General features: G+C 47.2%; 2 protein-coding genes, 2 long non-coding RNA genes and 1 pseudogene across 5 annotated transcripts; 3 read left to right on the plus strand and 2 right to left on the minus strand.

The window, feature by feature from the left end:
• The first annotated feature begins 234 nt into the window (after positions 1-234).
• LOC140420197 (uncharacterized) lies at positions 235-3,422 on the plus strand. The gene is made up of 2 exons (XR_011946225.1): positions 235-318; positions 1,572-3,422. It is a non-coding gene; the product is annotated as an uncharacterized lncRNA (long non-coding RNA).
• A 1,031-nt stretch (positions 3,423-4,453) lies between these two features.
• On the plus strand, positions 4,454-4,899 carry LOC140420190 (large ribosomal subunit protein P1 pseudogene; annotated as a pseudogene).
• Positions 4,900-8,831: 3,932 nt separating this feature from the next.
• On the minus strand, positions 8,832-16,729 carry LOC140420184 (uncharacterized). The gene is made up of 2 exons (XM_072504212.1): positions 15,722-16,729; positions 8,832-14,873 (listed from the first exon to the last, which is right to left on the minus strand). Exon 2 carries the CDS (start codon positions 14,504-14,506, stop codon positions 13,583-13,585), a length of 924 nt encoding a protein of 307 aa, XP_072360313.1. The 5' UTR covers positions 14,507-14,873; positions 15,722-16,729; the 3' UTR covers positions 8,832-13,582.
• Positions 16,730-27,668: 10,939 nt separating this feature from the next.
• On the minus strand, positions 27,669-37,340 carry LOC140420186 (uncharacterized). 2 transcript variants are annotated; one of them, XM_072504214.1, is made up of 2 exons: positions 37,153-37,340; positions 27,669-29,213 (listed from the first exon to the last, which is right to left on the minus strand). In XM_072504214.1, the coding sequence occupies exon 2, from the start codon at positions 28,624-28,626 to the stop codon at positions 27,907-27,909; it is 720 nt and encodes a 239-aa protein (XP_072360315.1). In that variant the 5' UTR covers positions 28,627-29,213; positions 37,153-37,340; the 3' UTR covers positions 27,669-27,906. The 2 variants fall into 2 exon arrangements, with proteins under 2 accessions (XP_072360315.1, XP_072360317.1); XM_072504216.1 differs by lacking the exon at positions 37,153-37,340 and adding an exon at positions 34,514-34,532.
• An 18-nt stretch (positions 37,341-37,358) lies between these two features.
• LOC140420192 (uncharacterized) lies at positions 37,359-54,378 on the plus strand. Its single transcript, XR_011946221.1, has 2 exons — positions 37,359-37,877; positions 45,733-54,378. It is a non-coding gene; the product is annotated as an uncharacterized lncRNA (long non-coding RNA).
• The last annotated feature ends 17,133 nt before the right edge of the window (positions 54,379-71,511 follow it).

Below are 71,511 nucleotides of genomic sequence, written 5' to 3' on the forward strand. Positions count from 1 at the left end.
TGGGGTTACCCCATCTCTGGATCTGTAAAGATTTAATCACCTGCTAATGCTCGCATTCCTAGCATTGTTTGGCATCTTTGAATTTGTCTATATATGTGTTTCTGGATCAGACCTCTTCATTCACCTGAGGAAGGAGCAGCGCTCCGAAAGCTAGTGACATCGAAACAAACCTGTTGGACTTTAACCTGGTGTTGTAAGACTTCGTACTGTGCTCACCCCAGTCCAATGCCGGCATCTCCACATCATCACTTAACCGAGATGGCGGCCATTAACCTGGACCAAGTTCCGGGAGGGAGAAATTCCGAAGGAGCGAACCAGGTGAGCTGACAATTTTTAACAGGGCTTAGCCGACCACAAAGTGTTTCCAAACCTTCCCACCATCTCCTTAGTTTTCCTCGTCTTCTACAGGATGAACAGGGCCAACGCGCATCCTCCAAACAGTTCAACAGCTGCACTTGCTCGTCTCCCAGCCCAAAAGCCTTGATGCGCATATTCAAGGGACAGGGGAAACTGCGCATGTGCAGTGTCCCCCTCCCGCGCTTCATGCTGAGGGCTTGACCAATGGGAAAACTTGAGGGACCGGAAGGACTCGACCTTCAGGCAATCAGAGCCCGGGCTTGTGTGAATAAGGATTGAGCTTAACGCAGACTGAAACTTCCTCCTGTCTCCAACATCTGAGAGTAAAACATTTTATTTTCTCCCCCTTTCCATTTCTTTCTCATTCTGACCTACAATTGGTCACTTGCAGCAACTGAAGGGAAAGGAAGTGAATCCAGGGAGGGTGCAGACTCTGGAAAGCTTGGTCCAGGTCTCTCTCTCTCTTAAAGACATTGACATATTTTGCTCCCTCAGCTCGACACATTTATTTGTTTGGCTAAAAGGATGGCCTTTTTCCTAATGTTCACAATTAAAGGGCTGGTTTGAGATGGCTGACATTTAAGGGGACATTAAATTAATATTGAATGGAGAAATGTCTACTGTTATATGGTACAGATTAGATCTATAATTTATGGTTATGTAAAGTACATTTATTATTATTTCTAGTTGTATATTGTACGCAACTATGTTATATAGTTCCAGTCATAGAGTCATGATGGCACAGAAGCCGTCCATTTGACAACTCAAATCCATGCCGACTCTCAAGCAATTCTGTAATTCTCAACGAGCCTTCCTGTAACACTGCAGTACCCATCCAATTTCCTTCACAAATTATTGATCATCTGTACTCGACTAACCTCATAGGCAACAAGTTCAATATTCTGATCGATCTACCCTGTCCACGTTTTAGTCCAGTAATACAGACATTCATCTGTGTGGCAGCCTGCATGCGTGTCCAGGACAGGAAGCAGTGAGCATGGATCTGTCAATCCGCCTGAATCAGCACCTTCAGGAGAATTGGGAGGGTGAATATTAGATACAGCAGAGTGAGAATGGAGGGAGAGTGTGTGGGACGGAGATTTACAGATTTTGGGGAATAAGAGAGGAAAGAATGTTCCAGAGAAACTAGAATTGTCTGTTCTGAATTTCTATCCTGTACTGACAGTGATGTCTTTTGTAAATTCCTTTTCCAGGATATTCGAAGAGGCGGAATTATAGACGGAAATCTCAAACCAAACATGATATCAAAATCTGATAGTCACTCGATTCCACGGGTCTGGAATATTACCTGTCTTTGAAACTAGAAGGAGAAATGTTTCTCTATTCTGTCTGTTTCAAAAGATTTTTATCATCAGTGTGACTGGAAAAGCACCGAGACACACACACACCCAAGTGAGAGTGTTCCAAAGCACTGACTGTGGAAAGAGTTTTAACCAGTTACAGCCTGAAAAAACATCACACCATTCACAGCGGGAGGAGGCTGTACACATGTTCTGTGTGAGAGTTCAACTGATTGTCTAACCTGGAGAGACACCAGAACATCCAGCACCTTAGAGAAACGGTGGAAATGTGGAGACTGTGGGAAGGGATTCAGGTACCCATCTCATCTGGAAATTCGACACATTCACACTCGGAGTGAGACCTTTCACCTGCTCTGTTGTGGGAAGGGCTTCAGTGGTTCACCCACCTGCAGAAACACCAGAGAGTCCACATCAGGGAGAGACCATTCACCTGCTCTGACTGTGGAATGGATTTAGTACTTCATTCCAAATGATGAAACACCAACAAGTTCACACCGTGGAGACACCGCTGAACTGCTTTGTCGGTGGTGGTATTGAAAATATGGAAAGATGTGTCATTTGAAACATGGAAGTCTGGCAATATCTGGTCTGAGACAAACATGAGAGGATACAGGGAAAGATCCCACGAAGGGTTAACAGCAGCTGCAAAGAGCAGGATTATAAAATGCAGATTCCTTCTCCCAAACAGGCTTAGCAAACAAACAGGATTTTTGTATGAAGCTAAAAGCAATGGCTCACACCTTCATTGAAATTAATCATCTTAGTAAGCATCTGGAAAAGCATGGATGAGGGTTTCAGTTGAGTTAGGTGATAAATGTAAACCTTTCAAGTTATAACCAAGTGGATTTTTAGCATTACGCTAAAAGCAATGATTCACACCTTCATTGAAGTAAAATCAACAGATAGAAAATAATGACTAGGGGGTCAAATATATAGGTGTGAAGCTCTGCTGCAATCAGGTAAATTAAAGAAAACTGGAGACAACATGTCTACGAGAACACAAATTAGACCCAAATCAAAGTCAAAATTATGAGCTGGGGCCACAATTCAATAATAAAACTATAGCAATGACAGGAACCAAAATTCACACTCCTATTGAAATCAAAGCATTTTTGAATATCACAAAGGAACGTTGAACATCACAAAGGAAACAATATAATCAGGGATCTGTAGGCTGAGGCCATGCCCAAAATTAATACTTCGTCGTGTTAGAAAAATTCAGATTAAAGGTACCTTTTCCAATCCAAGAGAAATAAAAGTTACTTTACAATAAAGTCATAACTTAATAACTGTCAGAAAAATGTATAACCCTGAGAGAGAGGCAGAGAGGGGCAGAGAAGGAACGAGAGAAACAGAGAAGGAACAAGAGAAGCAAGCAGAGTCAGCTTACAGTCAGCTCGGTCATGGAAAAGGGACAAAGCAAAGTAGCCCAGCTAAAATAGCTAATACATCTAAGGAAGACCAGAATTTAAAGAGGAGGCAGAGTCAGCTCAGAGACAGCCAGCAGAGCCAGCTCTCATAGCTCAGTACATGGGAATGATAGGACATAGCAACCGAGCAGAACAGTGAATACATCTAAAGAAGACCAGACTTTTAAAAAAGATCGATTGTCAAGTTGGGCCTGAAGGTCCCTTCAACCAACCAGAAGGATCCAGAAGCAAGATCTTTTTACCCTTCTGTAAAGACAGTGATTGCAGCTTTTAAAAGAAAAAATATAATAATAAAATAACTTAAAAGTTTTAACCTGAAACAGTGGTTATTCCTAAGTTTACTTTACTTACTTAGCAATGCGGGACCCAGGATCGATGCTACTAAGTGATAAGTAGATGAAATCTTCTGTGAAGGGATGGGTTATACCGGGGGATAACTTGAAAACATAGTTTCACCTGAATAGCACCCACCGAAGCCTGCATAGGAGTCAGGGAGTGAGAATCTCTGTTCACCATTTAGAATGTTGGCCCTTTTTGGTATAGAAGGACTTCTAAGAATAGTGGTGAGTTTTCAACAACAGTGGGAAGGGATTTACTGAGTTACCCAACCTGCTGAGCCACGTCACAAACACTTAGGAGAGACCCTATAAATGCTCTGACTGTGGGAGTGGCTTCAAATGGTTTTAGGTACTGATGGCCCACCAGCGCATTCACACTGGGGAGAGACTGTTCAGCTGCTCTCACTGCACAAAGAAGTTTAGAACGTCATTCGCCCTGCAGAAACACCAGCGAGTTCACACTGGGGAGAGCCGCTCTCCTGCACTGTGTTGGGAAGGGATTCAGTCAGTCAGGCCACCTGGGGAGACACCAGCGAGTTCACACCGGGGAGAGGCCATTTACCTGCTCTGACTGTGGGAAGCGATTCAGTGATCCATCCCAAATGATGAAACACCAACGGGTTCACACCGAGGAGAGACCATTAAACTGCTCGCACTGCAAAAAGAGGTTTAGAACAGTGATCTTCAAAGTCGGGGGTGCGACTCGCTAGGGGGTCGTGGGTGTGTGTTGGGAAGGTCGCGGAGCCGTCCGTCACGGCACTCCCGATTGCGCAAATTTGCGCGCAACAGCCGCATCAGCCAGCTTTTAACTATGCCAGCTGCGAGCGGCCTTTTTACCATATAAAAAAGTGCGCCGCACTGTGCGATGATCAGGCACGCATGCGCAGTGCAGCAGCATTTCTTTTATATGGTAAAAGGGCCGCTCACAGCTGTCATAGTTAAAAGCCGGCTGCTGCTCGCTCTGTCTGGTTCGGAAGTGCTTGGTTCTTCTGAATGAAGCTAAGGCCGAGTTTCCCCCCCGGCGACTAGCACCATCGGACCCACCAGCAGAGATCCAGCGCCATGGCCTCCACCTCGGAACTCGCCTGGATCTACAGCACCCTCATCCTGCACAACGACGAGGTCACCGTCACCGAAGACAAACTCAATGTCCTGATTAAAACAGCTGGTGTGACCATTGAGCCTTTCTGGCCTAGTCTGTTTGCCAAGGCATTGGCTAATATTGACGTCAATAGTTTGATCTGCAACGTTGGTGCTGGTAGCCGTGCCCCAGCTGCTGCAGCAGTTGTTTCCACCGCTGCCCATGTTGCTGCTGAAGAGGAAAAGGACGAGAAGAAACAGGAAGAATCTGAAGAGTCTGACGATGACATGGGCTTTGGTCTCTTTGATTAAACGTGCCGTGCAACAACATTGTTACAATTTACAAAAAATAAATAAAAATTGAATATAAAAGCCAGCTGCTGCGGCTGAGGATCGAAAATTTACACAATCGGAGACGCAGAAGATTTTTTAAAAAATTCTATATAATCTTCCTGCCTGAGGGAGGCAGAGAGCAGGTCACAGCCCCCGAACGTCGCCGTCATGTGCTTTGGGCGAGATTGTGATTCCTCCATTTTGTCAGCAGCAAACAATGTAAGAGAAAATGGTGGGTCGCGAAGGTCGGCTGACGTGGGTCGCGAAGGTCGGCCGGCGTGGGTCCCGAAGGTTGGCCAGTTAGTAAAAATGGGTCCCCGGAAAAAAAGTTTGAAAAACACTGGGCGGAAATCTCCGGAAACGGCGCGATGTCCGCCGACTGGCGCCCAAAACGGCGCAAATCAGACGGGCATCGCGCCGCCGCAAAGGTGCGGAATGCTCCGCATCTTTGGGGGCCGAGCCCCAACATTGAGGGGCTAGGCCGGCGCCGGAGGAATTTCCGCCCCGCCAGCTGGCGGAAAAGGCCTTTGGTGCCCCACCAGCTGGCGCGGAAATGACATCTCCGGGCGGCGCATGCGCGGGAGCGTTAGCGGCCGCTGACAGCATTCCCGCGCATGCGCAGTGGAGGGAGTCTCTTCCGCCTCCGCCATGGTGGAGACCGTGGAGGAGGCGGAAGGGAAAGAGTGCCCCCATGGCACAGGCCCGCCCGCGGATCGGTGGGCCCCGATCGCGGGCCAGGCCACCGTGGGGGCAACCCTCGGTGCCAGATCGCCCCGCGCCCCCCCAGGACCCCGGAGCCCACCCGCGCCGCCTTGTCCCGCCGGTAAGGTAGGTGATTTAATTTACGCCGGCGGGACAGGCATTTTAGCGGCGGGACTTTGGCCCATCCGGGCCGGAGAATCGAGCGGGGGGGGGCCTGCCAACCGGCGCGGCGCGATTCCCGCCCCCGCCGAATCTCCGCTGCCTAAAATGGATTAAAAAATCCATTTTACATTTTGCAGCTCACCCAAAGATGGAAATTTCTTTCTTTTTAAAAAAAAAAATGTTTTATTCTCCTTTTTCACGTTTTCTCCCACATTTACACCCATCAACAATAAACAATAATCAACAAGATATGTCAATCCCCATAATAACAACGATCCCATCCGCCCACCAACCCCCAAACCTCAACCCACATGTTTACATAAACAAATGACAAAAAGGAATCAGGGATTACCCGTAGTCACCCTTAATCTACACGGCTCTCCACCCCCCGCCGCCCCCCCCACCCAACGCCATCCAGCCTCTAAGAGAGTACCGTGCATGATACCCCACAGTTGTACCCCGCCCCCCCCAACGTCTCCAGCTCTTCCCATCCACTGGCTCTTGTAAAACTCCTCCTCCCAACCTCGGTTCCCTCCCCCAACCTCGGATCCCTACCCCCAACTCTCCACCGCGGCGAGACCACTCGGACCCTGTTCTGTCAGGCTCCGATGGCCGCAGCCCCTCCCCCCACCTCACTCCCGTTCACTGGCCGGCTTAAACCGGCCAGCGTGGAGGCCCCCACCCGGGTCCCTTTCCCCCTTGCCCGGCCCTAGGAAAGCCCAAAGATCCCCTTTTAGCACACAAACCCCGCATATCCACCTACACCCCAAAGAGCCCTCCTTTCGAATGAAAGTCCCGTCCCTTCCCTTGTCCAAATCTATGCAACATTGGCTCCTTTAGCCTCTACCCCCGCGCGCAGTGATACAAAAAAACAAAAAAAAAGAAAATACAGTCCTGAGGTTACATCGGCACATGACCATTCCTCAATTTGTCAGTTCTGCCACAGTCCTTCTGCCCTCGCAAACTCCTCCGCTGCTTCCACCGTTCCAAAATAAAAGTCCCTGAGCTTGTAAGTCACCCTCAGCTTCGCTGGATATACAATGCCACACTGCACCTTGCCAATGTACAGTGCCGTCTTCACCCGGTTGAAGGCAGCCCACCTCCTCGGCAGCTCCACCGTAAAGTCCTGGTATACACGTATACCAGCTCCAGCCCGCTGCACCACCCGCTTCTGCTTGGCCCAGCTCAGGACCTTCTCCTTCACACTGTACCTACGGAAGCACAGAGTCACTGCCCTTGGCGGCTCACTCGCCTTTGGTACAGGCCTCCACGACTGATGAGCCCGATCCAGTTCATATTGGGAGGGGTCCTCCCCCTCCCCCAGTAGTTTTGCCAGCATCGCGGCAAAATACTCAGTCGGCTTCGGTCCTTCAACTCCTTCGGGCAGCCCCACGACCCTCAAATTCTGTCGCCTGGATCTGTTTTCCAGATCTTCCATTTTTCCTCGCAGATTCTTGTTCGTGTCCATCACCTTCCGCATCTCCTTCCCCATCGACGCAAGTTGATCACTGTGCTGCAATACCGTCTCCTCCACTTCCTTCAGCGCCTCCCCTTGCTCTCGCACCTCCGCCACTGCGCTCGCCACCGCCGTCTTCACCGGGGAAACCGCCTCCTCCACCAGCACACTCAAAACCTCCTGCATCTCCTTCCTCACCATCTCCATACATTTCTCAATCTGCGCCGCTTTTGGAATTCCGCAGCCATCACCTTAGTTAGTTCTTCAGCCGTAAGCACTGCGGCCTCCCCTGGTGCTCCAGCCTCCATCTTCTTTGTTGACCCCGCGGTGACCTTTCCCCTCTCAAAGATGGAAATTTCAGCACACATTTCTCCATCTTGTATTTTTTAATTTTTGTTTGCACTTTAAATATCCTTGACCTCTGGATGTTTCATTACAGAACTCAGCTCAAAGACATCAAAACTTGTATCCGGCCTTGCCTGTGTGCCCCATTCGTCAATTCAACTTTGCAGCAGCTCAGTCCCAGCTTTGGAAACACCTTCCTCTTTCTGTGTGAGGCCCCGGCCCCATTGACTGTGACAGGGTTCATACTGTCTCCCTGAGATTGTTGATGTAAAGTTACGTCAGACCCACACTGCCCGATTTCCAATCTAATTTATTTAAAGGTCCCAGAAGCCCGACTCCAAACCTTAAATGTTGTTCTGATCCTGTCAGTAACATTATTTTGGAACTCACTAGTATCACCACATAGGCAGTCATCAACATGCATCTTAAAGATGCCCGAGAGTTTCCTGCCTTCGTACCAATAAAGCACGGCAGCTTCTGCCTTCAGGTAGGGACAACCCGACTTGCACAAAACTGATCGAACTGAGAAGTGCCATACACCCTGAAACATCGTTCAAAACATGGACAAACTTATTGAACTTCCAAAGTCTTCCATCTACATCTGGCACCTTAGGAGGTTGTAGAAACACCGCCCTCTGGAGGTGATCCCCCAGCGCAAATGCAGCTTTTATGTTTCTTGACTGAACGTTCCGAGAAAATGTCACGAAAAGGACCAAAGAAATTTCAAAATTACCTTTCCTGCTGTGGGTGAGTCCACTCTGACCTCTTTATCTCCCAAAGCTTCTTCAAATCCCCGCGCCACTAACCTCACCTTGGGCCTTATAAGTTCCATCTGGTTGGACCTTTTCTGTGCAGATCCATCGATGTGATGATGCTGGCTGACCCCTATCTGGGACCTCTGAACACACGCCAAACTCTGTCCAACTGCCTAACTCTTTCTGTTTCACCTCCCGTACGGCTTTATCCCCTCATTTGTCAGCAGCTACAAAACCCTCTCGGTCACGGGGACTTCAGCATCGCCCCCAAACATATCCTTGGTGTAAAACCGATAATTCCCTGCCTGAAATGTTCCAGTTATTGAAATTACATTGAATGGATGTCAAAGAAACAGACCAGAAACAGATCCCTGAGGTTCTGAGGAGTCCCCAGTGGTCAGTCAGACTGAACTAAACACGGGTGGTATAAAACAAACAATACTCACCCCGGTATCTGCTGTCCACGGGGACTTTCCTTTCATCAGAGCCGTCAGTGGATCCTGTTCCTGACACCAGACTGTTGTGGGACAAATGTCACTCGGAGTCTAGAGTTGGTTAAAGTTTAGGAATCTTTATTACAAACATGCAGGGAATGCTTCAGCGAATCGAATCATCTCAAGGAGTAGTTACAATAACACACGTTTATACACAGTACAGTTGCAGCTGTTTTGTCTGCAGGTTAGTGGGAAAGTACAGGACGTAAAAGAAACAACTCGAAAACGGCTACAGTGACTTCACCTCTCACAAAACACATCTTGGAAAACAATAGCCAGACGAGTAATCCAGAGACCCAGGGTAATGTAATAGGGATCCAGGTTCGGCAGATGGTGAAATTTAAATTAATACAAAATCTGGAATTAAAAGTCATCGATGACCATGAAAGCATTGTCGATAGTTGTAAAAACCCATCTGGTTTATTTTAGATCCACCTGTGGTGGGGGAATGACAGTATTTACTATCCAGGATAAAATAAATGTACTTCAGCCTTTGTGGATCATTCCAGTGGAAATGTGTTCTCCCCCAGGCTCAAAGATCATAATCCACTGGAAGCAAAGCCATTAGACCGGCCAATCTAGCAGAAAGAAACCCTCCGACCCTCCCACTTCACCAAGTGTCAGAATGAACAAAGTTTGATTTGATTAAATTTATTCACGTGCACCGAGGTAAAGTGAAACGTATTGTTCTGTGTACAATACAGGCAGATCATTTTATACATGAAAAAACATAGGCCATATGATAAATACATAATATAAATACGTAGACATCGGGTGAAGCATACGGAGTGTCGTGCTACTCAGTAGAGAAGGTGTGTGGAGAGATCAGTTCAGTCCATAAGAGGGTCATTCCAGAATCTGGTAACAGCGGGGAAGAAGCTGTTTTGAATCTGTTATTGCAAGTTCTCAGACTTTTGTATCTCCTGCCCAATGGAAGAGATTGGAAAAGAGAATAACCTCGGTGGGAGGGTCTTTGATTTTGCTGCCCGCTTTCCCAAAGCAGCGGGAGGGGTAGACAGAGTCAATGAACGGGAGGCGGGTTCATGTGAGGGACTGGACTGTGTTCACAACTCTCTGTAGTTTCTTACAGTCTTGGGCTGGGCAGTTGCCATATCAAGTGTCATGGGAGTGTCCCTTTAAGAAATGTTTTTGTCTTATCACATGGCTTCTGTGATGTCATTGTGTGGGTGGAGCTGGGCTGTGGCTCTGGGAGTTGGTTTTACTTTCGCTTTGGTTTAGGGCTGTTTTGTGTCTCTGAGCTTTCTGCTTTCGTTCTCACATTTTTGGCTGCTGTACTCAGAAAGAGGAGTATTTTGGCCTCTCTCTCTATCTTTATTTTAAAAGCTGTTTCCAGGCGGCTTGATAACTTGAAAAGAAATAATTGCTTTCTGGAAGGAATTCAAACCTGCTGTTTTGGAAAGGAAACAAGAGCATCCATACCAGGTCTTGAGTGCTGTGTGCTGGGCCACACCTTTGAAAAGGAGGTACTGGTTTATGGATCTTGTTATTAAATTGGAACAGTTAAAGGGGGGAATTTATTAAGGGTTATACATAGATTACTGTAGCTGTGTGGGGTATTTATGTTTGTAATTGAGAAAAATGCTTACTGTGTGTGTTTATAAAAATATTAACTAAATTCGGAGAATAAATCTTGTTTTGATTAAAAGTGGTTAAGGCCTCTGTTGAATAACACCCGAAAGGCAGCCCTTGTACTCATCGGAACCAAAATCAATAAACAATTGTAGGTCAGGTGAACTCCATGATATACTTTGGAGTTTTCTGAACACTGGCCCATAACACCTTGGGTGGGGTGCTCTTTCCAAGAGCCGGTGCAGACTCGATGGGCCAAATGGCCTCCTTCTGCACTGTAAATTCTATGAAACTATGAAACACAAGCTATGATGCAGCCAGATAAGATGTTTTTTATGGTGCTCCTGTAAAAGTTGGTGCACCTGTAATAATTGGTAAAAGTCAATGATAATCTTCATAATTGTCACAAGTAGGCTTACGTTAACGCTGCAATGAAGTTACTGTGAAAATCTCTTAGTCGTCACACTCTGGCGCCTGTTCGGGTTCACTGAGGGAGAATTCAGAATGTCCAATTCACCTGACAAGCATGTTTTTCGGGACTTGTGGGAGGAAACCGGAGCACCCGGAGGAAACCCACGCAGACACGGGGAGAACATGCATACTCTGCACAGACAATGACCCAAGCGGGAATCAAACCTGGGACGCTGGCGCTGTGAAGCAACAATGCTAACCATGTGTTGCCGTGCCGCCCATGTGGCAATCGGTGTGGACATGCTGAATTTCCTTAGTTTCCTAAGTATATGTTTCTTGGTCGTAGCGTCGATGTGGGTGGACCAGGACAGAATGCTGGTGATGTGCACACCTCAGAATTTGAAGCTGCTAACCATCTCCACCTCAGCCCCATTAATGCAGACAGGGGTGTGTACGATACTTTGCTTCCTGAAGTCAATGACCAGCTCCTTAGTTTTGCTGACATTGAGGGAGAGATTGTTATTACACCATGCCACTAGGTTCTCTATCTCTCTCCTGGACTCTGACTTATCGTTGTTTGATATCCGACCCATTACGTCGTGTCATCAGCAAACTTGTAGATGGAGCGGGAACAGATTTTGCCACACAGTCGTGTGTATAACGAGCGTAGTAGGGGGCTAAGTACGCAGCCTTGTGGGCCCCGGTATTGAGGACTATCATGGACATGTTCGTGATCCGAACCACTAGTCGTGTCATCAGCAAACATGTGGATGGATTTGGAGCTAAATTTTGCCATGCAGTCGTATTTGTGTATAGGCAGTGCAGCCTTGCGGGGCTCCTGAATTGAGAACTATCATGGAGGAGGTGTTGTTGTTTATCTTTACTGATTGTGGTCTGTGGGTCAGAAAGTCGAGGATCCAGTGCAGAGGGAGGAGCCTAGTCCGAAGTTTTGGAGTTTTGATATGAGCTTGGCTGGGATTATGGCGTTGAAGGCGGAGCTGTAGTCAATGAGTAGGAGTCTGACGTAGGAGTCCTTGTTGTCGAGATGCTTCGGGGGCGAGTATAGGGCCAGGGAGATGGCATCTGCCGGTTGTGGCGGTATGCGAATTGCAGTGGATCAAGGAATGCTGCGAGTATGGAGTTGATGTGTCCAACATCTCGAAGCAATTCATAATGATTGATGTCAAGGCCACCTGATGGTAGCCATTAAGGCACGTTGCCTGGTTCTTCTTTGGCACCGGTATGATGGTGGTCTTCTTGAAGCCGATGGGAACCTTGGAACGGAGGAGGGAGAGATTGAGGATGTTCGCAAACACACCTGCCAGTGGGTCAGTGCAGGATCTGGGTGCATGACCTGGCACAACCAATGAGAGTCCCTGTCGTTAGTCTGCGACTCAAGATTAGTTTGGTATTGTCACTTGGGAGTCCCTGTTGGCTTTGCGGAGGTCATATATAGATTTCTTGTATAGGTCAGGGTTGCCTGCCTTGAACACCTTCAGTCGGGAGTGAACCTCCCAATGAAACCATGGATTCTGGTTGGGTAACGTACAGACTACCTTCTTTTGCACGCAATCTTCTACACATTTACTGATGAAGTCTGTGACGGTGCTGGCATACTCGTCTAGGTTGGCTGCTGAGTTAACATAGAACATACAGTGCAGAAGGAGGCCATTCGACCCATCGGGTCTACACCAACCCACTTAAGCCCTCACTTCCACCCTATCCCTGTAACCCAATAACCCCTCCTAACCTTTTTTGGTCACCTAGGGCAATTTACCATGGCCAATCCACCTAACCTGCAAGTCTTTGGGAGGAAACCGGAGCACCCGGAGGAAACCCACGCAGAAACAGGGAGAACGTGCAGACTCCGCACAGACAGTGACCCAGCAAGGAATCGAACCTGGGACCCTGGTGCTGTGAAGCCACAGTGCTATCCACTTGTGCTACCATGCTGCCCTTGTTCTTGAATATGGACCAGTCCACTGACACTAAGCAGTCGCGTAGGAGCTCTTCCGTTGCATCAACCTTCTTAAACGGATTCTCCTGCTTAAGTTTCTGCTTGTATGCTGGGAGAAGGAGCACCATATCGTGGTCCGATTTTACGAAATGCGGTCAGGGGATGGATCATCAGGCGCCCTTGATGTTTGTGTGGCAGTGATCAAGGATGTTGGGGCCCCTGTCGGGACAGGAGATGTGTTGGTGGAATTTTGGCAGTACACTTGAGGTTGGCCTGGTTAAAGTCCCCGGCCACGATGAACAAGGCCGCCAGGTATTCTGCTTCATTGTTATTTATAGCGGTTACAATTCATCAAGGGCCTTCTTCACTTCCGCCTGGGGTGGGATGTAGACCGCCGTGATGATGGCAGAAGTGAACTCCGTGGAAGGCAGTATGGACTGTACTTCACAGTCGGGTATTCCAGGTCCGGGGAGCAGTAGTTCACCAGGGTCGCCACATCCGAGCATCAGGAGGAGTTGACGAGGAGGCAAACACCTTCACCCACTCCAGGTTCAGTCCTGGATGTGATTAACAGCAGGAATAATAGCAGAATCTAACCCGTCATCACTTGTGAATCCTTTGGTGTCTCCGCATGTTGGACGACTGACTGAATCCCTCCCCACAGTGAGAGGTGAATGGCTTCTTTCCAGTGTGAACTTGCTGGTGTCTCCGCAATGTGGATGATGTTTGAAATCTCTTTGTGCAGTGAGAGCAGCTGAGCGGTCTCTCCTCAGTGTGAATGCGCTGGTGTTCCCTCAGTACCCGAGAGCTTTTAAATCCACTCCCACAGTCGGAGCATTTAAAGGGTCTCTCATTGCTGTGAGTGACATTGTGGTTCAGCAAGTGATGACCGAGTGAAGCTTTTTCCAGTCGGAGAAGTGAACGGTCTCTCCTCAGAGTGAACGCGCTGGTGGGACATCAGTAGCTGTGAGCTTTTGAAACCCCTCCTGCATTCAGAGCATTTAAAGGGCCTGCTCTTGGTGTGAGTGACATTGTGTTTCAGCAGGCTGGATAATTGAGTGAATCCCATATCACACACATTGCAGATGAACGGCTTCTCCCCGGTGTGAACTCGCTGGTGGTTCTGCAGGTGGGGTAAGCGAGTGAATCCCTTATCACACACAGTGCAGGTGAATGGCCTCTCCCCAGTGTGAGCGCTCTGGTGTCTCTGCAGGTGGGATAACCGAGTGAATCCCTTATCACACACAGTGCAGATGAACGGCCTCTCCCCGGTGTGAACTCTCTGGTGTCTCTGCAGGTTGGGTAACTGAGTGAATTCCTTCCCACACACAGTGCAGGTGAACGGACTCTCCCCAGTGTGAACTCGATGGTGTCTCTGCAGGTGGAATAACCGAGTGAATTCCTTCCCACAGTCAGAGCAGGTGAAAGGCCTCTCTCCAGTGTGATCTCGTTCGTGTCTCCGCAGGCTACCAATGTCAGTGAATCCCTTTTCACACTGAGAGCAGGTGAAAGGCCTCTCTCCAGTGTGAACTCTTTCGTGTCTCCGCAGGTTGCCAATGTCAGTGAATCCCTTTTCACACTGAGAGCAGGTGAAAGGCCTTTCTCCAGTGTGACTGCGTTGATGCCTTTCCAGCTGGCACGGGGCTGTGAATCCCGTCTCACACACAGAGCAGGTGAACGGCCTCGCTCCAGTGTGACTGCGTTGATGCCTTTCCAGTCCATACGGACCTTTGAACCCCTTTCCACAATCCTCACATTTCCATGGTTTCTCCATGGTCCGGATGATCTTGCGTCTCACCACGTTGGACGATCAGTTGAAGCCTGGTCCACACACAGAACACCTATATAGTCTCTCCCTGCTGTGAATGGCGTAGTATTTTTTCAGGCTGTGTCAGTGGTTAAAGCTCTTTCCACAGTCAGTGCTCTGTAACAGTCTCACACGGGTGTGTGTGTCTGTCTCAGTGCTTTTCCAGACGCACTGATGTTTAAAATCTCTTGAAGCAGACAGAATAGACAAACATTTCTCCTTCTAGACTCAAAGGCCGATGATCTTCAGTTCCCAAGAATTGAGTGACTCAGTCAGTTCTTGACGTGATATTTAGTTTGAGGTATCGGCCTCAAACTCCTCTCGTTCGAACTTCCTGCAAACAGATTTTACAATGGTAATCATTGTCAGTACAGGATAGAAACTTAGAACAGACAATTCTAGTTTATATCAAACATTCTTTCCTCTCTCTTTCGCTGAAATGCTCTAAATCTCAATCCCACACACTCTCCCTCCATTCTCACTCTGCTGTATCTGATATTCACCCTCCCAATTCTCCTGAAGGTGCTGATTCAGGCTGATTGACAGATCCAAGCTCTCTGCTTCCTGTCCTGGACACAGAGACCTGAAAATCTTCATGCAGGCTGCCAGACAGATATATATCTATATCACTGGATGAAAAATGTGTGTAATATACAGACTGTATTCACTTACTTTCCCTCCCAATTTTCCTGAAGGTGCTGATCAACAAATCTAAACTCACTAAAACCTGTACAAGAGTAGAGAATCTCCATATAAGTACATTTACTGATTAGAGATAGGGAAATTCTGAGGAAGAATTTTATTTAGTCATGGAGTGGTCATGACAGGGAACTCACTGCCCACAAGGGTTGTGGAAGTCCAGATGATCAATAATTTAAAATAAAATAGGATAGTCACTTGAAGAAAATAAACTTGCAGGGGAACAGGGATGTCGATTGGGAATGGGACTAACTGGATTGCTGTACAGAGAGTCAGCATTGACTCGAGTTCATAAATGGATTCCGTCAGTGCTGCAATGATTGTATGACTGGAAATATGTAACGTAGGTACAGTACTATATTACAAAACTAGAAATAATAATACATGTATTTTGTTACAGAACCATCAATAATATATCTAATACATTCCATGTAACACTAGATATATCTCTGTCCGATATTTAAAAAATTCAAATTCATTTACGGGATGTGAGAGTCGCTGGTTCAGCCAGCATTTATTGCCCATCCATTCAGAAGGTGGTGATGAGTTGCCTTCTTGAATCGTTGCAGTCCTTGAGTTGTAGGTACATCCCCTGTGCTGACAGGGAAGGAGTTCCAGGATGTTGCCCCAGCAACAATGAAGGAAGGGTGATATATTTCCAAGTCCATCTGGTGAGTGAACCTCCAGGTAGTGGGGTTCCCAGGTATCTGCTGCTCTTGTCCTTCTAGATAGTAGTAGTCGTGGGTTTGGAAGGTGCTGACGGAGGAACCTTGGTGAGTTACTGCAGTGCACATTGTAGATGGTATACACGGCTGCTACTGGTTATCGGTGGTGGAGTGTTTGAATATTCATGAAATGGGGAGCAGTCAAGCAGGCTGTTTTGTTCTGGATGGTGTAGAGCAGCATCTTGAGTGTTGTTGGAGCTGCACTCAACCAGGCAAGTAGCGATCATTCTATTATATGCCTGACTTGTGCCTTGTGGACAGGCTTTGGGGGTCAGGAGGTGCGTTACTCGCTGTAGTCTTTGGCCTGCCCTGGTGGCCACCATATTAATATGGCTAGTCCAGTTCAGTTTCTGATCAATGATAACCCTCAGGATGTTGGTTGTGGAGGATTCAGCAATGCTAATGCCACTGAATGTCAAGGGGCGGTGGTTAGATACTCCTTTGTCGGAGATGGTCATTGCCTGGCACTTGTAGCACAAATGTAACTTGCCACTTATCAGTCAACATCTGGATGCTGTGCAGGGCATGCTGCACTTGGACATGGACTGCTTCATTATCTGAGGAGTCACGAATGGTGCTGAACATTGTGCAGTCATCCACAAACATCCCCACTTCTCACCTTATGATGAAAGGGAGGTCATTGATGAGGTAGCTAAAGATGGTTGGGCCTAGGAGTGTGCCCTGAGGAACTCCTGGAGCTGAGATGATTGACCTCCAACCACCACAACCATCTTCCTTTGTGCCAGGTATGACTCCAACCAGCGGAGAGTTTTCCCCGATTCCCATTGACTCCAGTTTAGCTGGGGCTCCTTGATGCCATAGTCGGTCAAATGCTGCCTTGATACCAAGGGCAGTCACTCTCACCTCACCTCTGGCATTCAGCTCTTTTGTTCATGTTTGAACCAAGGCTGTAATGAGGTCAGGAGCTGAGTGACCCTGGTTGGACCCAAACTGAGCGTCTGTGAGCAGGTTTTGCTGAGTAAGTACCACTTGATAGTGCTATTAATAACTCCTTCCATCACTTTGCTGATGGTGGAGAGTATTCCGACAGGGAAGTAATTGGTTGGGTTTGATTTGTCCTGTTTACTGTTCCCTTTATTGTCAGCCATCTTCTGGGGAAACCAGCCCTTTAATTGTGAACATTAGGAAAGAGACCATCATTTTAGCCAGACAAATAAATGTGTCAAGCTGAGGGAGCAAAGGATGTCAATGTCTTTCAGAGAGAGAGACCTGGGCCAAGCTCTCCAGAGTCTGCACCGTCCCTGGATTCACTTCCTTTCCCTTCAGTTGCTGCAAGTGACCAATTGAAGGTCAGAATGAGACAATAAATGGAATGAGGGAGAAAAGAAAGTGTTTTACTCAGATGTTGAAGACAGGAGGAAGGTTCAGTCTGTCTGAAGCTCAAGCTCATTCAGGGTTGGAGGAACTTGCTCGGGAGAAACCTCCATGTCCAGCTTCCGCATTGAGACAATGGGGGAGCTCTGATTGGTAGAGGAGCAGAATCTTTCCGGCCCTCCAATCTTCCTACTGGGCAACACGTTCGCAGTCAGGTCAGCGGAAGTGAGCGCCGCCTTCCCTCAGTCATGCGCAGTCCTGGGTCAGGGGAGGGGTAGAGAACCGACGGCCGGAACTGTAAGCCGGTTGCCTGGAAACCTTGTCTCGAGGATATGTGGGGGAGGGGAACAATGGGTAGGGGCGAGACTCCCGCGTCTGCGCGCTGGGCAGTGACGTCACCGCGGAGCGGATTTATTCCTATTGGCTGATTTAGAGGACGAGTTTCTTTGTGATGTCACAATGTGGAGGTTGTACAATAAGTTTCAGACTAAAACTTCCTCCTCTGGGCAACATCTGGGAGCAAATCAATGTCTCCCCCTTTCATAAGGTCATAAAATATAGGAGCAGAATGAGGCCATTTGGCCCATCGAGTATAATCCTTCAACCATGAAAAATCTGTCTAACTCCTCCCTAAATTTACTCACTGTCCCAGCTCCACCGCACTCTGGAGTAGTGAATTCCACAGATTCACAGCGCTTTGGGAGAAGGAGCTTCTCCTCAACTCTTTAGAATTTGTTACCTCTTTTTTAAAATAATCTTTATTGTCACAAGTAGGCTTACATTAACACTGCAAAGAAGTTACTCTGAAAAGCCCAACTCTCCACATTTTGGCTCCTGTTCGGGCACACAGAGGGAGAATTCAGACGTTCAAATTATTGAACAACACGTCTTTCGGGGCTTGTGGGAGGAAACCGAAGCACCCGGTGGAATCATAGAATTTACAGTGCAGAAGGAGGGCATTCAGCCCATCGAATCGGCACCAGCCCTGTAAAGAGCACCCCATCCCCGTAACTCAGTAAACCCACCTAATCTTTTTGGACACAAAGAACATAGAACATTACAGCACAGTACAGGCCCTTCGGCCCTCGATGTTGCGCCTACCTGTGAAACCACTCTAAAGCCCATCTACACTATTCCCTTATCGTCCATATATCTATCCAATGACCATTTGAATGCCCTTAGTGTTGGCGAGTCCACTACTGTTGCAGGCAGGGCATTCCACGCCCTTACTACTCTGAGTAAAGAACCTACCTCTGACATCTGTCTTATGTCTTTCTCCCCTCAATTTAAAGCTACGTCCCCTTGTGCTAGACATCACCATCCGAGGACAAAGGCTCTCACTGTCCACCCTATCCAATCCTCTGATCATCTTGTATGCCTCAATTAAGTCACCTCTCAACCTTCTTCTCTCTAACGAAAACAGCCACAAGTCCCTCAGCCTTTCCTCATACGGGCTTCCCTCCATACCAGGCAACATTCTGGTGAATCTCCTCTGCACCCTTTCCAATGCTTCCACATCCTTCCTATAATGCGGCGACCAGAATTGCACGCAATACTCCAAATGCGGCTGCACCAGAGTTTTGTACAGCTGCAACATGACCTCATGGCTCCGAAACTCAATCCCTCTATCAATAAAAGCTAACACACCGTACGCCTTCTTAACAACCCTCTCAACCTGGGTGGCAACTTTCAGGGATCTATGTACATGGACACCGAGATCTCTCTGCTCATCCACACTGCCCAGAATCTTACCATTAGCCCAGTGCTCTGTCTCCGTTATTCCTTCAAAAATGAATCACCTCACACTTTTCTGCATTAAACTCCATTTGTCACTTCTCAGCCCAGCGCGGCAGCTTATCTATGTCCCTCTGTAACTTGTAACATCCTTCCGCACTGTCCGCAACTCACCGACTTTAGTGTCATCTGCAAATTTACTCACCATCCTTCTACGCTCTCCTCCAGGTCATTTATAAAAATAACAAACAGCCGTGGCCCTAAAACAGATCCTTGGTGTACACCACTAGTAACTGGACTCCAGTCTGAACATTTCCCATCAACCACCACCCTTTGTCTTCTTCCAGCTAGCCAATTTCTGATCCAAATTGCTAAATCACCCCGAATCCCATGCCTCCGTATTTTCTGCAGTAGCCTACCGTGGGGAACCTTATCAAACACTTTACTGAAATCCATATACACCACTGCGTTACCCTCATCCACCTGTTTGGTCACCTTCTCAAAGAACTCAATAAGGTTTGTGAGGCACAACCTACCCTTCACAAAACCGTGTTGACTATGTCTAATCAAATTATTCCTTTCCAGATGATTTTACATCCTATCTCTTATAAACCTTTCCAAGATTTTGCCCACAACAGAAGTAAGGCTCACTGGTCTAATAGTTACCGGGGTTGTCTCTACTCCCCTTTTTGAACACGGGGACAACATTTGCTATCCTCCAGTCTTCTGGCACTATTCCTGTAGACAAAGATGACTTAAAGATCAAAGCCAAAGGCTCAGCAATCACCTCCCTAGCTTCCCAGAGAATCCTAGGATAAATCCCATCCGGCCCAGGGGACTTATCTATTTTCACACTTTCCAGAATTGCTAACACCTCCTCCTTATGAACCTCAAGCCCTACTAGTCTAGTAGCCTGAATCTTAGTATTCTCCTCGACAACGTTGTCTTTTTTTTGTGTGAATACTGATGAAAAATATTCATTTAGCGCCTCTCCTATCTCATCGGACTCCACGCACAACTTCCCACTACTGTCCTTGACTGGCCCTACTCTTACCCTAGTCATTCTTTTATTCCTGACATATCTATAGAAAGCCTGAGGGTTATCCTTGATCCTACCTGCCAAAGACTTTTCATGTCCCCTCCTGTCTCTTCTTAGCTCTCTCTTTAGGTCCTTCCTTGCTAACTTGTAACTCTCGAGCGCCCTAACTGAACCTTCATGTCTCATCTTTACATAAGCCTCTTTCTTCCTCTTGACAAGTGTTTCGACTGCTTTAGTAAACCACGGTTCCCTTGCTCGACCACCTCCTCCCTGCCTGACAGGTACATACTTATCAAGGACACGCAGTAGCTGTTCCTTGAACAAGCTCCATATTTCCATTGTGCCCATCCCCTGCAGTTTTCCTCTCCATCTGATGCATCCTAAGTCTTGCCTCATCGCATCATAATTGCCTTTCCCCCAGATATAACTCATGCCCTGCGGTATATACTTATCCCTTTCCATCACTAAAGTAAACGTAATCAAATTGTGGTCACTATCACCAAAGTGCTCACCGACTTCCAAATCTAACACCTGTCCTGGTTCATTACCCAGTAGCAAATCCAATATGGCCTCACCTCTCGTTGGCCTATCTACACACTGTGTCAGGAAACCCTCCTGCACACATTGGACAAAAACGGACCCATCTAAAGTACTCAAACTATACCGTTTCCAGTCAATATTTGGAAAGTTAAAGTCCCCCATAACAACTACCCTGTTGCTTTCGCCCCTACCCAGAATCATCTTTGCAAACCTTTCCTCTACATCTCTGGAACTTTTCGGATGCCTATAGAAAACCCCTAACAGGGTGACCTCTCCTTTCCTGTTTCTAACCTCAGCCCATACTACCTCAGTAGACGAGTCCTCATCAAACGTCCTTTCTGCCACCGTAATACTGTCCTTGACTAACAATGCCACCCTGCACCCTCTTTTACCACCTTCCCTGAGCTTACTCAAATATCTCTTGATCTTTACAGCGGCTGGTTTTTTTTTGGTTAGAGGAGGAGGTAGGGAGGGAAACACTGAAGAACTGCTTCGGGTTTAAGTGTCACTTGACAACAGCTCCTCCACAAACCACCTTCAAGTTAGGGTGATCACACGGACATATGCAAATTTCCACAGCAACAGCCAATCAGCAGCTCCGCTCTACTGCCCTCTGCTGGATGCTTGTCTTCACTTGAACAGCTAGGGTCTCTTGCACATGTACACCTTCAAGTTAGGGTGACCACACGGACGTATGCAAATTTCCCCAGCAACAGCCAATCAGCAGCTCCACTCTACTGCCCTCTGCTGGAGGCAATTGCTAAAGGCAATTTATCATGGTCAATCCACCTAACCTGCACATCTTTGGACTGTGGGAGGAAACCGGAGCACCCGTACAAAACCTACGAAGACCCTGGAGATGTGAAGCAACGTGCTAACCACTGTACTACCATGCTGGCCATCTTATCTCTCGTTCTAGAATGCCTGAAAGACGTGCTGTTCGGTGAATTGAACATTCTGAATTCTCCTTCTGTGTACCCTAACAGGCGCCAGAATGTGGCAACTTGGGGAGTTTCACAGTAACTTCATTGCCGTGTTTTGAAAAAAAGTTTAAAGTACCCAATTCATTTTTTCCAATTAAGGGGCAATTTAGCGTGGCCAATCCACCTACCCTGCACATCTTTGGGTTGTGGGGGTGAAACCCATGTAAACACGGGGAGAATGTGCAAACTCCGCATGGACAGTGACCTAGATCCGGGATCGAACCTGGTACCTCGGTGCCATGAGGCGGCAGTGCTAACCACTGCACCACCATGCTGCCCCATTGCGGTGTTAATGTAAGCCTTGTGACAAAAATAAAGATTATTATTCTTATTATTAAGTGGGAGTAGCCTCTCCAAGGCAGCCTTCAGGATGCACGACAATGCAGAATCGCCGAGCACAAACTTGTAGCCAAGTTCCGCACACAAGTACAGCCTTGACCGGGACCTTGGATTCATGACACATTACATTCACCCCGCCCCCCCCCCCCCAACCATCTGGCCTGGGCTTGCAAAATTCTACCAACTGTCCTGGCTTGAGACAATTCATACCTCTGTAACCTGGGATTATCCCTCTCTCCAGTCACTCCGTCTGGACCTGTAAAGACTTAATTACCTGCAAAGATTCGCATTCAAAAGTATCATCTTGCATCATAGACTTTGTCTATGTATGTTTCTGGAACCCATCTCTTCATTCACCGGAGGAAGGAGCTGTGCTCCGAAAGCTAGTGATTCGAAACAAACCTGTTGAACTTTAACCTGGTGTTGTAAGACTTCTTACTGTGCTCACCCCAGTCCAACGCCAGTATTACCATATTAAAGTAAAGGGGCAAAGTGGCACCATGGTGGCACAGTGGTTAGTGCTGCTGCCTCACGGCGTTGAGGTCCCAGGTTCGATCCTGGCTCTGGGTCACTGTCCGTATGGAGTTTGCACATTCTCCCCGTGTTTGCGTGGGTTTCACCCCCACAACCCAAAGATGTGCAGGGTAGGTGAACTGGTAATGCTAAATTGCCCCTTAATTGGAAAAAATAAATTGGGTACTCTAAAAAAAATTTAAAAGTAAAAGGGCAAAGTCTATTTATAGTTTAAGAGATACATTCCTAATAAAAATAGTGTTTAGGCATTGTTGCTTCTAGTTTTTTGCAGTAAAAGTTATAAAACCTGAAGTCTTTGCCTTATGACTCTTTAATTTGTTCACTGGGTTTAGAATTTATCATTTAAAGTTACTGATCTGTTCAGAAATCTTACACAGTTGATTTAGAGCTACAAGTTTCAACTTCCCATTAAGCCTCAGGCAACTTCTGTCTCTCTATTGCTCATGTCAATGACAGCCCAGCAACAGAGCTGAGTGCTGGAGATGCCGTCACTCCTTGTAGGAGCTGGAATCAGTAGAAAGAAGAACCATAGTTTCTGGTTGAGCTTTGTGTGAGCTGTCTGACCATGGTGACCATATATAAATAGCTAACCAGGTAATATGTTGTGATGAGGGTTTAGAAACAGACCCTGGGTAGACGAGTTCACTGAAGCTGTGGGCTTGTCAGCTGTACAATGAAACCAGGCATCCAACAGCCACAGAGACTTCTAATATTGGACACTGGGTTTAACCCTGTTCTGTATTAAACAGACCTATCTGATACTGGGGGTGATAATCTGACCCTTAATTCATTCAATTCCAAAAGTGAATAACATTGTTTCAAGTACAGTGATTACTCTGTTAATCTGTGAATAAAGTGGTGTCAGTTCATGCAGATCTCTGTCTGAACTCAATTTCATTACTTATTTTTGTTACTGACTAGGGTCTCTCTCTCTCTCTCTCTTCTCTCCTGTCTCTCTCCTGCCTCTCTCAGTATCTGGTGCGCCTTTCTCCCTCTGCTGCCTCTGTCACTCTCAGCTGCCTCTCACTCTCTGTTATCAGTGCTTAGGAAGGCTGGTGGGATAGTTTCCTTTGGTAGCCGAGGGCCAAGAATATAAGAACAGGGAGATTATGCTGGAACTGGATCAAACACCAGTTAGACAACAGCCGGAGCACTGTGGACAGTTCTGGTCACCACATTACAGGAAGGATGTGATCACACGAGAGAGGCTGCAGAGGGGATTTATGATGATGTTACCCAGGATGGAGAATTTTAACGCTGAGGAAAGATTGGAGAGGCTGGGGTTGTTCTCATTGGAACAGAGGAGGCTGAGGGGAGATTGAATTGAGTTGTGTGTCATTCTGAGGGGCTCAGACAGAGTGAATATTTCCCTCAGCAGAGTCCAAGCCCTGCAGTCAAACATGAAGTCACTGGTGTGTCAGGAAGTGGGATGAGTGAGTGACTCTCTATCCGCACAGAGAACATGGAAACAGCAGCTCCCCAGTTTGAACTCGCTGGTGTGTCAACAGGCTGGAGGATTGGCTGAATTCCATCCCACTCCTGGAACATTTTCCAATGTCCTCTCCCCAGTGCCAGCAGGCTGCCTGACTGAGAGAAGCTCTGTCCACAGACAGAGCAGATGAATGGCCTGTCGTTAATATGTTGATGCTGGTGTCATATTGATATTGTTCATTCTGGGGACTTCCGGTGACAACATGTCGGTGGATGTCGCACGTTAGGTGGCTCCTGCGAGAATCTCGGATTTTGGGACGTTTATCCCCAGTTTCGGGGTAGTTTTTAAATGAATTGTGGTGGGACGTCATAAGGAGGCTGACAAAGTCCCAGAGGAAAGGTGCTGGAAAGAAGGGGGCGAGCGAAGGGCCGCCAGCGAGTGCTGCTGTGAGTCCTGCAGGAAGGAAGATGGCGGGGACTGGGTCGTCGGGTGGGGCCGCTCCCCTCACCGGGGAAACTCTGACCGAGGTGATGTCAGAGCTTCAGACATAAGTAGATATTACCCCTTTGTACTGAATTGGCCACATTCCTCTCAGAGGCCTGTTCTATTCTCTGAGCCTCACCCATTTGTCCCGGTTGATCCTCGGTCGTCGCTGAAACGGAATCTTCGAGGCTTGGTTCTTATTCTCCTTCTGACCCGTGTCCCAGACAGGCCAAATTTACTCTACTTCAAACTGTCGAATGACATCTTTCTTCTAACCACAGATCCATTCTTCAGACATTGTGGTTCAAGGTGTCAACTCAGATTCTGCTCAGCATTTCATCGGTGGTTTGGGAGGCTCTGAAAGCGGTCATGGGGGGGTGGGGGTATCCTGTTTAAGGCCAAGGTCGTTAGGAAGATTGTGATCCAGGCGAGCGGGCAGGAGAGGAGACTGGGGGAACTGCCGTTTAAAATGGTGGGAGTTTCTGTTACTTGGGAATTCAGGTGGCACGGGGATGGGAGCAGTGACATCAATTAAATTTGACCCCGTTAGTCGAACAAAGAAAGAGGACGTTCGGAGGTGGGACAGGCTCCCGTTGTCACTGGCGGGGAGGGTACAGACCGTAAAAATGACGGTCCTCCCGAGATTTCTGTTTGTTTTCCAGTGTCTCCCTATTTTTATACCAAAGGCCTTTTTTAAGCGGGTGAACAGGGTGATTTCTGGTTGTGTGTGGGCGGGTAAAACCCCGCAAGTAAAGAAGGTGCTGTTAGAGCGGAGCCGGGCGGGGGCGGGGGTGGGGGTGCTGCCAAACCTTTGTAACTACTACTGGGCGGCAAATATAGCCATGATCAGGAGGTGGGTCGCGGGTGAAGGGTCAGTGTGGGAGCGGGTAGAGGCGGAATCATGTAAGGGCACAAGTTTGGGGCATTGGTAACGGCTCCTCTGCCGTTCTCCCCAGCCCCGTACTTCACAAACCCAGTGGCAGTGGCGGCTCTGAGAGTTTGGGGGCAGTGGCGGAAGCATACGGGAGTGGGGGGAGCATCGGTGTGGGCTCCAATTTGTGGCAACCATTGGTTTGTCCCGGGGATGCTGGATGGAGGGTTTCGGAGGTGGCAGAGAGCAGGGATTGAGAGGCTAGGGGATCTATTTATTGAAGGAAGCTTTCCATGTTTAGAGGATTTGGAGGAGTTTGAATTGCCGGGAGGGAATGGGTTTTGATATCTGCAGATGAGGGATTTTGCGCGAAGGCAGGTTTCGACCTTTCCGCTTCTACCGCCACAGGGGATACAGGACAAGGTGGTTTCTGGAACGGGGGTGGGGGAGGGGGAGGTTTCAGAAATTTACAGAGAACGTATGGAGTGGGGGAAACCCAGTTAGGTGAGCTAAAGCATAAATGGGAAGATGAGTTGGGAGGGGAGGTAGAGGCGGGTCTGTGGGAGGATGCTCTGAACAGAGTCAACACGTCCTCATCATGTGCCAGGCTCAGCCTGACACAATTCAAGGTGGTTCATCGGACACACATGACGGTGTCCCGGATGAGCAAATTTTTTGGGATAGAGGACAGGTGTGTGAAGTGCGCGGGAGGGCCCGCATACCATGTCCACATGCTTTGGGCATGCCCGAAGCTTAGGGGACACTGGCAGGGATTTGCGGATGTCATGTCCATTATGCTAAAAACAAGGGTGGCGCCAAGTCCAGAGGTGGCGATTTTTGGAGTTTCGGAAGATCCGGGAGTTCAGGGGGCGAGAGAGGCTGACGTCTTGGCCTTTGTCTCCTTGATAGCCCGGAGACGGATATTGTTATCATGGAGGGACTCAAAGCCCCCGAAATCAGGTTTGGGTTCGCGACATGGCCGGGTTTCTTAGACTTGAGAAAATTAAGTTCACCCTGAGAGGATCAACGTTAGGGTTCGTTCGGAGGTGGCAGCCGTTTATCGATTCCTTCAGAGAAAACTAAACTGTCAGCAGAGGCAATAAAGTGTGTGTGTGTGTGGAGGGGGGGGGGGCGGAGTTCGGCTATGTTGTGTCTAGAGTAGGCGGGAGCAGTGGGAGATGGAGGGATGTTTACGCACTGAACTATGTTTACATTTGTATCGCTTATTGTTATAAAAGCATAAATGCCTCAATAAAATGTTTTTAAAAACGTTGCCCCTCGCACCTTAAACCTATGTCACGTGGTAATTGACTTTTCCAACCTGGGAAAAGCTTCTGACTATCCACTCTGTCCATGCCACTCATAATTTTGTAAACTTTTATCAGGTCGTCCCTCAACCTCCGTCGCTCGAGTTTCGAATCCGAATTTATCCAACCTCTCCTGACAGCTAATGCCCTCCAGGCCAGGCAACATCCTGGTAAACCTCCTCTGTACTCTCTCCAAAGCCTCCATATCCTTTTGGTAATATGGTGACCAGAATTGTAGGCAATATTCCACGTGTAGCCTAACTAAGGTTCTGTACAGCTGCAGCATGACTTGTCAATTTTTATACTCAATGCCCCGACCAATGAAGACAAGCATAGAATCATAGAATTTACAGTGCAGAAGGAGGCCATTTGGCCCATCGATTCTACACCGGCTCTTGGAAAGAGCACCCTACTTAAGGTGACACCTCCACCCTATCCCCATAACCCAGTAACCCCACCCAACACGAAGTGCAATTTTGGTCACTAAGGGCAATTTAGCATGGCCAATCCACCGAACCTGCACATGTTTGGACTGCGGGAGGAAACCGGGGCACTCGGGGGAAACCCACGCACACACGGGGAGAATGTGCAGATTCCGCACAGACAGTGACCCACGCTGGGAATCGAACCTGGGACCCTGGAGCTGTGAAACAATTGTGCTAACCACTATGCTACCGTGCTGAACAAGCAGGCCGTATGCCTTCTTGGCTAACTTATCCACTTGCGTTGCCACTTTCCGTGGTACGTTTATTGTAATTTCCCAATCAACCAGACAACTTGCCCCTCATACCATGACAGTTTCCTTCTGCGGGAAACACCCAGATAAATTAGGCAAAAGAACCCTGTAACCACCATAGCCCATCTTCATGGCAACATGGCTGCTTTGGGAACTAAATATCTTCCAACATGCACACGTTTTCATTCTGTGCTCCTCGTCAAACTTGGAACCAGGTAATCGCAACTAGCCTCAAAAATGGTCAGCCCACCGGAGGCAGAGGTGTTAGACCGGCCAGTCCAGCAGAAAGAAACCCTCCAATCATCACCATTCACCAGATGTCAGAATGAACAAAATGCAGTCCTGGATGTCAGTGAGAGCAGAAACAATAACAACGGAGCCAACATCTGTAATTTATTGTGAACTTGTTGGGAGTCACAACAGATGCGATGAATCACAAAACCCCTCCCCACATTGAGGGCAGATGAATGGTCTCCCCCCCAGAATTAACTCGCTAGTGTCTCCGGATCATTGAATGTTTCCCCTGCTAAGAGCAGGTGAATGGCCTCTTCCAGGTGTGAACTTGCTACTGTTCCTGCAGGGTGTATGGATATCTGAATCTCTTCTCTCACTAAGAGCAGGTTAACGCCTTCTCCCCTGTGTGAACCCGCTGGTGTCTCTGCAGGTGGGATAACTGAGTGAATCCCTTCTCACACTGAGAGCAGGTGAACGGCTTCTCCCCAGTGTGAACTCGCTGATGCGTCTGCAGGTTGGATAGCTGAGCGAATCTCTTCTCACACTGAGAGCAGGTGAACGGCCTCTCCCCAGTGTGAACTCGCTGATGTATCTGCAGGTTGGATAACCGAGCGAATCCCTTCTCACACTGAAAGCAGGTGAACGTCCTCTCCCCAGTGTGAACTCGCTGGTGTTTCTGCAGGTCGGATGATTGAGTGAATCTCTTCTCACACTGAGAGCAGGTGAACGGCCTCTCCTCAGTGTGAACTCCCTGATGTATCCGCAGGCTGTCTAACCGAGTGAATCCCTTCCCACACTGAGAGCAGATGAATGGCCTCTCCCCAGTGTGAACTCGCTGGTGAGACAGCAGACTCGAGGAAGTAGTGAATCCCTTCTCGCACTGAGAGCAGGTGAACGGCCTCTCTCCACTGTGAACTCGCTGGTGTTTCAGCAGGCTCGATGAAGCAGTGAATCCCTTCTCACACTGAGAGCAGGTGAACGGCCTCTCCCCAGTGTGAACTCGCTGATGTATCCGCAGGTTGTCTAACCGAGTGAATCCCTTCCCACATGGAGAGCAGATGATTGGCCTCTCCCCAGTGTGAACTCGCTGATGCATCTGCAGGTTGCCTAACCGAGTGAATCCCTTCCCACACTGAGAACAGGTGAACGGCCTCTCCCCAGTGTGAACTCGCTGGTGTGTCCGCAGGGCGGATAACTGAATGAATCCCTTCCCACAAACAGAGCAGATGAACAGCCTCTCCCCAGTGTGACTGCGCCGATGAGTTTCCAGTAGAGATGGAGCCCTGAATCTCTTCCCACAGTCCCCGCATTTCCACCGTTTCTCCAGGGTGCGTGTTTCCTCGTGTCTCTCCAGGTTTGTCGATCAGTTGAAACCTCGTCCACACACACAACACGTGTACGGTCTCTCCCCACTGTGAATGGTATGATGTTTTTTCAGGCTGTGTTACTGGTTAAAGCTCTTTCCGCAGTCAGTGCTCTGGAACACTCTCACTCGGGTGTGTGTGTCTCGGTGCTTTTCCAGTCACACTGATGTTTAAAATCTTTTGAAGCCGACAGAAAAGACAAACATTTCTCCTTCTAGATTCAATGTCCGGTGATTTTCAGTTCCAAGGAATTGAGAGACTGTCAGATCGAGAGGTTACGGTTGAGATTTCTGTCTGTAATTCCTCCTCTTCTAATATCCTGTAAAAACAATTTACAAAAGACATCATTGTCAGCACTGGATAGAAATTCAGAACAGACAATTCTAGTTCCTGGAGAACATTCTTTCCTCTCTCATTCCCCAAAGCTGTAAATCTCCATCCCACACACTCTCACTGCATTCTCACTCTGCTGTATCTAATATTCACCCTCCCAATTCTCCTGAAGGTGCTGATTCAGGCTGATTGACAGATCCATGCTCACTGCTTCCTGTCCTGGACACAGAGATCATAACAAATACGAGCTGCAGTTGGCCATTCGGCCCATCGAGCCTGCTCGTCTATTCTGTGGGATCATTGGCCGATCTATGTCAGCGACATTCTCCGTATTATTGACCAGAGGCTGAGTGAGCTGACTCAATATCTGTGAGCTCATGAAGCCGAGCTGTAAAACACCATGAAGAGGCTCAATGATCCGGAAGAGAGAATCCTGAATGTTGAGCAAGATGCCTCCTCGGTAGAATTTAATCCTTGGAAAACCGGCTGAGTGGTGTGGTGGACTCCTGGAGAACTTGGAGAACCGAGGGTCAGAGAAAGAACTGCCAGAAGATGTGGAGAGTCAGGTTCCCGTTAGGTTCTTCGAGGACTGGCTGCCACGTTTTCTCAAGCTGGATGTGAAGCCTCGGTGTTTCCAATTAGAATGGGCATCGGATCCTGTCTTTGAGGCTGAGGGACAGTTTTCATCCCAGGCCTGTGGTCATTCACTTCCACAACTTGAAAGATCAGCAGACGGTCCTGGAGACGGGCAAGGTGAGGTGGGACCTGGCTCCCACCTCACCTTACAGTGAATTATGTCACTTTATCCTGTGACCCTGAAAATTGTATCCGACAACTCCGTCAAGTCTTTCAATAATCAGACTACTGCCTTGGTCTTCGGTAAATCCTTGAAGAGCTAGGATTGGAGCGATGATTTGCTGCTCAGACTAACTTAGGCTCTAATCCGGACTCTTTCCCTATCATGGTGTTGTTGTCTGAAATTGTTATCTTTTATCCTGTTGAAGGGAGTTGTTATTCTGTGAGCGCCAATTGAATGTCTTCTTCTCGAGTGTTCCAGGGACTCGGATTATCTTATCTTAGTTACGGTAGATGTGCCGTGTGCTTATTATCCATCATCTTTCTTCTATTATCCGAGCGTTAATCATGGCAGAACCGAGTGGTGCCATTGCCAAAAGGGTGGTTCCACTGTGCTAAAGTGGATTGGTCACACTAAATTGCCCCTTAGTGTCCAAGACGTGTAGGTTAGGTGGATTGACCATGATCAATGCACCGGGTTACGAGGATAGAATGGGGAGTGGGCTTCAGTGAAGTGTTCTTTCTGAGGCTCACTGCAGACTTGAGGGGTGAATTGCCTTCTGCACTGTAGGAGTTCTATGTCATCTATGTTGTGTTATTCATTTTAATTTGTATATGCTGTTAGTCTGTTTGTAATATTTTACAAACTGAATTGTTCTCTGTTTTTATATAATCTTACCCTCTTTCCCCACTCACTATTTTAACCTGTTAACTGGTTATTCAATTGATCTGGCATTTCATTTTGAGGCTCTGGTCCCTCAAATATCCTGTTCCAAATTAATTCTGCAATGTGTTTTCCAAAGCTGGCACCGAGCGGGAATTAAAAGGATGGGGGATTTATTAATCGATGTGACTTTTGCCAGTCTGAGGGCACTGGAGGAGAAATTTGGGTCACCTCCGGGAAAATCCTTTCGGTATATGCAGGTTCGGGCGTTCGTGAGAAAGCAGGTAGGGGAATTCCCGCTGCTGCCTGCCCGAAGGATACAGGACAGGGTGGTTTCGGGCGTGTGGGTCGGGGAGGGTAAGATATCGGAGATATACCAGGAGCTGCAGGAGGCGGAGGCAGCCTCGGTGGAGGAGCTGAAGGGCAAGTGGGAGGAGGAGCTGGATGAGGGCCTGTGGGCTGATGCCCTGGGCAGGGTCAATTCCTCCTCATGTTGCGCCAGGCTCAGCCTGATCCAGTTTAAAGTGATGCACAGGGCACATATGACAGGGGGCGAGGATGTGTAAGTTTTTTTGGGGTAGAGGACAGGTGTGTGACGTGTTTGGGGAGCCCAGCAAACCATGCCCATATGTTTTGAACATGCCCAGCGCTTACGGAATTTTGGAAGGGCTTCGCAAAGGCTATGTCCAAGGTCTTGGATACTCGGGTAAAACCGAGCTAGAAGATAGCGATATTTGGGGTATCGGACGATCCAGGAGTGCAGGAGTCGAAAGAGGCCGGAGTTCTGGCCTTTGCCTCCTTGGTAGCCTGGAGAAGGCTCTTGTTAATTTGGAGGGACGCGAAGCCCCCAAGCGTAGAGGCTTGGGTCAATGACATGGCGGTGTTTCTTAGGTTGGAGAAGATAAAGTTTGCCTTGCAAGGGTCCTTGCAGCGGTTCTCCGGGCGGTCGCAACCGTTCCTTGACTTTCTCGCGGAACGTTAGGTGGAAGTCAGCAGCAGCTGCAACCCAGGGGGAGGGTGGGGGGAGGGGGGGAGGAGGAGGGAGGGGGGGGACGGGACAGGCTGACTTATTTTGCTTTTTGTAAGGGGCGCATGCCCCATTTTGCTTTGAGATGTGTGTTAAATTGTTAATCGTTTAGAGGGTTAAGTTGTTTTGTTTCGTTGGCATATTGCCCTGTTTTCATTGTATTATTTTCCTTTTTGGAGTGTTTTGTAAAAATTATTGAAAAACCTGGAATGAAAACATTTTTAAATTAAAAAAATAAAATTCTGCAGTGTGTTGCTTGTATTTATGTTGGCAATATCTCTTGTTCTGCTCTGTGCCCATTTCCCACCATTTTTACTGTTACTCTGTTGCACTCATTGTTTAAAGAATGATTTGCAAAAATAACTTATTACAAATCTGTCCACCTCATCCATGAATATATTCAATGACCCCCACACCCCACTGGTCCCTGTGGAAGAGAAATCTAGAGACTAATAACCCTCTGAGGGAAGAGATGACTGGAAATATATAACGTAGCCACAGTACAATATTACAAGACTAGAAATAATAATAAATGTACTTTATTACAGAACCATCAATAATATATCTAATCGGTACCATATAACAACACAAAACATGTCTGTCTGATATTAATTTACTGTCCCCTTAAATATCAGCCATTGCCTGGAGAAACCAGCCCTTTAATTGTGAACATTAGGAAAGAGACCATCCTTTTAGGCAGACAACTAAATGTGTCAAGCTGAGGGAGCAAAGGATGTCAATGTTTTTACGAGAGAGAGAGACCTGGGCCAAGCTTTGCAGAGTCTGCACCCTCCCTGGATTCACTTCCTTTCCCTTCAGAATGAGAAAAAAATGTAAAGGGGGAGAAAAGAAAGTGTTTTACTCACAAATGTGGGAGACAGGAGGACGTTTCAGTCTGTGTGAAGCCCAATCTCCTTTCACATAAAGCCCGCGCTGATTGGAGGACCAGCGTCCTTCCGGTCCTAACTCTTTCCATTAGCCAACACCTCACAGGAAGGTCAGGGGCTGGGCTTGCCTCCACACATGCGCAGCTTCCCCTCACCCTTGGACATGCACAGTACCTGATCACCCGCCCGTGCGGCGGATAGAGCGGGTTCCCCAGCGTGGGGGATTGTGGGAGCTACGGCCGACACTGTCCAAACTCCTGGGGTGAAAAGTGGAGGAGGCTTGGGCGGTTGTGTGCGAGCTTGGTGTCCGCCCCCGGGCCGATTCGAAAGGCAGGCCGCCTCTGGGAGCTTCCTGGATGGGGTGAAACAGCAACTCGGCGCCCATTGCTCCTGGTCCCCGAGGGAAGGGGAGACCGGTTTCGGAGTACTGCGACCAGTTGTGTTTCAAGTCAGCGGTTAAGCTGCGGAGACGCTGCTTCGGACTGCGAGGTTTGCTGTCGGCGGTTTTGAGTTCGCCCAATGGAGGACGAAGGAATGGAGGAAGGATGGCAGCTGGAGAGGCTGCTGGAAGCGGCGGGTCGGAACCGGGAGTGGATACCCGATGGGCGGCCCACGGCCTGCAGCCCGGGGTGGGTTGCTGCCGTTCCTGGGGTCTCCGGGGGTTCGGCCCCCCTGGACGCCCTGTGGGCGGTTGGGACTGACTCTGGGACATTCTTCCCCATTGTCGACTGTTGCCAACATTGGAGCGACTCTGGCCGCTGCCATTGGAGGACTTTGAGGACATGTTGTTCCTTGTGAAATTTCGGCTGGAGCGCCGGGGTCATGATGTGGAACGTGCAAAATTAATGGACTCTTTTTTTATGGACTTTTCTATGAGTACTAAGGGATTTTGTTTTCATGTTTTCTTTGCTTTCGTTTTCTTTAGCAGCCATGACATTCAACTCATTTTGGGTTTCCCTGAAATGGTAATTAGTAATTGTGGTGGAACGCTAGTTGGTGTGAAACTGCTCTCCCTCCGAATGGTCCCGTGCCTTTGGGCGGGGTCCAGGAGGGGGGAACCCTCTCTCCTCCGCCACGCCCGGGTCTGGCTCTCCGGTGGTCTGTGCTCTTAGCGAGGAGGGGCCTTTCCCCCAGGGTGTCGGCTGTAGGACGGGGTGAACGGGGGTGGGTGAGTGGGGATTAGTGTTTGGTGATTGATTCTATCCTGTTACATCTTTTCTGGGGTGAATTGAGGCCTGGTGCCTGGTGATTGGGTTTGATATGACACTGTTAAAATGTATCGAGGCCCTGTGGGTCATATTTGTTTCCGAAGCGGCCGTATTGTATCGGGGCCTTGTGCCTCGCGACTGCTTGTCTTATGTGTTTAGAGGTCGTCACCTTGTAATGTACTTGTGTTTTGTGGATTTTATTTTTGGTTTTTTATTTCATCTCTTTTGGAGTGGTCGTATGGTTCCGAGGCCTTGTGCCTCGCGACTGCTTGTTTTATGTGTTTAGAGGCCGTTACCTCGAAATGTACTCGTGTCTTGTGGTTTTTTTTGTTCCTTTTTTCTTTGGAATGGTCGTTGGGTTTCGAGGCCTTGTGCCTCACGACTGTTCGTGTTATGTGACTGTCTGATTGTTACTTGAACTATGCGTAGGGCCTGTGCCTTGTGGCTGGTTGTGATAAGTGACTGGTTAATTGGTATCTGGAAACGTATTTCGGCCCTGTGCCTTGCAGCTGTTTGTGTTGAATGACTGTTACAACGTTATTGTGAAATGTAATTGGGCCTTGTGCCTTGCAGCTGTTTTGTGTTAAGTGACTGTTTATCGTCAATTTGAAGTGTGTTTAATCGTCAATTTGAAGTGTAATGAGGCCTGGAGCCTTGTAAATTGGTTTCTGTAATAATTGTAACGACAATAAAAGAGTTACTCACAGATGTGGGAGACAGGAGGACGTTTCAGTCTGTGTGAAGCCCAATCTCCTTTCACACAAAGCCCGCGCTGATTGGAGGACCAGCGTCTTTCCGGTCCTAACTCTATCCATTAGCCAACACCTCACAGGAAGGGCAGGGGCTGGGCTTTCCTCCACACATGCGCAGCTTCCCCTCACCCTTGGACATGCGCAGTACCTGATCACCCGCCCGTGCGGCGGATAGAGCGGGTTCCCCAGCGCGGGGGATTGTGGGAGCTACGGCCGACACTGTCCAAACTCCTGGGGTGAAAAGTGGAGGAGGCTTGGGCGGTTGTGTGCGAGCTTGGTGTCCGCCCCCGGGCCGATTCACAAGGCAGGCCGCTTCTGGGAGCTTCCTGGATGGGGTGGAACGGCAACTCGGCGCCCATCGCTCCTGGTCCCTGAGAGAAGAGGAGAGGACCTGTTTCGGAATACCGCGACCAGTTGAGTTTCAGGTCAGCGGTCGAGCTGCGGAGATGCTGCTTTGGACTGCGAGGTTTGCTGTTGGCGGTTGTGAGTTCACCCACTGGAGGACGAAGGAATGGAGGAAGGATGGCAGCTGGATAGGCTGCTGGAAGCAGCGGGACGGAACCGGGGTGTCGATTGTCCGATGGGCGGGCCTGCAGCCCGGGGTGGGTTGCTGCCATTCCTGGGGTCTCCGGGGCCTCGCCCCCCCTGGACGCCCTGTGGGCGGATGGGACTGACTCCGGGACTTTCTTCCCCATTTTCGACTGTTGCCAACATTGGAGCGACTCAGGCCGCTGCCACTGGAGGACTTTGAGGACATGTTGTCTCGTGAAATTTCGGCAAGAGCGCTGGTACCACTTGCAAAATTAATAGACTTTTTCTATAGACTTTTCTATGTATGCTGGGGGATTTGTTTTCTTGTTTTCTTTGCCTTGTTGTATTTAGTAGCCTATTACATTTAACTCGTTTTGTTTTTTTCCGAAATGGTATCCTAGTATTAATAGTGGAACGCTGGTCAGTGTGGAGCTGCTCTCCCTCCGAATGGTCCCGTGCTTTTGGGCGGGGTCCAGGAGGGGGGAACCCTCTCTCCTCCGCCGCGCTCAGGTCTGGCGCCCCGGGGGTCTGTGCTCTCAGCCATGGGGGGGCCTTTCCCCTGGGGTGTCGGCTGTAGGGCGGGGTGAACGGGGGTGGGTGAGCAGGGATTAGTGTTCGGTGATGGATTGGATCTTGATAAAAATTTTCTGGGGTAAATTGAGGCTTGGTGACTGGTGATTGGGTTATTGATATGAAATTGTTAAAATGTGAAACTGCTCTCCCTCCGAATGGTCCCGTGCCCTCGGGCAGGGTCCAGTAGGGGGGAACCCTCTCTCCTCCGCCGCGCTCAGGTCTGGCGCCCCGGGGGTCTGTGCTTTTCAGCCAGGCCTTTCCTCCGTGGTGTCGGCTGCAGGACTGGGTGAACGGGGGCGGGTGAGCAGGGATTAGTGTTCGATGATGGATTGGATCTTGATAAATCTTTTCTGGGGTGAATTGAGGCCTGGTGATTGGGTTATTGATATGAAATTGTTAAAATGTGAAACTGCTCTCCCTCCGAATGGTCCCAAGCCCTTGGGCGGGGTCCAGAAGGGGGGAACCCTCTCTCCTCCGCCGCGCCCGGGCCTGGCTCACCGGTGGTCTGTGCTCTTACAAGGAGGGGGCCTTTCCTCCGTGGTGTCGGCTGCAGGGCGGGGTGAACGGGGGCGGGTGAGCAGGGATTAATGTTCGATGACGGATTTTATCCTGGTAAATTTTTTCTGGGGTGAATTAAGGCCTGGTCCCCGGTGACTGGGTTTTTGATATGATAACTGTTGAGATAAATTGAGGCCCTGAGGTTCATATTTGTACTGGAGTGGCCGTATTGTATCGGGGCCTTGTGCCTCGCGACTGCTTGTCTCATGTGTGTAGAGTCGTTACTTCGAAACCTGTCTGTGTTGTGTGTTGTACTTTTGGGTTTCGTTTTTTTCTTTTTCTTTATTTCTTTTGGAGTGGTCGTATGGTTTCGGGGCCTTGCGCCTCGCGACTGCTTGTGTATGTGTTTAGAGGTGGTTGCCTCGATGTGGTTGTGTCTTGTGTTTTTATTTCCTTATGCTTTTGGAACAGTCGTTTGGTTAGCCTTGTGCCTTACGACTGTTCGAGTTACGAATCTGTGTGATTGTTATCTGAACTATACGTGGGGCCTGTGCCTTGCGGCTGGTTGTGATAAATAACTGGCTGATTGGTATTCGGGAACGTATCTCGACCCTGCGCTTTGCAGCTGTTTGTGTTCAATGACTGTTGCAACGTTATCGTAAAATGTAATTGGGCCTTGCGCCTCGCAGCTGTTTTATGCTCAATGATCGTTTAATCGTTAATGTGAAGTGTAACTAGGCGTTGTAGCTGTTTCGTGTTCAGTGACTGGTTAACCGTTAATGTGAAGTGTAATCGGGCCTTGTGCCTTGTAGCTGTTTCGTGTTCGGTGACTGTTGATTCGTTTAATGTGAAGTGTAATCGGGCCTTGTGCCTTGTAGCTGTTTCGTGTTCGGTGACTGTTGATTCGTTTAATGTGAAGTGTAATCGGGCCTTGTGCCCTGTAAATGAGTCTATGTTGAAAATTGTGACGACAATAAAAGAGATACTCACAGATGTTGGAGACAGGAGACGTTTTCAGTCTGTGTGAGGCCCCAGTTTTGCTCTGTGTCCAGCTTCCGCATTCAGACAATGGCGGAGCTGATTGGATGGGGAAGAGAGTCCTTCCGGTTCACCAACTCTTCCCATTGGTCAACAACTTTCTGACGCACGCAGAGAAATCCGCGGTGACGTCTCAGGGTCCAGTGCGCAGGTCCGGCAGTCACAGCAGCTCCGACCCACTCATTGTTCCCCCTCCTCGAGACAAGGTTTCCAGGCAACCGGCTGACAGCTCCGGCCAGAGCGAGCAGCCTCTCGGTGATTTTTTTCTCCCCCGGCCCTGGACTGCGCATGTCCAAGAGAGGCGAGGGAAAGGCCACCCCCTGACCTTCCTGCTGAGGCGTTGACCAATGCGAAGAGTTAGGACCGGAAGGACTCTCCTCCTCCAGCCAATCAGCGCGAGCTTTGTGTGTGAATGGAGATTGAACATCACACTGTCTGATACCTCCTCCTGTCTCTAACATTTGTGAGCAAAACACTTTCTTTTCTCATTCTGGCCTTCAGTTGGTCCCTTGCTGCAACTGAACGGAAAGGAAGTGAATCCAGGGAGGGTGCAGACTCTGCAAAGCTTGGCCCAGGTCTCTCTCTCTTTCTCTTAAAGACAGTGATGTGGAGATGCCGGCGTTGGTCTGCGGTGAGCACAGTACGAAGTCTTACAACACCAGGTTAAAGTCCAACAGGTTTGTTTCGATGTCACTAGCTTTCGGAGCGCTGCTCCTTTCTCAGGTGAATGAAGAGGTAGGTTCCAGAAACATATATAGACACAGTCAAAGATGCAAGACAATGCTTTGAATGCGGGCATTTGCAGGTAATTAAGTCTACAGATCCAGAGAGGGGTAATCCCAGGTTAAAGAGATATGAATTATCTCAGGCCAGGACAGTTGGTAGGATTTCGCAAACCCTGGCCAGATGGTGGGGGTGGGTGGGGGTCAATGTACTGCGACATGAATCCAAGGTCCCGGTTGAGGCCATACTCATATGTGCGGAACTTGGCAATAAGTTTCTGTTCGGCGATTCTGCATCGTCGCGCATCCTGAAGGCCACCTTGGAAAACGCTTACCCGGAGATCAGAGGCTGAATGCCCTTGACTGCTGAAGTGTTCCTCGACTGGAAGGGAACATTCCTGCCTGGTGATTGTTGCGCGATGTCGCTTCATCCATTGTCGCAGGGTCTGCTTGGTCTTGCCAATGTACCATGCTTCGGGACATCCTTTCCTGCAGCGTATGAGGTGGATAACATTAGCCGAGTCGCACGAGTATGTACTCGCGTGTAATGGTGGTACCCATGTCGATGATCTGGCACATCTTGCAGAGATTGCCATGGCAGGGTTGTGTGGTGTCGTGGTCACTGTTCTGAAGGTTGGTAGTTTGCTGCAAACAATGGTTTGTTTGAAGTTGCACGGTTGTTTGAAGGCAAGTAGTGGGGGTGTGGGGATGACCTTGGCAAGATGTTCGTCTTCATCGATGATATGTTGAAGGTTGTGAAGAAGATGTTGTAGTTTCTCCGCTCCGGGGAAATACTGGATGACGAAGGGTACTCTGTCTGTTGTGTCCCATGTTTGTCTTCTGAGGAGGTTGGTGCGTTGTTTTGCTATGTCGCGTTGGAACTGTCGATCGATGAGTCGAGCGCCATGTCCCATTCGTACGAGAGCATCTTTCTGCATCTGTAGATGTCAGTTACGCTCCTCGTCTGAGTAGATCCTGTGTATAGGAGGGCTTGTCCATAGGGAATAGCTTCTTTAATATGTTTAGGTTGGAAGCTGGAGAAGTGGAGCATTGTGAGGTTATCCGTGGGATTGCGGTAAAACAAAGTGCTGAGGTGACCATCCTTGATGGAGATGAGTGTGTCCAAGAATGCAACCGATTTTGGAGAGTAGTCCATGGTGAGTCTGATGGTGGGATGGAACTTATTGATGTCATCATGTAGACGTTTCAGTGATTGTTCGCTGTGGATCCAAAGGAACAAAATGTCAATGTATCTGGTGTATAACGTTGGTTGATGGTCCTGTGCGGTGAGGAGGTCTTGTTCAAACTTGTGCATGAAGATGTTGGCATATTGAGGTGCGAATCTGGTCCCCGTGGCTGTTCCGTGTGTTTGGATGAAGAACTTGTTGACTAAGGTGAAGCTGTTGTGATCCAGAATGAAGCGGATGAGTTGCGGAATTGCATCTGGAGATTGGCAGTTAATGGTGTTGAGTACTGAGGCTGTTGCAGCAATGCCGTCGTCATGGGGGATGCTGGTGTAGAGTGCCGAGACGTCCATTGTGACGAGGAATGTTCCTGGTTCGATTGGCCCATGGGTGCAGAGTTTCTGTAAGAAGTCCGCCATATCGCGACAGAAGCTGGACGTTCCTTGTACGATGGGTTTCAAAGATGCCCTCGATGTAGCCAGAGAGGTTCTCACACAGGGTCCCATTGCCTGACACGATAGGCATGCCTGGTGTGTTGGACTTGTGTATTTTCGGGAGGCAGTAGAGATCTCCAACGCGGGGAGTATGTGGGAAGAGAGGACGTAGGGTGCTCTGAAGGTCTGGATCCAAGGTCTTGATCAGTCTATTGAGTTGGCGGGTGTGTTCCTTGGTCGGATCTGCAGGTAATGTCTGACGTGTTCCTGGTTGTTGAGTTGTCGGTACACTTCTTTGCAGTAGTCCGTTCTGTTCAGTATGATGGTGGCCCCTCCTTTGTCTGCTGGTTTGATGACTATGTTGCGGTTGGTCTTCGAACGTGGATGGCATTGCGTTGTGCTTGGGTGATGTTCGGGGCTGTCTTGTGAATGCGACTGATGAATCTGGCATTGACGCAACTCCTGACGACTTGAGCATACATGTCGAGTCTAGGGCAGCGACCTTCCGGAGGGTCCAATTCAACCCTTTCCTCTTCGGTTGCCGCACCGCAGTCTTTCACCGAATGAAGATTGAGCTTTACACAGACTGAAACTTCCCCGAATGAAGATTGAGCTTTACACAGACTGAAACTTCCCCTGTCTCCAACATCTGTGAGTAAAACACTTTCTTTTCTCCCCCTTTCCATTTCTTTTCTCATTTTGACCTTCAATTAGTGACATGCAGCAACTGAAGGGAAAGGAAGTGAATCCAGGGAAGGTGCAGACTCTGGAAAGCTTGATCCACGTCGCTCTCTTAAAAACATTGACATCCTTTACTCCCTCAGCTTCATAGAATCATAGAATTTACAGTGCAGAAGGAGCCCATCGAGTCTGCACCGGCCCTTAGAAAGAGCACCCCAGTTAAGCCCACGCCTCCACCCTATCCCTGTAACCCAGTGAACCGACCTAACCTTTTGGACACTAAGGGGAAATTTAGCATGGCCAATCCACCTAACCTGCACATCTTTGGACTGTGGGAGGAAACCACAGCACCCGGAGGAAACCCACACAGACACGGGGAGAAAGCGCAAACTCCACACAGACAGTCATCCGAGGCCACAATTGAACCTGGGTCCCTGAACTGTGAGGTAGCAGTGCTAACCACTGTGCCACCCGTGCCGCCCTTGATACATTTGTTTGTCTGGCTAAAAGGATGGTCAGTTTTCTAATGTTCATGATTAAATGGCTGGTTTCCCCAGGAGATGGTTGACATTTAAGGGGGACAATAAATTACTATCAGACGGAGATATGTCCAGTGTTGTTAGATGGTGCAGATTAGATATATTATTTATGGTTCAGTAATAAAGTACTTTTATTATTATTTCTAGCCTTGTAATATTGTGCTGTAGCTACATTATATATTTCCAGTCATCTCTTCCCTCAGGGTTGTTAGTCTCTGGATTTCTCTTCCACGGGGACCAGTGGAGGCTTGGGGGTAGTTAAATATATTCATGGATGAGTGGATGAGTTAGACAGATTTTTAATATATATATTTTTTTAAACCATTTTTTAAACAATGAATGCAGCAGCGTAACAGAAAAACTGGTGGAAAATGGTCACAGAGCAGAACAAGAGCTATTGCCGCATAAATACAACACATTGCAGAATTAATTTGGAACAGGATATTTGAGGGACCTTTAGATGAAATGCCAGATCAGTGAACAACCAGTTAACAGGTTAACATAGTGAGTGGGGAAAGAGGGTAAGATTATATAAAAACGGAGGATAACGATGCAGGTCGCACACCCCAATATATTATAAAACAGACTATAGTCAAATTCAAATGAATAACAGAACAGAGATGACATAGAATTTATATAGTGCAGAAGGAGGCCATTTGCCCCTTCAAATCTGCACTGACCCGCGGAAAGAACACTTCAATAAGATCCACTCTCTGCCCTATCCCTGTAACCTTGTGCATTAATTATGGTCAACCCACCTAACCCTCCTGGTGATTGGAGCTGAACAAACTTGAGGCGAGGTTACTTTTTGTTCCAGATCAATGTGCTAATTGTTGCAGTAATTTCTTTAACACCTCTTTGGACACTAAGGAGAAATTCAGCATGATCAATCCACTTTAACTGCACATCTTTGGACTGTGGGAGGAAAACGGAGCACTCAGAGGAAACACACGCAGACACGGAGAATGTCTATCTTCACACAGACAGCCACTCAAGGAATCAAACCTGGGTCCCTGGTGCTGTGAGGCAGCAGTGCTACCCACTGTGCCCCACTCCTGGCCAAAGTTAAATTGAATTCACGCATGGAAAGCCCAGGAGGAACAAGTCAGTCAAATTGGAGCGTATGTATTTAAGATAGGAGTCCCATACTTTACCCAATGCATCAGACTCGGAATGAAGTACAGACATTAAAAATTGCATGGAGATGCATTCCATAATCAACCTATCCCAGTTTTGGATAGAGGGAGACCTGACTGGTCTGCTTCTGTATTGAGCCAGATGGATGTTGGGTCCATCCTAACCCAATCTCTTATGAACCGAAGACGAGAGGCCAATTAATAAAACTTGATATTCAGGAGACCCAACCTTCCCTTAGCTCCTGGTGATTGGAGCTGAACAAACTTGAGGCGAGGTTTATTTTTGTTCCGGATAAATGTGCTAATTGTTCCATTAATTTCTTTAACAACAGCAGTACAGGCAGCATCTGCAGAGGGTACAGCAGTCTGGGCAACACATTCATTTTAATGAAGACAATCCTCCCTCACCATGAAATCGGAAGAGCCGACCACTGGGCAAGGTCCCACCTAATAGTCACCATCAGCTGTGGAAAGTTGGCCCCATATAGCTGTCTGAAAGAGGGGGGTAATTGACATGCCCAGATATTTAAATCCCATGGGGAACCATCTGAAGGGTAACTTAGCAAGAAAAGAGGGCTTACCCTTGAAGCCCCCCCCCCCCCCCCCCCCTTCAAACAAGCCAAGTATTTGGTTGGCTTATCCCCAAACTCGTACAACGTCTGCCTCACAAACTCTCAACTTTTCTCAACCTGCTGAGTCAACAGGGAGTCCAAAGGCACTCTTGCTGCGTTAACCTCCTTCAGCAATAGTTTACTAGGAGCCTTCTTATAATTCTCTTCCGCCTTCGCGAAACAAACCTCCAGACGCCACTGGTTCTCCAGAATGCTGCACTTTTTATTAGCAGTGAGTTTTACACGTCTCCCACAAAATGGAGTGGTAAATACCAGGGGTCGAATTAACCGAAAGGAAGAACTTAAACTCTTCCGTAAAGTGCGTCGTAAATGATGTAGCTCCTTTCAGGGAGGCTCCAAACCTCCATATTCTCGACCTGGGGGTGAGCCCTCGAGCAGAAACTGCAGACAAACGGGGGAAGGTCTGCGATTACGATGCTCCCTGTGATGCAAGTGGACACCAGGTGTAGGATCGTCCTCGGCACAAACAAATTGTCGTTTCTAGTATGACATTGATGTGGGGCTGGAAAGAAGGTAAAATCTCTGCTCCTTGGGTACAAAGTTCTCTAAACATCCACATAACCCACCTCCTCACTGTTATGATCCCGGACCAGGCCCGAACAGTGGCTCGGATACTGGACACAAACCCCAATATTTTATTTGTGTTTTGTCAGACTGTGAGAAAAGGATATCTCACTCCAGGAGTGATTTCACACAAAATAGGGCTGTGCTACAGGAAAACAAACTTTATTACTGACACAATATTAAAATATGTTTAACATCACACCAGAAAACAGCTGACAATTAGCCCTTAAACAATGCTAATCAATACAGTGAATACAGTAACCCTTAACTGCTACCTTTATTCCCACTCAAACAACAAAAACACCATCTCAGCTCTCAATCCACCATTAAACACAGTTAGACCTCAGCAAAACCTGCTTTACAGGTTCTTTGAGAAAGAGAGATCTTGTGTCACCACTTTAAAGAAAAGATCTGAATCCTGTCAGAACCATGAAGAAACTTGGGAAGCTGTTTCAGCTTGTTTCAGCTCGCCTTCTAATGACACTCTTCTGAACTGCTTGGAAAGAAACTGCAAATCTAGCTACAGACATATATTTTCAACTGAACTGAGATGCTTGACCTCTGCTCACATCTTGAACTAATCCTCAACTAAAACACTGCTTTGCTGCAAAAAGCCTGAAACCGTTGTTCCTCCCAGTAATGACATCATTTTACAAGCTGAAATCTAATTAACTCCACAAGGAATCCCCTCGATCTCCATTAGCCCACGTTTTTTACGATGCTTTAACTGCACCTCTGGCTCCAAAATTTAGTTGTCTTTCAAACTAGGATTTCTTTAAGAAACATGACTGCAGAAGTCACACACACTAACTCCGGCTTTTAATCCTTACTGCACCAAATACCGAGAATACAATATCTCCAAAATTCTCAGTCTTCAAATCACAAGCAGAGGCCAACGGGTTTGATCCTGACCCCGGGTCACTATCTGTGTGGAGTTTCCACATTTTCCCCATGTTTCCATGGGTCTCACCCCCACAACCCAAAAAGATGTGCAGGGTAGGTGAATTGGCCACGCTAAATTGCCTCTTAATTGGTAAAAAAAGCATTGGATACTCTCAATATATTTTTTTTAAATGATGGGGAACGAGTCCGGATGAGAGCCTGAGTTAGTCTGAGCTGCAAACCATCCCTCCAAATCCTTGCCCTTCGTGGATTTAACGAAGGCCAGGGCTGCAGTCAGATTATCAAAAGACTTGACGGAGTTGCCAGATACAATTTTCAGGGTCTCCGGATAAAGCGACATAATTCACTCCCACAGCCTTGAGTTCCCTTCAAACTTCACCGAAGCCTTGATGCTCCGTTTGCGTTGCTGCCGAAAAGTCCCGGAAGAAGGAAAAACTTACTCCCTCATGGAGCCAGGTCCCACCTCACATTACCCGTCTCCAGGAACTTCTGGTGATCTTTCAAGTTGTGGAAGTGAATGATTACAGGCCTGGGATGAAAACTATCCCTCAGGCTCAAAGACAGGATACGATGCCCGTTCTAATTTGAAACACCCAGGCTTCACATCCAGCTTGGGAAAACGTGGCAGCCGGTCCTCGAAGAACCTAATGGGAGCCTTACCCTCCACACCTTCTGGCAGGCCGACGACGCGAATGTTCTTTCTCTGACCCTCAGTACTCCAAGTCCTCCAGGACCTCTGCCACGTCACTAAGACAGTTTGCCAAGGATTGAAGTTTTGCCTCAGCCGAGGAGGCATCTTGCTCAAAAGTTCAAGATTCTCTCCTCCGGATCATCGAGCCTCTTCATGGTATTTTACAGCTCGGCCACATAAGCTCACAGATATTGAGTCAGCACAGGCAGCCTCTAGTCAATCATCATTTTCACCACCTCCGAGAGCGCGGGGTCAAGAAACCTCCTGAAGGTCAGGCCGCCATGTTGAAAAGGCGGCTCTGCCCCTGCTGAATCCTGCGCTCTTTTATCGACTGATTTCATAAGGTTCTTCGGCATAATCTCACCAAACCTTACCCCTCAAGTCTTTCAGGGATATGAGAACAAATATTAATTCAAGGATGAGGTAGATGAGTGCTGGCCAATCAGGATAAATGATGGATTCTAGGCGAGTGGCACCAGAACCTGCGGAAAAGCAGCTACTCCCACATCCGCCTCGCGTGGACCCCCCAGACAGATTTCTGATTGACGAGACAGTCAAGGGTTCTAGGGAACAGGCAGAAAAATGGAGATGGGGATGTGGTGAAGCTTTGGAATTCTCTACCCCAGAGAACTGTGGAGCCTCAGTTATCGAGTATTTTCAAGACAGAGATTGATAGGTTTCTAGATATTGAAGATAGCGAGGGATATGGGGATAGTATGGGAAAATGGTGCTGAGGTAGATCAGCCAATGATCTCATTGAATGGTTGAGCAGGCTTGATGGGTCGAATGGCCAAATACAGCTCTTATTTATTCTGATCTCTGTGTCCAGTTCAGGAAGCGGTGAACATGAATCTGTCAATCGGCCTGAATCAGCACCTTCAGGAGAATTGGGAGGGATAATATTAGATACAGCAGAGTGAGACTGGAGGGAGAGTGTGTGGGATGGAGATTTACAGTTACGGGGGAACAAGAGAGAAAAGAAAAATTGTCTGTTTTGAATTTCTATCCTGTCTTAAAGTGCTGACTTCTGTAAATTGTTTTTCCAGGATATTAGAAGAGGAGGAGATACAGACAGAAATCTAAAAGGTCACGTGGCGATTTGACAGAGTTACTCAATTCATCGTCCTGAATATCACGGCCTTTGAATCTAGAAGGAGAAATGTTTGCCCGATCTGTCAACTTTAAAAGATTTTAAACATCAGTGTGACTGGAAAAGCACCGAGACACACACACCCAAGTGAGAGTGTTCCAGAGCACTGACTGTGGAAAGAGCTTTAACCAGTTACACAGCCTGAAAAAACATCACACCATTCACCGCGGGGAGAAACCGTACACTTGTTCTGTGTGTGGACAAGGCTTTGGCTGATTGTCCAACCTGGAGAGACATGAGGAGACCCAAAACATGGGGAAACCATGGAAATGTTGGGACTGTGGGAAGGGATTCAGAGTCCCATCTAAACTGGAGATCCATCGACGCATTCACACTGGGGAGAGGCCATTCACCTGCTTTGTGTGTGGGAAGGGATTCACTGAATTATCCAGCCTGAAGCCACACCAGCGAGCCCACACTGGGGAAAAGCCTTTCACTTGCTCCCAGTGTGAGAAGGGATTTGCTCGTCTATCCAACCTGAAGAGTCACCAGTGTGTTCACTCTGGGGAGAGGCCGTTCACCTGCTCTCACTGTGGGAATGCATTCACCCGGTTATCCAACCTGCAGAGACACCAGCGAGTTCACACTGGGGAGAGGCCGTTCACCTGCCCTCAATGTGGGGAGGGATTCTCTGAGTTATCCAGCTTGAAGTCACACCAGCGAATTCACACTGGGGAGAAGCCATTCACCTGCTCTCTGTGTGGGAAGGGATTCAGACATTCGTCCACCCTGCCGAAACATCACCGAGTTCACACTGGGGAGAGGCCATTCACCTGCTCTCAGTGTGGCAAGAGATTCAGTGATTCATCCAACCTGCAGAGACATCAGCGAATTCACACAGTGGAGAGGCCGTTCACCTGCTCTGATTAGGGAGGAATTCAGCGATCCATCCCAGCTGCCTCGACGGTGGCGAGTTCATCTGCACCCAATGTGGGAACTGATTTTGTGATTCATCACACCTGCTGAGACACCAACAAGTTCAAAGTGATTACAGGGTTGGATTCTGCTGTTATTGTTTCTGTTCTCAGTTCAATGCAGCATGGCATTTCATTCATTCTGTCAGTTGGTCAATGGGGAGGGTCGGAGGGTTTCTTTCTGCTGGGCTGGCCGGTCTCACGACTTTGCCTCCAGTGGGCTGATGCTCTTTGAGCCTTGTGGCAAATACTTGGTTTCAGTTTTCACGAGGATCACAGAGTGAAAGGGTGTTTGGAAGTTAAAGGTTTATTAATTTTGCAGTTCTGTTTGGAAGTACCCCAATGCGGCCATGTTGCCATGAAGATGGGCTAAGGTGGGTATACGGTTACTCTGTTTAATTCATCTGGGTGTTTCTCACAGAAGGAAACTGCCAAGGTCTGAGGAATAAGTTGTATGTGGTAGATTGGGTACTTACAATAAACGTTAGACAGGCAAGCACAGCATTTCAGGATGTGTTACATAGTTACATAAAATATCGATTCTTTTAAGAAGCCTGAGGACTGGGAACTTGTTTCAGAATTTAGCAAAGGAGGACCAAGAAACTGATAAAGAGAAAATAGAATATGAGAGCAAACTGGTGAGAAACATAAAAACCGACTGGAAAAGCTCCTATATATAGGAATGTGAAAAGAAAAAGATTAGCAAAGACCAATGTGGGTCCATTCCAGGCAGAGACAGGAGAGTTTATGATGGGGAATAAGGAAATGGCAGAGAAACTAAACAATGTGAGTCTGTTTCACAGAGGAAGATACAGAAATTGTCCCCAAAACACTAGAGAACCAAGGAACTAGTGAGCACGAGGAACTGAAAGAGATTCGTATTAGTGAAACAGCAGTACTGGAGAAATTAATGTGATTGAAAGCTAATAAATCTCCAAAAGCTGCTGCTCTACATCCCAGAGCGTTGAAAGTGGCGGCTGTAGAGATAGTGGATACATTTGTGATCATCTTTCAAAATTCTGTAGATTCTGGAATGGCTCCTGCAGATTGGAAGGTGGTAAATGTAACCCCACTATTTAAGGAGGGAGAGAGAAAACAGGGAACCACAGACCCATTAGCCTGACATCAGTCGGAGGGAAAATGCTACAATCTATTATAAAGGATGTGATAACATACGAATTAGGAGCTGGAGTAGACCACTTGGCCCCTCGAGCCTGCTCCACCATTCAATAAGTTCCCGGCTGATCTGATTGTAACCTCAACTCCACAGAGGCCCCTTAGAAAATACATCTGGGGAGATAGTTATGGGGTACAAGGAAATGGCAAAGGAGTTAAACAGATATTTTGCATCAGTGTCGAATATTCCATTAATGCTAAATAAATATGGGTAAGGAATTAAATACCATCACTAGAGATGTAGTAAAAACAAAGAAAAGTACATCACAGGAACAGGCCTTTCGGCCATCCAAGCCTGTGCCGATCATGATGTGCTAACTAATAAAAAAACTTTCTACCCTTACTCGGTCCGTATCCCTCTACTTCCTCCCGATTCATGTACCCATCCAGTTGCCTCTTAAATGTTGCTAATGTGCCTGCTTCCACCACAACCTCTGGCAGCCGTTCCAGGCACCCACCAGTCTCTGTGTGAGAAACCTACCTCGCACATCTCTCTTAAACTTTCCCCCTTTCACCTTGATCCTGTAACCCCTGGTGATTGACACTTCACCATTGGAAATAGCCTCTGACTATCCACCCTGTCTATGCCTCTCACTATTTTGTAGACCTCTATCAGGTCTCCCCTCAGTCTCCGTCTTTCCAGTGAAAACTATCCTGGTTTATTCAACCTCTACTCATAGCCAAGAACCTGGAGACCAGGCAACATCCTGGTGAACCTTCTTTGCACTCTCTCCAAAGCTTCCACATCCTGAAAATGTGGTGACCAGAACTGCATGCAATACTCCAAATGCAACGTAACCAAGGTTTTATATAGCTGCAACATGATTTTCCAGCTCTTGTACTCGCTGCACCGGCTGATGAAGACAAGCATTCCATATGCCTTCTCAATCACCTTGGCCACCTGTGTTGCCACTTCTAGGGAACTGTGGACCTGCACGCCCAAATCCCTCTGTATGTTAATGTTGCTAAGGGTTCTGCCATTTACAGTATAATTCATACCTAGATTTGATAGTCCAAAATGCATCACCTCGCATTTGTCCGGATTAAATGCCACCTGCCATTTCTGTGCCCAAGTCTCCAATCTATCTACATCCTGTTGTATCCTCTGACAATCCTCAGCACCATCAGCAAATCTGCCAATCTTAGTGTCATCCACAAACTTACTGATCAGACTACCCACATTTTCCTCCAGACCATTTATATATGCTACAAACAACAGAGATCCCAGCATTGATCCATGCGGAACACCACTAGCTACAGATCTCCATTCTGAAAACACCCTTCCACCGCGACTCTCTGTTTCTATAACCAAGCCAGTTCTATATCCATCTAGCCAGCCCATCCCGAATCTCATGTGATTTTAGTTTTTTTTCCAGTCTGCCATGTGGGACTTGTCAAATGCCTTGTCCATACTAATGTCCATATGAACTTCACCCACCGCCCTTCCCTCATCAATTTTCTTTGTCAGCTCTTCAAACAACTCGATCACGTTGGTGAGACATGACCTTCCCCATACAAAACCATGCTGCCTGTCAATAATTAGTCCATTTTCCTCCAAATCTGCATACATCCTGTCCCTCATCTTTTCCAAAAGCTTCCCCACCACTGATGTCAGGCTCACCAGCCAATAATTTGCTGGATTATCCCTGCTTCCTTTCTTAAACAAGGAACAACATTGGCTATTCCCAAGTCCTCTGGAACCTCACCTGTGGTCAAAGAGGATGTGAAGATATCTGTTAAGGCCCCAGCTATTTCTCTCCTTGTCTCCCGCAGTAACCTGGGATAGATCCTATCCGGCCCTGGGGACTTGTCTACCTTAATGCAATTTAGGATACTCAACACTTCCCCCATTGATATATTGACGTTCTCAAGAGCTTTCACACACCTATCTCTGACCTCAACATCCGTCATGTGCTTCTCCCTAATGAACACTGAATACAAAGTACTCCTTACCATTTCACCCACTTCCTGCGGGTCCACGCAGAACTTCCCTCCATTGCCCTTGAGTGGGCCTACTCTTTCTCTTGCTACCCTCTTGCTCCTAATATGTGCATAAAAAGCCTTGGGATTCTCCTTGACCATGTTTGCTTGAGACATTTCATGGCCCCTTTTGGCTGGCCGAATTCCCCGTTTCAGTTCCTTCCTACTTTCACTGTACTCCTCAAGGGCTTTATACTCCTCAAGGGCGTGATCAGTTTTTAGATGCTGAGACCTATCATATGCTTCCTTTTTCCTTTTGACTAAGCTTACAATTTGTCATCCATGGTTCCCGAATCCTGCCATTTCTATCCTTCATTTTTGCGGGGACATGCCTGCCCTGCACTTCAATCAACTGGTCTTTAAAAGCCTCCCACATGTTAGACGTGGATTTGCTCTTAAATAGCCGCTCCCAATCCACATTCCCCTGTTCCTGTCTAATTTGGATGTAATTGGCCCTCTCCAATTAAGCACCCTCACCCGCGGGCCACTCTTATCCTTATCCATGACTACTCAAAATTTTATGGAATTATGGTCACTAAGCCCAGAATGCTCTCCCACTGAAACATTAATCATCTGGCCTGGCTCATTCCGCAATGCCAAGTCTAGTATGGCCCCCTCCCTGGTTGGATTGTCAACATACTGTATGAAAAAGACCTCATGGACACATCTAACAAATTGCTCTCCATCCGAGCCCTGGCTGTAAGTGATTCCCAGTCAATATGGGGGAAGTTAAAGTCACCCATCACAACGACCCTACTTTTTTCACGTTTTCAGTATCTGACTACACAATTGCTCCTCTGTCTCCTGCGGGCTATTGGGAGGTCTATAGTACACTCCCAACATTGTGATTTCACCCTTCCTATTCCTGAGCTCCACCCATAATGCCTCATTGAAAGATCCCTCCAATGTGTCCTCCCTCAACACAGCTGTGATCTGCTCCCTATTCAGCAATGCAACTCCCCCACCTCTTTAGTTTCCCCTTCTGTCCCGTCTAAAACAACGATATCCGGAATGTTAAGCTGCCAGTCCTGTCCCTCTTTTAGCTATTTCTCCCTAATTGCAATTACATCAGAGTTCCATGCAGTAATCCAGGCGCTCAGTTCATCTCTCTCACCTGATATACTTCTTGCATTGAAGCAAATGCACTCCAGACCTACAGTCCCGCTGAGCCCTGCGGCTTCCCTCTGCCTGCTCTAACTCTGCGCTACGTTTATCTCAGTCTCACTTTCCCCCCCAGTCTCTACACTTACTGGCCTGCTGTTCCCGTTCCCACCACCCTGCCAAACTAGTTTTAGAGGCAAATAATGAGGCAAACGGCAGACAAGTCCCCTGGTCCTAATGGCTTGCATCCTAGGATCAGAAAAGAAATGGCTACAGAGATAGTGGATGCACTGGTTGTGATTTTCCAAAAATCCTTGGATTCTGGAGAAGTACCGGAGGATTGGAGAACTGTCAATGTGACCCCACTATTCAAAAAGGGATTGTGGCAAAAAGCGGGTAAATATAGGCCAATTAGCCCAACATTTATTGTTGGGAAGATTTTGGAAGCAGTAATTAAGGAAGTAATAGTAGGACATTTAGAAAATGATAATCTAATCAAACAGAGTCAGCATGGCTTTGTGAAAGGGAAAACGTGTCTGACTAATTTAGCAGCGTTTTTCGAGGAAGTCTCAATCAGAGTGGATAGAGGGGGACCAGTAGATGTGTTTGGTGTATTTAAACTTCCAGAAGGTGTTCAACAAGGTATCTCACAAAAGGTAAAGTCATAAGATAAGAGCCCATGGTGTTGGAACTCGTATATTGGGATAGATAGAGAATTGGCTAATGGCACAAAACAATGATTGGGGGCACAGCGACCTATAACTATTGGGGTTCCACAGGGATCAGTCCTGGGATCGCAACTGTGTACAATTTATATTAATGACTTGGAAGGACGCGAACGTACTGTGCCCAAATTTGAAGACAACACAAAAAAGGTGGACAGGTAAGTTGCGAGGGGGGTACAAACAGTTTGCAAAGAGATATTGAGAGGTTAAGTAAGTGGACAAAAAGTTGAAAATGGAGTATAATGTGGGAAAATGTGAAGTTGTTCATTTTGGAAGGGAGAACAAAAGAACATTATTTAAATGGAGAAAAACTGCAGATATCTGCAACACAAAGGGACTTGGGGGAACTTGTGCACGAAACACAGAAAGCTAGCAGACAGGTGCAGCAGGTAATCAGGAAGGCTAATGGAATGTTGGCCCTGATTCCAAGGGGGTTGGAGTATAAGAGTCGGGATGTCTTGCTGCAGCTGTACAAGGTGCTGGTGAGACCACAACTGGAGAACTGAGCAGTTTTGATCCCCTTATTTAAGGAAAGATATTATTTCATTGGAAGCTGTTTGGAGAAGGTTCAGTTGGATGAATCCCGATAAGGAGGGATTGTCATAGAGCAAAGATTAAACAGGTTGGAATTTGGAAGAATAAGAGGTAATCTCATTGAAACATACAGAATTCTTAAGGGGCTTAATTGGGTAAATGCTGAGAGGATGTTTCCCCTAACGGGAGAGTCTAGGACCAGCGGGCATAGTCTCAGAATAAAGAGATGTCAATTTAACACTGAGATGAGGAGGAATTTCTTCTTTGAGGGTTGTGCGTTTTTGGAACTGTGAGAGCTGTGGGGACAGAGTCTTTGTGTATATTTAAAGCTGCAATAGATTCTTGATCAGTGAGGGAATGAAGGCTTACAGGGAAAGGGCAGGAAAGTGGACAAGAGAAATGTTGGAGCAGCCATGATTGAATGGCGGGGAGGCATGATGGGCCGAATAACCTACTCCTGTTCCTATTTCTTATGGTATTATGGTCTAACTCCCCTTTCGCCCCCTTGCTTAACAAGAATCTATCCAGCTCTGCCTTTAAAGTATTCAAAGACTCTGCTTCCACTGCCCTTTGAGGAAGAGAGTTCCAAAGACTCCCAACCCTCTTGAGAGAAAAAAGTTCTCCTCTGCCTTAAATGGACAAGTTATTACTTTTAAAGTGACTCCAATTTCTGTATTGTCCCACAAGAGGAAACATCCTTTCCACATCCATCTTGTCAAGGCCCCTCGGGATCTTAAACGGTTCAATCAAGTCACCTAAACTCCATCGGACACGAGCCCAGTCTGTCCAATCATTCCTCATAAGACCAGCATCCAATTCCAGCTATTAGTCCAGTAAACCTTCTCTGAACTGCTTCCAACACATTTACATCATTCCTTAAATGAGAGCAATACTGTACACAGTGCTCCAGATGTGGTCTCACCAATGTCCTGTATAACTGAAGCATAACCTCCCTTTTGTATTCAATTCCCCTCACAATAAACAATAACATTCTATTAGCTTTCCTAATTACTTGCTGCACCTGTATACTCGCCTTTTGTGATTCATGCTCTCGGACACCCAGATCCCTCTGAGTCTCAGAGCTCTGCAATCTCTCACTAGTTCGATGAGAAGCTTCTTTTCCTTCCGGACAAAATGTACAATTTCACATTTTCCCACATTACACTAATTTTGCTAGATTTTATTCCACTCATTTAAAATATACCTTTCTAACCTCCTTATGTTCTCTTCACAACTTACTTTCCTCCCTATTTTTGTATCATTGAAACATAGGAGCAGGAGTTGGCCATTCAATCGAGTCTGCACTGACATTCAATACGATCATGGCTGATCATCCACTTCAGTGCCTTTTTCCCCATATCAAATAATTTCCCCGTTCTATTCCCGTGTCCCTGTCGCTTTATTTCCCTCAAGTGCCCTTCCAATTTCCTTTGGGAAACATTCCTTCATCTCTGCTTCTCCCTCCCTCATAGGAAGTGAGTTCCAAATATTTCCTACTTTCCTCAAATGTAAACGAGGCTCATAAAGCACCGGAGTCCATTCTGCCCATCATTCCCATGCTAGCTCTTTGGATCAATTATCTAAGTAATTCCACCGCCCTACAAGTCTATTTTCCTAGTTTATTTCCAAGTTTATTTTGAATCCCAACTCGCAACAACTCGTTCTGGTTTTTGTCTAATAATTTCATATACTGTTTGGATTTTCAGGAGCTATTTGAAATGGAGCGAAAGGCACAAAGTCAAGACTCAGATTTTATTGCTGATTGTCGCAAGTGGGCTGAGTTTCATGACTAATTCTAGAAATAGTTTACATTTCTATAGCGTCTTTCATGGCCCACAGATTCTCCTAAAGCTTTTTCCAGTCAATTAAGTACTTTTGAGATGTCAGAAATTGTAGATATGACTCAGTAATAATATTTCATTTTTAAAAACAATCACTCGTCCATCTTCATTGTTTTAGGTAACAAGGCCAAAGAAACCATGTTAAACTCTAACATGTGACTGGACCTTAATTTTAAAAATTAATACTGTTTCAACCAAAACTGCTGAACTAGTGGAAATTGTTTAAACAATTGTTCCAGCATTTTATAAAGCTACAGAACATCATATCATGCTCAGTCTAAGACTCATTGTTCAATCCAGTCAAGGTTAGTAAGAAAGAAAGATATTGCCTTCCACAAAACTGTCTCTTTGAACCAATGTACCTTATATTATCCAACAGTATTAATGAAAGATTACTGTATTAATTGGCTAAAGGTCAGTAACTGTTGACTGAATAAGTAATGAGCCTTAATTGTGTTACAATTAATGAATCAGTAGTTATAGTGAAAGACTGAGTTTTATTTGCTTTCAAAATGTAAAACGTTCATTGCTGTGCATATAAATAATGTGTAATGAAGATAAATGTACTGGCAAGAGAGACCTTCAAGCTCTGATTAGCCTCAACATTTGAAATTGTATGAATAAGGGATTTGTATAGAATCAGATAAAGGAATAGTATGAAACAGTTGTATTGTATTCATAGGATCATAGAATCCCTACAGTGTAGAAGGCCATTCATCCCATCGAGTCTGCGCTGATCCGCTGAATGAGCATCCCACCGAGGCCCACTCCCCCACCCTATCTCCATTACCCCTTAACCCCACATAACCTGCACATCTTTGGACACTAAAGGACAATTTAGCATGGCTGGTCCACCTGACCTGCACATCTTTGGACTGCGGGAGCATCTGGAGGAAACCCATGGGGTGATACAAACTCCACACTGATAGTGACCCAAGGCCGAAATTGAACCCGGGTCCCTGACACTGAGGCAGCAGTGCTAACCACTGTGTCACCCCTGTCAAAGAGAGAAACTGGTGCAGGTAGTTGGGGATCCAATTAAATTGATCCAGTGGCCAAATTGACCAATTGTCATGTTACAACAGGCACAACTCTGACGTGAGGTAATTGTCACTTTGGGGATAAAGGTAGAGGTTCCGAAGGTCTTCCTTGCTGGGCAAGTACTGAAGATTCCCGAGGCCGAGTTCCAAGGAAATTACTGTCAAAGAAGGAGCCAGACTCCTGAGGCTGAATTCCACAAGAATTGGCCTTAATTGTATCCAGATCTCGCCAATGGGAATAGGCCGGTTAGATTGGAAACGGAGGGCAACACGGTGGCACAGTGGGTTCGCCCTGATGCCTCACGGAGCCGAGGTCCCAGGTTCGATCCCGGCTCTGGGTAACTCTGTGTGGAGTTTGCACATTCTCCCCGTGCTTGTGTGGGTTTAGCCCCCACAACCCAAAGATGTGGAGGGTAGGTGGATTGGCTACACTAAATTGCCCCTTAGTTGGAAAAAATGAATTGGGTACTCTAAATTTATATTAAAAAAGAAAAAAAAAGATTGTAAACCGATCGGCGCTTGGTGTCCAATTTCGGACTCTCCTGCGATCTAACTGCCGCACTTGGATTTGCGCCTTGCACATCGAGGGCATTAGATCGTGCCCTGATTTTCATTTGCTGTAAAAATTGTAAAAGCTTAATTGCTGTGCATGTAAAGAAAGTGCAGTGAGGATAAATATACTGGTAAGAGAAACCTTCAAACTCTGATTTGCCTCAACATTTGAAACTGTCTGAATAAGGGATAGTATAGAATCAGATAAAGGGATAGTAAGAAACAGTTTTATTGTATTCCTGTCTAAGATAATGAGAGAAGGTGGAGTCAGTAATTGGGGATCCAATTAAATTAATCTGGTGCCAAATTGACCAATTGTCATGTTACAACAGGCCCAACTCTGATGTGAGGTAATGGCCACTTTGGGGATAAAAGTAGAGGTTTCAAAGGTCTTCCTTGCAGGCTAAGTACTGAAGATTCCCGAGGCTGAGTTCCAAGGAAATTACTGTCAAAGAAGGAGCCAGACTCCAGAGGCTGAATTCCACAAGAATTACTGTCAAAGGAGCCAGAGAGGGTTACGCTTCTACAGACTGATCACCCGCATGAAGTTGTAAAAGTCAATGTCTTAAAGTTATTCAGTAAACCTTTTTCATTTAATAAGCTTCTTTTTTAATTTACCATTCAGAGAATTCTGACTTTGCTTTAATTGGTTAAAGTCTTGTCTGAACCAAAGTGAATTTATGAAATGGTAGGTTGGGTGGTGTGGCTGAAAACAATTAAGTTCCAGATAACAAGATCAGATAACATAAATCTTCAATTTAAAAACTTGCATTTCTATAGCGCCTTTCACAACCACAGGACGTCCCAAAGTGCTTTACAACCAATGAAGTACTTTTGAAGTATAGTCACGGTTGTAATGTCGGAAACGCAGCTGCCAATTTACACACAGCAAGATCCCACACACAGCAACGTGATAATGAACAGATGATGTGTTTTTAGTGATGTTGATTGAGGGATAAATATTGACCAAGAAATAGTGGCTGTGGGAACTTTCACATCCACCTGAAAGGGGCAGACAGGGCCTCAGTTCAACATCTTATTTGAAAGAAGGCTGTTCTGAAAGTGCAGCACTCCCTCAGTGCTGGGACAAGGAACGTTGGATGTGATTTTTGTCTTCAAGTCCCTGGACTGGGATTTGAACCCACAACCTTCTGACCCAGAGGTGAGAGAGCTGCCCACTGAGGCACGGCTAACACTATAACAATACAAAGTTAGAAAGGGAAAGTTACCCTTTAAAATCCTCACCCTTTGCCTCCAGTGCCTAAATCTAATAATAAAAACCCCAGTATAAATAACATGGATTTGACTGACAAATGTTGAGGTGTTGGTTTCGAGCCACAAGTTTCGACTTCCCATTTGAGCCTCGGGCACCTTCCTGTCTTTTGTAAAGGCCCCGAAGAATCCAGCACGAGTTTTAAGGATTCAAAATAATAAAGTTTATTTACTATAACAATATATACATAGTCGTAGCAGTAACTTCCCTTGCTACCTTCTCCTTCCTCCTGGTTCCTGGACTGGCCAGCTTATTTATAGTAGGAGTTTCTCCGCCCCCCTCATTGGGGAAGTTCATACTCCCATAGGATTGTGGGATAATCATTAGTCCCCAGCCAATCATCAGTAGGCAGGTTATAACACTGTCTCTCTATTGCTCATGTCAAAATTAAAGTGTTTACTTTGGCAGAAGGAATCGGGAAGCAAAACCATATTTAAATGGAGAGAGATTGCAATAGTTTTTTTTTAAATCTTTTATTAAAGCATTTGTATATACATTAAACAGAACAAAAACCTCATAAATAAATAATACCCGACTGCCCCACCCTCCCTGCCGTACCCATGCACCCATCCTGTCTTCCCCATTCTAACCCTTTAACTCTCCTCCCCCCCCCCCCCCCCCCTGAAGAAGCCAATAAACGGCTTCCACCTCCGGGTAAATCCACCAACTGACCCTCTCAAGGCGAACTTAATTTTTTCCAGCCTAAGGAACTCTGCCAGGTTGCTAATACACACACGCTTCTTCGGCGCCCCGAGTCCCTCCACTCCAACAAAATCTGTCTCCAGGCTACCAGGGAGGCAAAAGCCAAGACGTCGGCCTCTTTCACCCCCTGGGCTCCCGGGTCTTCCAACGTCCAAATATCGTCACCTCCGGACCCGGGGCCACCTTCACCTTCAACACCTCAGACATTACGTCCGCGAACCCGTGCCAGAACCCCCTTCAGCTTCGGACATGCCCAAAACATGAGAGATTGCAATACTCAGTGTCACAGATGAATGTGTGCTGCAGGAATCACTAAACGTTAGTGTGCTGCTCCAGCATTTAATTAGAAAAGCAACTGGAATATTGGTGTTTCTCACAAGGGGAAAGGAATCTAGAGATGCAGGGCCTCTGTGAGACCACATTGGAATATTGTGCACTGTCCCTTCACCTTGTTTGAAAAACAAAGATAGAATTGTGTTGGCTGCAGTTCAGAGAAGGTTCACTTAATACATTCTTGGGCTGAAAGGCTTCTCATGAAGAAAGGTTGAACATGTTGGGTCTGTACCCACTGGAATTTAGAGGTGATCTTATTGAAACATGTACAATCTTGTCTGTCTTGTCTTGTGTGTGAAGTCTGCGCGTTCTCCCCGTGTCTGCGTGAGTTTCCTCTGGGTGCTCAGGTTTCCTCCCACAGTTCAAAGATGTGCAGCTTATGTGGATTAGCCATGTACATTTTCCCCTTGTTGTCCACAAAAAGGTTAGGTGGGGTTACTGGGTTATGGAGATAGATTGGGGGAGTGGTCCTAGGTAGGGTGCTCTTTCAGTAGGTTGGCGCAGACTCGATGGGCCGAATTAACTCCTCCTCCACCGTAGGGATTCTATCATCCTGAGGTGATTGATAAGTTAAAAATCAGGAGGATGTGTCCAATTGTGGGAGAGATTAGAACCAGGGGACACAGGTTATCAATATGCAGTCCACAGTTAAGACCGAGATTGAGGAGAATGTTTTCCTCTCAGATGGTGTTTAGTCTGTGGAATTCTGTAACCCAGAGAGCAGTGGGGGCTGGATCATTGAATATATTCAGGGCAGGGTTGACAGAGTTTTGATAGTGGAGTGGAGGGTTATGGGGGCCAGACAAGAAAGTGGAGTTGAGATCACAACCAGATCATCCATGATCTTAAAGAATGGAGCAGAAGGCTCGATGGGCTGAATGGCCTACACCTGCTCCTCTATTCCTTTCTGCAAATTTCACAGGATGTTCAATTCAAACCTGGTTCAGTTGATCTAAACCCAGAATTTATTCCAGCCCAGTTACAGGGGGCTCCAACATCAGCAGAATTAAACTCCAAGGGTCAAAATCAATATAGGCGGCAAGGTTTTGCAGTGCTTAGCACTGCTGCCTCACGGCGCTGACGATCCAGGTTAGATCCCGGCCCTGGGTCACTGTCCATGTGGAGATTGCACATTCTCCCCATGTCTGCGTGGGTCTCCCGCTCACATCCCAAACATGTGCAGGGTAAGTGGGTTAGCCATGCTAAATTGCCCCATAATTGGAAGAAAAAAAAATTGGTACTCAAATTATATTTTTAAAACCTCAATATGATTTTGTCCTACACAGGAGCAACATCAGAATCATTCTCTCTCTCAAACTATAAATCTCTGTTATAGAATCCCTACAGTGCAGAAGGGAGCCATTCAGCCCACTGAGTCTGCACTGACCCTCTGAAAGAGCATCCACCCAAGCCCACACTCAAACCACATCCCAATAACCCCTTAACCTCACCTACACATCTTTGAATAATAAGCGGCAATTTAGAATGGCCAATCCACCTAACCTGCATGTCTTTGGATTGTGGGAGGAAACCGGAGCACCTGGAGGAAACCCACGCAGACACGGGAAGAAAGTGCAAACACCAGTCAGAATTGAACCCGGGTCCCTGGCACTGAGGCAGCAGTGCTAACTACTGCAATGTGCTGCCTCATACACACTCCCTCCTACCTAGTTATTTTAACACTAATTCATCCCACTATTCTCCTCCTGCTTTCCCCTCAATTCTCCTCCCCTGAAGGTGCTGACTCTCTGGTTGTTTCACTCTCACCTATTGCCCTTCCCAATATGTCACCCAGGTGTCTAAATCTTTACACCTGAAGTTAACAAACTGTTTTGTTAAGAGGGACGTCACAATCCAATCCACTGCCCCCCCAACCCCATCCCCCCACCCATCATCCAAGTCCCAAGAGTTTGGAGACTGGGCTCCTGACGAGTAATTGGGTTCACAGCTCCCACAACTCCCCGCGGCAAGTGCACGACTGCGCATGTCCACTGGAGAGGGTCAGCTGCGCATGAGGAACAACGCGTTTCGTATTGGCCAAATAGCTGACGTTTCAGATGTCAACAGTGACTTCCGTTGTCCATTGTCATCAGGCGCCAAATAACCAATGGAAAGACTGCAGGAAAGAGAGGAGAGGCTGCGCATGTGCGAGAAAAGGCCCACCCCCTGACCTTCCTGCTGAGGTGTTGAGCAATGGGAAGAGTTAAGACCGGAAGGACTCTGGTCCTCTATCCAATCAGACCGCGGGCTTTGTGTGAATGAAGATTGAGCTCACACAGACTGAAACCTCCTCCTGTCTCCAACATCTGTGAGTAAAACACTTTATTTTCTCGCCCTTTCCATTTCTTTTCTCATTCTCACCTTCAATTGGTTACTTCCAGCAACTGAAAGGAAAGGAAGTGAATCCAGGGCGGGTGCAGACTCTGGAAAACTTGGCCCAGGTCCCTTTCTCTCTCTCTTAAAGACAATGATAGTAAGAAGTCTTACAACACCAGGCTAAAGTCCAACATGTGCTCCGAAAGCTAGTGTTTGAAACAAACATGTTGGACTTTAACCTGGTGTTGTAAGACTTCTTACTGTGCTCACCCCAGTCCAATGCCGGCATCTCCATATCAAAGACAATGATAGCCTTTGCTCTCAGCTTGACACATTTATTTGGCGAAAAGGATGGTCTCTTACCTAATGTTCCCAATTAATGGGCTGGTTTCACCAGGAGATGGCTGACATTTAAGGGGACAATAAATGAATATCGGTCAGAGATATATGTCTAGTTATAAGGTGCAGATTACAAATATTATTTATGGTTCTGTAATAAAGTACATTGATATTTCCAGTTGTGTAATATTGTACTGTAGCTACATTATATATTTGCTTTCATCTCTTTCCTCAGGGGGTTGTTGGTCTCTGGAATTCACTTCCTCAGGGACTAGAACATAGAACATAGAAAAATACAGCACAGAACAGGCCCTTCGGCCCACGATGTTGTGCCGAACCTTTGTCCTAGATTAATCATAGATTATCATAGAATTTACAGTGCAGAAGGAGGCCATTCGGTCCATTGAGTCTGCACCGGCTCTTGGAAAGAGCACCCTACCCATAGTCAACACCTCCACCCAACACTAAGGGCGATTTTGGATACTAAGGGCAATTTATCATGGCCAATCCACCTAACCTGCACATCTTTGGACTGTGGGAGGAAACCGGAGCACCCGGAGTAAACCCACGCACACACGGGGAGGATGTGCAGACTCCACACAGACAGTGACCCAAGCCGGAATCGAACCTGGGACCCTGGAGCTGTGAAGCAATTGTGCTATCCGCAATGCTTAACTCCGAGAGGAGTCTGGGAGTCATTGAATATATTCAAGAATGAGTTGGACAGATTTCTGATTGACAAGGGAGTTAAGGTTTATGGGGAACAGGCAGGAGGAGGGATTTCTTCACTCAAGGATGTGGTGAAGCTTTGGAATTCTCTACCCCAGAGGACTGTGGAGCTTCATCATCCAAGTATTTTCAAGACTGAGATTGATAGGTTTCTAAATATTGAGGATATCAAGGGATGTGGAGGACAGTGTGGGAAAATGGTGCTGACGTAAATCAGCCAATGATCTCATGAAATGGTTGACGAGGTTCGATGGGCCGAATGGCCGACTGCAGCGCCTATTTGTTATGATCTCCCTATCCTGGAGAGGAAGCATGGATCTGTCAATCAGCCTGAATCAGCACTTTCAGGACAATTGGGAGGGTGAATATTAGATACAGCAGAGTGAGAATGGAGGGAGAATGTGTGGTATGGAGACTGACAGTTTTTGGGAATGAGAGGGGGAAAAATGTTCCATACAAACTAGAAATGTCTGTTCTGAATTTCTATCTTGTACTGACAGTGATGTCCTTTCCAAAATGTTTTTACAGGATAGTAGAAGAGGAGGAATTACAGACTGAAATCTCAAAACATCATGTCTAGATCTCTTGATTCCTTGGGACCAGAATATCATCGCCTTTGAATCCTGAAGAAATGTTTGACTGCTCTGTAGGCTTCAAAACATTTTAAACATTCGTGCGACTTGAAAATCACCGAGACAACACACACACTAGTGAGAGTGTTCCAGAGCACTGACTGTGGAAAGAGCTTCAACCAGTTACACAGCCTGAAAAACATCACACCATTCACAGCGGGGAGAGACTGTACACGTGTTCTGTATGTGGTTAAGGGTTCAACTGATTGTCCAACACGGAGAGATACAAGGAAACTCAAAGCATGGAGAAACCTTGGAAATGTGGGGACTGTGGGAAGGGATACAGGGCCCCATCAGAGCTGGAAGCTCATCGGCGCAGTCACACTGGCGAGAGGCCATTCATTTGCACTCAGTGTGGGAAGGGATTCAGTGATTCATCCCATCTGTTGAGGCACCATCAAGTTCACACTGTAGAGAAGCCGTTCGCTTGCTCTCAGTGTGGGAAGGGATTCAATCGTTCATCCACCCTGCAGACACATCAGCGGGTTCACACTGGGGAGAAGCCATTCACCTGCTCAAGGTGTGGGAAGGGATTCAGACATTCATCCACCCTGCAGAAACATCAGCGAATTCACACTGGAGAGAGGCCATTCACCTGCTCCCAGTGTGGGAAAGGATTCACTCAATTATCCAGCCTGCGAACACCAGCGAGTTCACACTGGGCAAAGGCCATTCGTCTGCTCTCAGTGTGGGAAGGGATTCACTCAGTTAGCCCACCTGCAGGCACATCTGCGAGTTCACACTGGGGAGAGACCGTTCACCTGCTCTCAGTGTGGGAAGGGATTCACTCACTTATCCCACCTGCGGGTACACCGCCGAGTTCACACTGGGGAGAGGCCATTCAGCTGCTCTCAGTGTGGGAAGCTATTCAGTGATTCATCGCACCTGTTGAGACACCAGCGAATTCACACTGGGGAGAGGCCATTCTCCTGCCCTCAGTGTGGGAAGGGATTCAGTGATTCATCCACCCTGCAGACACACCAGCGAGTTCACACTGGCGAGCGGCCATTTCTATGCTCAGTGTGTGGGAAAGGATTCACTCTTTCATCCATCCTGCTGACACACCATAGAGTTCACACCGGGGAGAGACCATTCATCTGCCCTGAATGTGGGAAGGGATTCATGCATGAACGCAACCTGCGGAAACACCAGCGAGTTCACATCTTGGAGATACCATTCACCTGCTCTGAGTAGGGGAAGGGATTCACTGATCCATCCCACCTGCAGAGACACTGGCAACTTCACACTGGGTAGAGGCCATTCACCTGCTCTCCATGTGGGAAGGGTTTCTGTGATTCATGGCGCCTGCTGGGACACCAACATGTTCACAAGTGACTACAGGGGTTGGATTCTGCTGTTATTGTTTCTGTTCTGAATTACATCCAGGACTGCATTGTGTTCATTCTGTCAGTTGGTGAATGGGGAGAGTTGGAGGGTTTCTTTCTGCTGGACTGGCTGGTCTCACAACTTTGCCTCCAATGGGCTGATGCTCTTTGTCTTGTTGAGAAAACCTGGTTTCAGATTTCACAAAGATCACAGAGTGAAGGGGTGTTTGGAAGTAGAAGATATTTCATTCCCATTTCTGTTTGGGAACCCCTAAAATTATGCCACCTTGCCATGAAGATCTGATATGGTCGTTACATGGTTTATTTCTTTAACACATTTAAGTGTTTTCGTCTGTGAGAAACAATCAGAGGATGAGGGGCAAGTTGTCTGAGGTGAACTGGGAAACTGATGGGAGACAAAGAATAGCTAATATTTACGGAATTATTACATATTTACCAGGTGGCCAATTTGCTCAGTTGGCTGGACAACTGCTTCATGATGTGGAGCGACACCAACAGTGCGGGTTCAACTCTCGTACTGGCTGAGGTCATCTATGAAAGCCCCGCCTTCTCAACATTGCCCCTCGCCTGGGGTGTGGTGATCCTCAGGTTAAATCACCACCAGTCAGCTCTCCATCTCCTAAATACATACATAGATACATCAAAAATAGAAGCAGGAGGAGGCGATTCAACCCTTCGAGCCTGCTCTCCCATTCATTATGATCTGGGTGATCATCAAGTTCAATACCCTGACCCTGCCTTCTCCCCATATTCTTTTAGCTACAAGAGCTTTGACTAACTCTTTCTTGAAATTACACAATGCTCTTGTCTCAACTACTTTGTGTGGTGGTGAATTCCACAGATTCACCACTCTCTGGGTGAAGAAATGTCTCCTCGCCTCAGTCCGAGAAGGTTTACCCCTTATCCTCAAACTATGACCCCTCGTTCTGGATTCCTCCACCATCAGGAACATTCTTTCTGAATCTACCCTGTCTAATCCTGTTGGAACTTTATAAGTTTCTATGAGATCCCTTCTCACTCTTCTAAACGCCAATGAATATAATGCTAAACGACTTAGTCTCTCCCTCAATGTCAACAAAACGAAGGAGATTGTCATCGACATCAGGAAGCGTAGTGGAGAACATGCCCCTCTACATCAATGGGAACCAAGTAGAAAGGGTCGAGAGCTTCAAGTTTTTAGGTGTCCAGATCACCAACAACCTGTCCTGGTCCCCCCCATGCCGACACTATAGTTAAGAAAGCCCACCAACGACTCGACTTTCTCAGAAGACTAAGGAAATTTGGCACGTCAGTTACGACTCACCAACCTTTACAGATGCACCATAGAAAGTATTCTTTCTGATTGTATCTCAGCTTGGTATGGATCCTGCTCTGCCCAAGACCGCAGGAAACTACAAAAGGTTGTGAATGTAACCCAATCCATCACGCAAACCAGCCTACCATCCATTGACTCTGTTTAGAATTCCCGCTGCCTCGGAAAGGTAGCCAGCATAATTAAGAACCCCACGCACCCCGGACGTACTCTCTTCCACCTTCTTCCGTCAGGAAAAAGATACAAAGGTTTGAGGTCATGTACCAACCGACTCAAGAACAGCTTCTTCCATACTGCCATCAGACTTTTGAATGGACCTACCTCGTATTAAGTTGATCTTTTCTCTACACCCTAGCTATGACTGGTAACATTACATTCTGCAATCTCTCCTTCTTTCCCTATGTACGGTATGCATGGTCTGTATAGCATGCAAGAAACAATACTTTTCACTGTATACTAATACATGTTACAATAAATCAAATCAAAATCCTCATATGACAGTCCCTTCCTAGGATCCAGCCTGTTAAACCTTCGCTGCACTCTCCCCAAAGCAAGAACATCCTTCCTCAGATAAGGACACCAAAACTGCACACAATACTCCAGGTGTGGCCTCACCAGTACCTATACAACTGCAATAAAATATCTCTATTCCTATACACCAATCCTCTCACTATGACGGCCAACATACCATTTGCCTTCTTTACTGCCTGTTGTACCTGAGAACTTATATTCAGTGACTGATGCTAGGGGACACCAAGGTCTCACTGTGCATCCACCTCTCCTAATTTGCACTCATTAAAATCATAATCTACCTTCCAATTTTTGCGACCAAAGTGGATAACCTAACATTTATCCAGATTATACTGCACCTGCCATACATTTGTCCACTCACCCACCCAGACTGTCCAAATCACACTGAAACATCTCTGCATCCTCCTCACAGCTCACCCTCTCACCCAAGTTTGTATCATCTGCAAACTTGGAGATAATACATTTAGTTCCCTCTTCCAAATCATGAATACATAATGTGAACAGTTGGGGTCTGAGCACAGATCCCTGTGGCACCCCAGTAGTCACTGCCTGCCAATCAGAAAAATACTTATTTATTACAACTTTTTGCTTCCTGTCTGCTAACCAGCTTTCTATCCATCGCAAGACACTACCCGAAATCCCAAATGCTTTAACTTTACACAGTAATCTGCTATGGGAGACTTTGTCGAAAGCCTTCTGAATAAACCACATCCATTGGGTCTCCCTGGTCAAATCTACTAGTTACCTCACGGCGCTGAGGTCCCAGGTTCGATTCCAGCTCGGGGTCACTGTCTATGGGGAGTTTGCACATGCTCCCCGAGTTTGCGTGGGTTTCACCCCCACAACCCAAAAGATGTGCAGGGTATGCCATGCTAAATTGCCCCTGAATTGGAAAAAATGAATTGTGCACTCTAAATTTTTTTTTTTTTAGATTTACTAGTTACATCTCAAAGAATTCTAGTGGATTTGTCAAGCATGATTTCACTTTCATAAATTCTTCGGTTCTTTGGCAATCTCGGTTTCTGCGGATTGACCAGAAGTCACACGATCGTGTCGGCCTGGATTTCACCCCCACAACCCGAAGATGTGCAGGATTGGTGGATTGGCCACACTAAATTGCCCCTTAATTGAAAAAAAAGAATTGGGTACGCTAAATTTATATTAAAAAAAATCTTCAGTTTGTACAGTATAGGAATCAGGGTCAGTTTCCACACGACCATAAGACTAGGGATGGGCAATAAATACTGGCCCAACCAGCCCGTATCCCATAAATGAATTTGAAAAAAATGTGGAGCCGAATTAGGCAATTTGGCCCATCTAGTCTGCTCTGCCATTCAATCATGGCTGACATGTAGGGGCTGGTTTAGCAGGAGGTGGTTCAGCACAGTGGGCTAAACAGCTGGCTTGTAATGCAGAACAAGGCAGCAGCGCAGGTTCAATTCCCGTACCAGCCTCCCCGAACAGGCGCCGGAATGTGGTGACTAGGGGCTTTTCACAGTAACGTCATTGAAGCCTACTTGTGACAATAAGCGATTAGTATCATTATGTATCTCATCCTTAGTCTCCTGCCTTCTCCACATAACCCCTGATCCCCTTATTAATTAAGAACCTATGTCTTAAAGACACTCAGTGAATTGGCCTCCACAGCCTTCTGCAGCAATGAGTTCCACAAATTCACCACCTTCTGGCCGAAGGAATTCCTCATCTCAGTATTGAGATTTTCCCTTAAGTCTGAGGCTGTGGCCTCAGGTTCTAGTTTTTCCTACTAGTGGAAATATTCTCTCCGATCCGCTCTATCTCGGCCTCTCGGTATCCTATAAGTTTCAATAAAATCTCCCCTCATCCTTCTAAATTCCATCAAGTACAGACCCAGATTCCTCAACCGCTCCTCATACGACAAGCTCTTAATTCCAGGGATCATTCTTGTGAACCTCCTCTGGTCTCTTTCCAAGGCCAGCACATCCTTCTTTAGATACGGGGCCCACAATACTCCAAATGGGGTCTGACCAGAGCCTGAGACAGCCTCAGAAGTACCTCCCTGCTCTTGTATTCTATCCCTCACGACATGAATGCTAACATTACATTTTCCTTCCTAACTGCTGACTGAACCTGCACATTAACCTTAAGAGAATCGTGAACAAGGACTCCTAAATCCCCATTTAGAAAATAGTCTATGCCTCCATTCTTCCTGCCAAAGTGTATGACGTCATACTTTTCCACATTATATTCCATCTGCCACTTCTTTGCCCACTCTCCGAGCCTGTTCAAGTCTTAGCCCCCTTCTTCCTCAATACCCCTGCTTCCTCAATACTAACTGTCCCTCTGCATATCTTTGTATCATCTGAAAACTTAGCAACAGTGTCCTTAGTTCATGTTCCAGATCATTAATGTATATTGTGAAAAGTTGTCCCAGCACAAACCCCTGAGGCTCACCACTGGTCATCAGCTGCCATTCTGAAAAAGACCCCTTTCGCCACTCTGACTTCTGCCAGTCAGCCAATCCTCTTATCAATGCCAGTATTTTACCCTTAACACCACGGGCTCTTAACTTATTTAACAGCCTCCTATACGCCATCTTGTCAAAGACCTTCTGGTAATCTAAATAGATCTCGTCCACTGGTTCTCCTTTGTTTAACTTCCTTGTTACATCCTCAAAAAACTCCAACAGATTTGTCAAACATGACTCCCCTTGACGAAGCCGTGCTGACTCAGTCCTATTTTATCATGTACTTCCAGATACTCCACAATCTCATCTTTAATCTTACATCTTAAAATCTTACCAATGACCAAAGTCAGAAACCGGCCTATAATTTCCTGTCTTCTGCCTCCCTCCCTTGTTAAACAGCGGTGTTACATTAGCCAATTTCCCGTCCTTTTGGACCCTCCCTGCCTTTAGTGATTCCACCAGTAATGCCTCCACAATCTCCTCAGCTATCTCCTTTTGCAACCCTTGAGTATAGTCCATCTGGTCCAGGTGATTTATCCACCTTCAGACCTTTCAATTTCCCCAGAACCTTCTCCTTAGTGATGGCCATTACACTCACCTCTGCCCCCTGATTCACCTGAAGTTCTGGTATCCCACTGGTGTCTTCCACCTTGAAGACTGACACAAAGTAGCTATTCAGTTCCTCTGCCATTTCTTTGTTTCCTGTTACTACTTCTCCAGCTTCATTTTCCAGTGATCCAATGTTTATTCTTGCCTCTCCCCTTTTATGTATTGTAAAAAGCTCTTGCTATCTTCTTTTATATTACTCGCTATTTCATCTCACCCCCCCCCTATTGGTTTTTTAGTTGTCCTCTACTCGCTTTTAAAAGCGTCCCAATCCTCTGGCTTCCCACTAATTCTCACCAACTTGTATGCTTTTGTTTTGCTTTTATGCTATCCCTGACTTTCTTTGTCAGCCATGGATGCCTTGTCCTCCCCTTAGCATGTTTCCTCCTCCTTGGGTTGAATTTTGGTTGTGCCTCCCAAATAACCCCCCAAAATTCCTGCCATTGCTGTTCCACTGTCTTCCCTGCTAGGCTCCCCTTCCAATCAACTCTGGCCAGCTCCTGCCTCATGTCTTTGTAGTTACCTTTATTCAATTGTAATACCGTTACACCTGATTCCAGCTTCTCCCTCTCAAACTGCAGGGCAAATTCTATCATATTGTGTTCACTGCCCCCTAAGGGTTCCTTCACCTTAAGTTCCCTAATCAGGTCTGCCTCATTACACATCACCAAATCCAGAATTGCTTTTTCCCGAATGGGCTCAACCACAAGCTGTTCCAAAAGTTACCTTTCTTGGGATCTGCTAACAACCTGATTTTCCCAGTCCACCTGCATATTGAAGCCCCCCATGATTATTGTAATATTGCCAATACAGTTGCAGGAACCCACTTCTCGCTGGTAATACAGCTGCGCACCAATACTTGCTCTCCTTGTCCAAGCAAGTGCCTTTTGGGATTCCCTTCTCTTCAGGTTTGTGACTGCTGATTGTGTTCCACTGTCTCAGACGTCTCCGGGGGAATGTTTTTTTTTAAAATTTGTTTTTATTAAAGCTTTTTTCAAACAGAATTTTTACATAACCAATAACAGAAAAATAAACGAAAAATATTTAACAAACCTAGGTGGCTGTTATTATACAAAAAGAGAATATACATTAAATAGACAGTTCCCCCACCTGAGCCCCCACCCCCGATTTCTGCTGCTGCTGAAATTTTACTGCTCCCCTAGAAAGTCAAGGAAAGGTTGCCACCGCCGGGAGAACCCCAGCAAGGACCCTCTCAAGGCGAACTTTATTCGCTCCAGGCTGAGGAACCTCGCCATGTCACTAACCCAGGTCTCCACACTCGGGGGTTTCGAGTCTCTCCACATGAACAAGATCCATCTCCGTGCTACCAGGGAGGCAAAGGCCAAAACCTTGGCCTCTTTCGCTTCCTGCACTCCCGGATCTTCTGACACCCCAAAGATCGCTATTGTTGGACTCGGCTTCACCCGCGTGTCCAAAGTCCTGGACATAGCCCTCGCAAAGCCTCGCCAGAATTCTTCTAAGCGCCGGGCATGCCCAGAACATATGGACATGGTTCGCTGGATTCCCTGAACATCTCGCACAACTGTCCTCCACCCCAAAGAACTTGCTCATTCTCGCCGTCATCATATGAGCCCGGTGTCCCACCTTAAACTGAATTAAGCTGAGCCTGGCACATGATGAGGAGGAATTTACCCTGCCCAGGGCATCAGCCCACAGGCCCTCATCTAGCTCCTCACCTAGCTCCTCCTCCCACTTGCCCTTCAGTTCCTCCACTGATGCTTCCTCCATCTCCTGCAGCTCTTGGTAGATGTCCGACACCTTTCCCTCTCCTATCCAGATGCCAGACACCACCCTGTCCTGTATCCTTCGAGGGGGTAACAACGGAAATGTCCCCACCTGTTTTTTGAGAAAGTCGCGGATTTGGCGGTATCTGAAGGCATTTCCCAGGAGTAGGGTGAATTTCTCCTCCAGCGCCTTCAAGCTCGGTAAAGTCCCATCTATAAACAGGTCTCCCATCCTTCTAATGCCTGCCCTATACCAGCCTTGAAACCCCCCGTCTCTCTTGCCCGGAGCAATTCTATGGTTGTTCCGTATCGGGGTCCAAACTGAGGACCCCTCCATCCCGTGCCTTCTTCACTGACCCCAGACCCGCAGTGCCGCCGTCACCACTGGGCTTGTGGTGTATTGTGCCGGTGAGAGCAGCAGCGGTGCCGTTACTAGTGCCCCTAGGCTGGTGCCTTTGCATGATGCCGCCTCTAGCCGCCCCCACGCCACCCCCTACTCCATTACCCATTTCCTAATCATGGCCACATTAGCACCCCAATAGTAGCTACAGAAGTTCAGACACACCAACCCCCCCCCCCCCCCCCCCGCCCCCCCCAACACCCCTCCCAGTCTTTTAACACGCGGGGTCTTGTTTGCCCACACAAATTCCGTGATAATCCTGTTCACCCACTTGAAGAAGGGTTTGGGGATGAAGATGGGAAGGCACTGGAAAACAAACAGGAATCTGGGGAGGACCGTCATCTTCACGGTCTGCATCCTTCCCGCCAGGGAAAGTGGGAGCATGGCCCACCTTTTAAAGTCTCCCTCCATCTGCTCGACAAGCCGAGATAGATTGAGCCTGTGCAAGGCATCCCAGTTCCTAGCCACCTGTATACCTAGGTAAAGAAAGCTTCCCTCTGCCATCTCGAGCGGGAGTTCCCCTAGTATCTCCTCCTGACCCCTAGCGTGGATTACAAACAGCTCACTTTTCCTCACATTCAACTTGTATCCCGAGAAGCTCCCAAAGTCCCTTCGGATCCGCATGATCTCCCCCGTCCCCTCTGGCGGGTCCGAAATATACAACCTACCTAACACTTCCCACAGGTACTCCCATTCCACCCTGTCAAAGGCTTTCTCTGCGTCCATTGCAGCCACTACTTCTGCGTCCCCTCCTTCTGAGGGCATCATACTAATATTCAGGAGCCTCCTCACATTTGTGTTCAATTGCCTGCCATTGACGAAACCCGCCTGGTCCTCCTCAATCACTCCCGGATGCAGTCCTCTATTCTGGTAGCCAAAATTTTTGCTCGCAGTTTGGCATCCATATTCAGGAGGGATGTCAGCCTGAAGGACCCACATTGAAGCGGATCCTTCCCCCTCTTCAAAATGAGCGAGATCAGTGCCTGCGACATCGTCGGGGGGAGGGTTCCTCTCTCCTTTGCCTCGTTAAAGGTTCTTAGCAGGAGTGGGCTCAGTATCTCCGAGAATTTCTTATAAAATTCTACAGGGAAGCCATCCGGAC

This window comes from Scyliorhinus torazame, chromosome 5, assembly GCF_047496885.1.
Source record: "Scyliorhinus torazame isolate Kashiwa2021f chromosome 5, sScyTor2.1, whole genome shotgun sequence".
In the NCBI taxonomy this organism is placed as follows: Eukaryota; Metazoa; Chordata; class Chondrichthyes; order Carcharhiniformes; family Scyliorhinidae; genus Scyliorhinus; species Scyliorhinus torazame.

What these genes read in the sequence shown, in the direction of transcription:
- LOC140420184 (XM_072504212.1), bottom strand. Translation starts at nt 14,506, where the DNA reads ATGGAGAAACCATGGAAATGTGAGGATTGTGGAAAGGGGTTCAAAGGT.
- LOC140420186 (XM_072504214.1), bottom strand. Translation starts at nt 28,626, where the DNA reads ATGCATCAGCGAGTTCACACTGGGGAGAGGCCAATCATCTGCTCTCCA.